The sequence below is a fragment of the Sceloporus occidentalis genome, unplaced genomic scaffold (genome assembly GCF_023333645.1).
Source record: "Sceloporus occidentalis isolate IW3139 unplaced genomic scaffold, rSceOcc1.0.p SCAF_15, whole genome shotgun sequence".
Taxonomy (NCBI): Eukaryota; Metazoa; Chordata; class Lepidosauria; order Squamata; family Phrynosomatidae; genus Sceloporus; species Sceloporus occidentalis.
Genome location: NW_028316995.1, coordinates 16,543,305 through 16,615,393, shown reverse-complemented (window position 1 = coordinate 16,615,393; position 72,089 = coordinate 16,543,305). Strand labels below are relative to the sequence as shown.

General features: G+C 38.9%; 3 protein-coding genes across 3 annotated transcripts in view; 2 read left to right on the top strand and 1 right to left on the bottom strand.

Annotated features, from left to right (window-relative positions):
* The first annotated feature begins 16,798 nt into the window (after positions 1 to 16,798).
* LOC149303329 (ras and Rab interactor 2-like) lies at positions 16,799 to 45,171 on the top strand. The gene is made up of 11 exons (XM_089481523.1): positions 16,799 to 16,972; positions 20,067 to 20,167; positions 26,670 to 26,865; positions 27,839 to 27,950; positions 29,105 to 29,177; positions 33,113 to 33,204; positions 34,857 to 35,951; positions 41,972 to 42,277; positions 42,786 to 42,917; positions 43,727 to 43,890; positions 44,848 to 45,171. Exons 1-11 carry the CDS (start codon positions 16,799 to 16,801, stop codon positions 45,169 to 45,171), a joined length of 2,769 nt encoding a protein of 922 aa, XP_089337649.1.
* Positions 45,172 to 53,155: 7,984 nt separating this feature from the next.
* Positions 53,156 to 61,940, top strand: LOC149303328 (N-alpha-acetyltransferase 20-like). Its single transcript, XM_089481576.1, has 6 exons — positions 53,156 to 53,208; positions 54,092 to 54,116; positions 54,466 to 54,556; positions 55,316 to 55,451; positions 60,222 to 60,367; positions 61,855 to 61,940. Exons 1-6 carry the CDS (start codon positions 53,156 to 53,158, stop codon positions 61,938 to 61,940), a joined length of 537 nt encoding a protein of 178 aa, XP_089337702.1.
* A 5,536-nt stretch (positions 61,941 to 67,476) lies between these two features.
* LOC149303327 (heme-binding protein 2-like) overlaps positions 67,477 to 72,089 on the bottom strand; it is a 4,913-nt gene continuing 300 nt past the window's right edge. Inside the window, exons 2-4 of the mRNA XM_089481522.1 lie at positions 70,058 to 70,187; positions 68,706 to 68,871; positions 67,477 to 67,651 (exon numbers count right to left, since the gene is read on the bottom strand). Of these exons, the coding sequence (XP_089337648.1) occupies positions 67,477 to 67,651; positions 68,706 to 68,871; positions 70,058 to 70,187 (471 nt within the window). The remainder of the gene's footprint in view (positions 67,652 to 68,705; positions 68,872 to 70,057; positions 70,188 to 72,089) is intronic.

Below are 72,089 nucleotides of genomic sequence, written 5' to 3'. Positions count from 1 at the left end.
AAAGAGCGTCACATTTGCATTAATGCACTCATACTAATGTAAATAGTTTTAGCTGTGCAGTTATCTAAAGCTTTACAAATCATTTGACTTGACTACAATTTAGTTTGTGAACCAAAGATACAATGCTTCATATGACTCCAAGTGAATGGTTTTTTTAATTACCCTACTTGTATCTCCAACACTCTATAGGATCTTATAGCCATGAAAAGAAATGTGTTGTCATACCCAGGGACCGACAAACCCCTGACGAAAGGTCGGATAAATTTCTCATATTCATCGCATTGCTAAATTGCGTTAATTGATGAAGTCTTACTTCAGTTTTACCTATTTACCTATGTTGTGTGCTGTCACCATTTTACTATTAACAACAATATTTTCACACATTGGTTGTGTAGACATCAGTCTGTATCTGTACTGCAACCATCATATTGGGACCAAACAAGTATATTGTTCTGATGCAACTCACACAAATAACTACAAGACTTTTATATATTTACTTATTTATTACTAATTGTAAGGCTGCTCCTCATACCCAGGAGTGATTCAGCTGTTTCAGTACAGATTTTGATAATAAGGGAAGCCTCTCAGATACTCAAGGACTGATAGCTGCAGCGGCGGCTGGTGGGTAATTCCAATGGGGGTTCACAATATATACATTTTGAAAATGAAATGTACATTTATGACATAATGTACAGGTTAAAATACATTTCCTTAAATTAACCTTAAAGACACCATCAACCATAACTGCCCCTAAGTTAACCCTAAACACCCCATCAACCATAACTGCCCCTAAATTAACCCTAAATACCCCATTAACCAAAACTGCCCCTGAATTAACCCTAAACACCCCATCAACCATAACTGCCCCTAAATTGACCCTAAACACCCCATTAACCATAACTGCCCCTAAATTAACCCTAAACATCCCATCAACCATAACTGCCACTAAATTAACACTAAAGACCCTATTAACCATAACTGCCCCTAAATTAACCCTAAAGACCCCATTAATCAGCTAACGGCTGGGAGATCCTCCCCCACTCGCACAGCCTTTACTGTGCGAACAGAGCTCAAATGGGCGGCTGAACTGGCGCTTTAGCAAGCGAGGCAGTAACTGTTAAATTATTAATAAATTACGTTTAAATAAATACCATTTACTGAACAGATATGGTGGTAATGCATAACCCCATCACTATATACTAAAGCAACTCACACAGAAGAAGATTATACATTTAACTATTTATTAATTACTAATTCTAAGTCATCTAAATATCCAATACAATCCACAAGAGATTGTTATTTCACTAGAATTGATGTTATTATTCCCTCTAGCCAGGGGAGCCAAGCTTTGGTTGCCGCAGTCCAGGTCTAGTAGTGGCCTTGGTTGTTGTTGGTGGGGTAACTGTTTTACATAAGATGTTATCACGGAGGCAGAGGATGGATCTCTGAAGTCCAGGTGGTGCGAGGTTATTATACAAATGGCAACGGCCTCCTTCTGATGGTGGTGGGGAGATATTTGGTTCCTGGAATGGCTCTGCTTCCTTTACTGCGCTCACAATATATTTCTCTGCATTTTTTACATCATTCCTGTTGACAGCCAGCTCTTTTTGGATAGTAATCAGAGTATTCCAGGTGGTATTCTGCTCTTCTCGTAGCTTTTCATATTCGATAACAGCGCTCTGAGCCCTTTCATTCGAGATGTTTAATTCTGATTTTAACTTTTCGATAATTTCCACAGAGGCCTTGTGATCCGCTTTCAAATCGTTGTAATCTTTGGTTATAGCTAGGCTGTACGAAGCTAGGTCTACAAATGCTTCCGGTCCTGTCCCCATTTGCGTCACCACCATCCGTACCTCCACTGTCTGCGATTCCAGCAGCGTCTCTATGTTCTTTCCAGATTTAATCTCCTTTCTATATCTCTCAAGCTCCTCCATGTTTGCTTTCAATTCTTTCTGTTGTTCTTCAATGCACCGCTGTTGTTCCTGCAGTTGGGAAGTCAGTTGGTCGACTTCCCTCTTTAAAGATTCTGGGTCAAGAGCAGGACCATCCTGCTCTCCCACATCAAAATATAACTTTTCCAGAAAACATTTGCTGCTTTTCAGCTCCTTTCTGCACCGTGGGCACGATACTTTGGGGCTAGTGCAAAACCACTGAAGGATGCACTTGTGATGGAAAGTGTGCCCGCAACAAATCGCTGCCACGTCACAACTATTATCCAAATAGTCCATGCAAATACTGCATGTTGCCCAAAGGGGCATGGCTGCAGCTTTCTGTAATCTCTCTACTCAAGTTATTCGCCTCTATTCACCTCTACACTGTGAAGAAAAATGTGCACACGGAACTCTTGGATCCCTGCTATGACTCTTCTCATGTTTCTGATGTCATAGAGTAGCCATGACTGAGAAAGTTTAACCTCTGAACTGCTAATCAGTGTTTATGTGATTGAGATGGCATTTAAGGATTCTGTTTAAAAACATAGTGCAATGATGGATATTATTTTGCATTAAAGTGTGTCTGTTGTTGCAAAAATGACAAAGTTGCATTGTTTTGTAGAGCATCAATTCCCGCTGACACATTGTGCTAGCCAATCAGTAAATTAAATATTTACATTAAATATTAAAAAATTTTAAAAACAGTGTTGGCACCTATTTATTCTCACAACAGAAAGGTTAAATTGTCTGCCTTAACCCCTTAAGGACCAGGACATTTTTTACAATAAGAACCAGAGCATTTTTCTGTGTCTTTTGCTAATTTCCCTCCTTTTTATGTAGTGTACACTCAGTAAATATATATAGCTATCAAATGTTCATGGAAAACAAGTACATTTCTACCTGTGCTAACAGGATTAGCTCCTGTACCATTGGAACACAGGAGTGATCAACAGCAACTAACAGATGTGGGAAAGGCTGAACTTTATGATGAGTGTCTTTTTTCAGCCTATGTAACTACATATGTGTAACAATGTAACTCTTGGGTTTTTTCATTTTTCCTTTTGAGTAATATTTCTCACTGTAGAATGAATATATAATGAATGAATAACCCTTTGCAGATGGATGGGCAGCAACAATTGCTTCTCTTAGATTATGTAAACTCATTGAGCAGGGCCCTCCTTGCCTGTTGTCTCTGTAAGACAAATTGTTATGTTACATACTACTTGTTGTGTCCTGCCCACCCATTGTACAGCGCTACGGAATTTGATGGCGTTATGTTAAACAATAAATAATAATAATAATCATTGCTGATGTCTTTCCTCCTTGGCATTGTGTTAACACCTGAATGCTCCAAACCAGCAAACTGCTAAAACTGCAGCTTTTATAGGGTTGGTCACAATTGTTATTATTATTATTATTATTATTATGTCCTCATATGTGAAAGCAAAAAATTCAAAGAGCTTGTACTTTCTTTTACACACAACTGTACATAATAAACCCGGTCATCATCTTCACTATATGGTGCCGGGATATCACACTGTATCCCAATGTTCCATGTCTTGAAGTCATGCAGCGCTTTTTAAGCGCAGTCTGGTTAAATGGGCTGCTTGGCACCTGGGGGGCTGATCACCTAAGTGAGAGATCTATATTGCAGTTGGACAGCAGAAGGACCCCCCTGCCGGTCCTGCCCCCCTTATCCTAGGTGATTGAGACCAGTATACAGCCCTACATAAAAAAATAAGACTATTGTGGATATTGAAATAGTTGAATCGATAAGGCAATGGTTGAGTGACAAGAAAAAAAGGTTGTAGTTAATGTGTATATGCAGCAGAAGCTTTTTAACATGTTTATCACCGATATTACAAAAGGTGTTATAGGAAAGTCATGGCTTTTTGCAGCTGATTTAAATCAAGAAGGAAAAAATGAACACGAAGACTGTACACGAATATTCCCCCGAACCGATTACAGGGATGGCGAATATTCGTGGAATATGGAGATTTTTTTTCCCCCCACAATGAACACGAAAACTAACATGAAGAGTCGGTCGGTGCCCGAGTGTAGTAAATAGTTTACAGGATAAAAATGATCAGAAGAAATGAAAGGATCTGAATATGTAAAGCTTGGAGGAAGGAAGAGAGAGGAGGGATGTGATAGAAACAAAACACTTAAAGGAGAGATGTTTATTTCAGAGGACAAGTAATAGAAAGTGGCCAAGTCTAAAAGTAGAGGTTAAGAGATTAAGATGTAAGAAAGTTTTTACTTTATCAATGGTAGATAAATGGTTTTTAGATCGGTTTAACTGTCATTTAGATTTTATATAGATATTGATTTAATTCACTTTGCATTTTGTTAACAAAGTAGGGTGACCATATTTCTTTCTTACGCAAATACACTGCATTTCTGTGGTCTAATAAATATAGATTTACCCTTTTCTATTTTAACCACTGTTAAGTGATTTTAGTTTTTATTATTTAGAAGAGATTACTGTGATCTTATCTTATCTTATCTTATTATTAAATTGGCAAAATCAAATTGGACTGAAATGGATATTAGGTATATTTCACAGAGCATTCAAGACAATATATATATTGTATATATAAATATAAAAGTAAGGAACCCCATGACCTTTACACCAACAGGGACTTTTGTGAAATTGCATTCTGAATACATCCTAAATACATGGAATTAATACATAGTTGGTTCCCCCCTTTGCAGCTATAATAACAGCTGCCACTCTTCTGGGAAGGCTTTCCTCAGGATTTTTTATTGTTTCTGTGGGAATTTTCCCCCATTCATCCAGTAGAGCGTTTGTGAACGCCAGGCACTGATGTTGGATGAGAAGACCTGACTCGCTATCACTGTTCCAGTTCATCCCAAAGATGTTCGATGGGGTTGAGGTCAGGGCTCTGTGCGGCCAGTCCGGTTCTTCCACACCAAACTCATCCAAACATGTCTTTATGGACCTTGCGTTGTGCTTTTAGATAATGCTACATTTCCAACTTTGTGGGAACAGTTTGGGGAAGGCCCTTTTCTATTCTAGCCTGACTGTGTCCCACTACACAAAACAAGGTCCCTCAAGTGAGGGCTTTTATATTAGACATATTATTCTCTACTCTGCCTATACGCTTTTTGGGAGCCTAGGCTCATAGTTACTGTATACTTTTACCATTGATGTGTTTTGAGAATCCCTTCCTTATCTATTTATTGTGTTATAAAATGGAAGGTAGATAGTTAAATGTATGTAAAACTATTAGGTAAATGGGTTCCCTCGGGAAATGATTTTGACTATGTATTATTAAAAATAACTTTTTATAGGCTCTAGAGGGGGTTTCCATTTTGGTATCAAATCTTTTACTTAAAAATACCATTTGTCATGTCATCTGTCTGGTCAGCCAAATAACAAAGACATCTGCCTTTTATTATAGTTAGCAAGAGCGACTAAATCTGCCCTAATAAAATGCATTCTATCAGATTCATATATTCATTAAACTGTTAAGTTTGAGGTTTACATACATGTGTATTTTGATTATTAAGTAAAGTGTCCATAGTACCTATTTTTAGTATCCATACGTGTGCATGGATTGGTTGCATTTGCACCCTTTGCCAGCTCTCCCCTGAATTCTACCCAGAGGAACAATGGGGATTATTCTGGCTTCTATGGTGAGCCTAACAATTTCACTACTACAGTTTCACTATAACTTCACACTAGAATATCTCTTTATTGTCGCCTTGCCTGTGGTTTTCAGCGATTGATTTGCAGGTGTCACAGGCACCCCCTGCAGCTCGTCCTCATTCTGTTAGTCTCAAAGCGAAGAAAATTGATATCTGATTTGAAAATGGTGGGTTTTTAGAAACAGAACTGTAGTATACTCTAAAAATGGTATTTATACAATGAAGGTGGTATCAAAAGTTCTCCAGCATCCAGATCCATAGATGTTGTTTGTATAATTGAGCCACAGACAACATGTAATACAATTAACAAACTCAGACTGCATGTAGTTTTGTACAGCCTTTTCTGGAATGTGCCATGATGCCCCCTCGCCTCTGGTGTCTTGGCATCAGGAACATTAATGTATTTGCCCTTCAGAGCCAACGATTATCTTATGACAGTGGTGCCCAATAATCAGGTTATTAAAAAGGTTTGATTCACAGCCCATTTTCTGCACCCAAAATACTTATGAATCCAGTCTCAAAGTATCTCAACTGATTCAACTATTTAGTGGTATGGAAAGGAGGTAATTATTAAAGAGCGTCACATTTGCATTAATGCACTCATACTAATGTAAATAGTTTTAGCTGTGCAGTTATCTAAAGCTTTACAAATCATTTGACTTGACTACAATTTAGTTTGTGAACCAAAGATACAATGCTTCATATGACTCCAAGTGAATGGTTTTTTTAATTACCCTACTTGTATCTCCAACACTCTATAGGATCTTATAGCCATGAAAAGAAATGTGTTGTCATACCCAGGGACCGACAAACCCCTGACGAAAGGTCGGATAAATTTCTCATATTCATCGCATTGCTAAATTGCGTTAATTGATGAAGTCTTACTTCAGTTTTACCTATTTACCTATGTTGTGTGCTGTCACCATTTTACTATTAACAACAATATTTTCACACATTGGTTGTGTAGACATCAGTCTGTATCTGTACTGCAACCATCATATTGGGACCAAACAAGTATATTGTTCTGATGCAACTCACACAAATAACTACAAGACTTTTATATATTTACTTATTTATTACTAATTGTAAGGCTGCTCCTCATACCCAGGAGTGATTCAGCTGTTTCAGTACAGATTTTGATAATAAGGGAAGCCTCTCAGATACTCAAGGACTGATAGCTGCAGCGGCGGCTGGTGGGTAATTCCAATGGGGGTTCACAATATATACATTTTGAAAATGAAATGTACATTTATGACATAATGTACAGGTTAAAATACATTTCCTTAAATTAACCTTAAAGACACCATCAACCATAACTGCCCCTAAGTTAACCCTAAACACCCCATCAACCATAACTGCCCCTAAATTAACCCTAAATACCCCATTAACCAAAACTGCCCCTGAATTAACCCTAAACACCCCATCAACCATAACTGCCCCTAAATTGACCCTAAACACCCCATTAACCATAACTGCCCCTAAATTAACCCTAAACATCCCATCAACCATAACTGCCACTAAATTAACACTAAAGACCCTATTAACCATAACTGCCCCTAAATTAACCCTAAAGACCCCATTAATCAGCTAACGGCTGGGAGATCCTCCCCCACTCGCACAGCCTTTACTGTGCGAACAGAGCTCAAATGGGCGGCTGAACTGGCGCTTTAGCAAGCGAGGCAGTAACTGTTAAATTATTAATAAATTACGTTTAAATAAATACCATTTACTGAACAGATATGGTGGTAATGCATAACCCCATCACTATATACTAAAGCAACTCACACAGAAGAAGATTATACATTTAACTATTTATTAATTACTAATTCTAAGTCATCTAAATATCCAATACAATCCACAAGAGATTGTTATTTCACTAGAATTGATGTTATTATTCCCTCTAGCCAGGGGAGCCAAGCTTTGGTTGCCGCAGTCCAGGTCTAGTAGTGGCCTTGGTTGTTGTTGGTGGGGTAACTGTTTTACATAAGATGTTATCACGGAGGCAGAGGATGGATCTCTGAAGTCCAGGTGGTGCGAGGTTATTATACAAATGGCAACGGCCTCCTTCTGATGGTGGTGGGGAGATATTTGGTTCCTGGAATGGCTCTGCTTCCTTTACTGCGCTCACAATATATTTCTCTGCATTTTTTACATCATTCCTGTTGACAGCCAGCTCTTTTTGGATAGTAATCAGAGTATTCCAGGTGGTATTCTGCTCTTCTCGTAGCTTTTCATATTCGATAACAGCGCTCTGAGCCCTTTCATTCGAGATGTTTAATTCTGATTTTAACTTTTCGATAATTTCCACAGAGGCCTTGTGATCCGCTTTCAAATCGTTGTAATCTTTGGTTATAGCTAGGCTGTACGAAGCTAGGTCTACAAATGCTTCCGGTCCTGTCCCCATTTGCGTCACCACCATCCGTACCTCCACTGTCTGCGATTCCAGCAGCGTCTCTATGTTCTTTCCAGATTTAATCTCCTTTCTATATCTCTCAAGCTCCTCCATGTTTGCTTTCAATTCTTTCTGTTGTTCTTCAATGCACCGCTGTTGTTCCTGCAGTTGGGAAGTCAGTTGGTCGACTTCCCTCTTTAAAGATTCTGGGTCAAGAGCAGGACCATCCTGCTCTCCCACATCAAAATATAACTTTTCCAGAAAACATTTGCTGCTTTTCAGCTCCTTTCTGCACCGTGGGCACGATACTTTGGGGCTAGTGCAAAACCACTGAAGGATGCACTTGTGATGGAAAGTGTGCCCGCAACAAATCGCTGCCACGTCACAACTATTATCCAAATAGTCCATGCAAATACTGCATGTTGCCCAAAGGGGCATGGCTGCAGCTTTCTGTAATCTCTCTACTCAAGTTATTCGCCTCTATTCACCTCTACACTGTGAAGAAAAATGTGCACACGGAACTCTTGGATCCCTGCTATGACTCTTCTCATGTTTCTGATGTCATAGAGTAGCCATGACTGAGAAAGTTTAACCTCTGAACTGCTAATCAGTGTTTATGTGATTGAGATGGCATTTAAGGATTCTGTTTAAAAACATAGTGCAATGATGGATATTATTTTGCATTAAAGTGTGTCTGTTGTTGCAAAAATGACAAAGTTGCATTGTTTTGTAGAGCATCAATTCCCGCTGACACATTGTGCTAGCCAATCAGTAAATTAAATATTTACATTAAATATTAAAAAATTTTAAAAACAGTGTTGGCACCTATTTATTCTCACAACAGAAAGGTTAAATTGTCTGCCTTAACCCCTTAAGGACCAGGACATTTTTTACAATAAGAACCAGAGCATTTTTCTGTGTCTTTTGCTAATTTCCCTCCTTTTTATGTAGTGTACACTCAGTAAATATATATAGCTATCAAATGTTCATGGAAAACAAGTACATTTCTACCTGTGCTAACAGGATTAGCTCCTGTACCATTGGAACACAGGAGTGATCAACAGCAACTAACAGATGTGGGAAAGGCTGAACTTTATGATGAGTGTCTTTTTTCAGCCTATGTAACTACATATGTGTAACAATGTAACTCTTGGGTTTTTTCATTTTTCCTTTTGAGTAATATTTCTCACTGTAGAATGAATATATAATGAATGAATAACCCTTTGCAGATGGATGGGCAGCAACAATTGCTTCTCTTAGATTATGTAAACTCATTGAGCAGGGCCCTCCTTGCCTGTTGTCTCTGTAAGACAAATTGTTATGTTACATACTACTTGTTGTGTCCTGCCCACCCATTGTACAGCGCTACGGAATTTGATGGCGTTATGTTAAACAATAAATAATAATAATAATCATTGCTGATGTCTTTCCTCCTTGGCATTGTGTTAACACCTGAATGCTCCAAACCAGCAAACTGCTAAAACTGCAGCTTTTATAGGGTTGGTCACAATTGTTATTATTATTATTATTATTATTATGTCCTCATATGTGAAAGCAAAAAATTCAAAGAGCTTGTACTTTCTTTTACACACAACTGTACATAATAAACCCGGTCATCATCTTCACTATATGGTGCCGGGATATCACACTGTATCCCAATGTTCCATGTCTTGAAGTCATGCAGCGCTTTTTAAGCGCAGTCTGGTTAAATGGGCTGCTTGGCACCTGGGGGGCTGATCACCTAAGTGAGAGATCTATATTGCAGTTGGACAGCAGAAGGACCCCCCTGCCGGTCCTGCCCCCCTTATCCTAGGTGATTGAGACCAGTATACAGCCCTACATAAAAAAATAAGACTATTGTGGATATTGAAATAGTTGAATCGATAAGGCAATGGTTGAGTGACAAGAAAAAAAGGTTGTAGTTAATGTGTATATGCAGCAGAAGCTTTTTAACATGTTTATCACCGATATTACAAAAGGTGTTATAGGAAAGTCATGGCTTTTTGCAGCTGATTTAAATCAAGAAGGAAAAAATGAACACGAAGACTGTACACGAATATTCCCCCGAACCGATTACAGGGATGGCGAATATTCGTGGAATATGGAGATTTTTTTTCCCCCCACAATGAACACGAAAACTAACATGAAGAGTCGGTCGGTGCCCGAGTGTAGTAAATAGTTTACAGGATAAAAATGATCAGAAGAAATGAAAGGATCTGAATATGTAAAGCTTGGAGGAAGGAAGAGAGAGGAGGGATGTGATAGAAACAAAACACTTAAAGGAGAGATGTTTATTTCAGAGGACAAGTAATAGAAAGTGGCCAAGTCTAAAAGTAGAGGTTAAGAGATTAAGATGTAAGAAAGTTTTTACTTTATCAATGGTAGATAAATGGTTTTTAGATCGGTTTAACTGTCATTTAGATTTTATATAGATATTGATTTAATTCACTTTGCATTTTGTTAACAAAGTAGGGTGACCATATTTCTTTCTTACGCAAATACACTGCATTTCTGTGGTCTAATAAATATAGATTTACCCTTTTCTATTTTAACCACTGTTAAGTGATTTTAGTTTTTATTATTTAGAAGAGATTACTGTGATCTTATCTTATCTTATCTTATTATTAAATTGGCAAAATCAAATTGGACTGAAATGGATATTAGGTATATTTCACAGAGCATTCAAGACAATATATATATTGTATATATAAATATAAAAGTAAGGAACCCCATGACCTTTACACCAACAGGGACTTTTGTGAAATTGCATTCTGAATACATCCTAAATACATGGAATTAATACATAGTTGGTTCCCCCCTTTGCAGCTATAATAACAGCTGCCACTCTTCTGGGAAGGCTTTCCTCAGGATTTTTTATTGTTTCTGTGGGAATTTTCCCCCATTCATCCAGTAGAGCGTTTGTGAACGCCAGGCACTGATGTTGGATGAGAAGACCTGACTCGCTATCACTGTTCCAGTTCATCCCAAAGATGTTCGATGGGGTTGAGGTCAGGGCTCTGTGCGGCCAGTCCGGTTCTTCCACACCAAACTCATCCAAACATGTCTTTATGGACCTTGCGTTGTGCTTTTAGATAATGCTACATTTCCAACTTTGTGGGAACAGTTTGGGGAAGGCCCTTTTCTATTCTAGCCTGACTGTGTCCCACTACACAAAACAAGGTCCCTCAAGTGAGGGCTTTTATATTAGACATATTATTCTCTACTCTGCCTATACGCTTTTTGGGAGCCTAGGCTCATAGTTACTGTATACTTTTACCATTGATGTGTTTTGAGAATCCCTTCCTTATCTATTTATTGTGTTATAAAATGGAAGGTAGATAGTTAAATGTATGTAAAACTATTAGGTAAATGGGTTCCCTCGGGAAATGATTTTGACTATGTATTATTAAAAATAACTTTTTATAGGCTCTAGAGGGGGTTTCCATTTTGGTATCAAATCTTTTACTTAAAAATACCATTTGTCATGTCATCTGTCTGGTCAGCCAAATAACAAAGACATCTGCCTTTTATTATAGTTAGCAAGAGCGACTAAATCTGCCCTAATAAAATGCATTCTATCAGATTCATATATTCATTAAACTGTTAAGTTTGAGGTTTACATACATGTGTATTTTGATTATTAAGTAAAGTGTCCATAGTACCTATTTTTAGTATCCATACGTGTGCATGGATTGGTTGCATTTGCACCCTTTGCCAGCTCTCCCCTGAATTCTACCCAGAGGAACAATGGGGATTATTCTGGCTTCTATGGTGAGCCTAACAATTTCACTACTACAGTTTCACTATAACTTCACACTAGAATATCTCTTTATTGTCGCCTTGCCTGTGGTTTTCAGCGATTGATTTGCAGGTGTCACAGGCACCCCCTGCAGCTCGTCCTCATTCTGTTAGTCTCAAAGCGAAGAAAATTGATATCTGATTTGAAAATGGTGGGTTTTTAGAAACAGAACTGTAGTATACTCTAAAAATGGTATTTATACAATGAAGGTGGTATCAAAAGTTCTCCAGCATCCAGATCCATAGATGTTGTTTGTATAATTGAGCCACAGACAACATGTAATACAATTAACAAACTCAGACTGCATGTAGTTTTGTACAGCCTTTTCTGGAATGTGCCATGATGCCCCCTCGCCTCTGGTGTCTTGGCATCAGGAACATTAATGTTGGTTTATTTGCCCTTCAGAGCCAACGATTATCTTATGACAGTGGTGCCCAATAATCAGGTTATTAAAAAGGTTTGATTCACAGCCCATTTTCTGCACCCAAAATACTTATGAATCCAGTCTCAAAGTATCTCAACTGATTCAACTATTTAGTGGTATGGAAAGGAGGTAATTATTAAAGAGCGTCACATTTGCATTAATGCACTCATACTAATGTAAATAGTTTTAGCTGTGCAGTTATCTAAAGCTTTACAAATCATTTGACTTGACTACAATTTAGTTTGTGAACCAAAGATACAATGCTTCATATGACTCCAAGTGAATGGTTTTTTTAATTACCCTACTTGTATCTCCAACACTCTATAGGATCTTATAGCCATGAAAAGAAATGTGTTGTCATACCCAGGGACCGACAAACCCCTGACGAAAGGTCGGATAAATTTCTCATATTCATCGCATTGCTAAATTGCGTTAATTGATGAAGTCTTACTTCAGTTTTACCTATTTACCTATGTTGTGTGCTGTCACCATTTTACTATTAACAACAATATTTTCACACATTGGTTGTGTAGACATCAGTCTGTATCTGTACTGCAACCATCATATTGGGACCAAACAAGTATATTGTTCTGATGCAACTCACACAAATAACTACAAGACTTTTATATATTTACTTATTTATTACTAATTGTAAGGCTGCTCCTCATACCCAGGAGTGATTCAGCTGTTTCAGTACAGATTTTGATAATAAGGGAAGCCTCTCAGATACTCAAGGACTGATAGCTGCAGCGGCGGCTGGTGGGTAATTCCAATGGGGGTTCACAATATATACATTTTGAAAATGAAATGTACATTTATGACGTAATGTACAGGTTAAAATACATTTCCTTAAATTAACCTTAAAGACACCATCAACCATAACTGCCCCTAAGTTAACCCTAAACACCCCATCAACCATAACTGCCCCTAAATTAACCCTAAAGACCCCATTAACCATAACTGCCCCTGAATTAACCCTAAACACCCCATCAACCATAACTTCCCCTAAATTGACCCTAAACACCCCATCAACCATAACTGCCCCTAAATTAACCCTAAACATCCCATCAACCATAGCTGCCACTAAATTAACACTAAAGACCCTATTAACCATAACTGCCCCTAAATTAACCCTAAAGACCCCATTAATCAGCTAACAACTGGGAGCTCCTCCTCCACTCGCACAGCCTTTACTGTGCGAACAGAGCTCAAATGGGCGGCTGAACTGGCGCTTTAGCAAGCGAGGCAGTAACTGTTAAATTATTAATAAATTACGTTTAAATAAATACCATTTACTGAACAGATATGGTGGTAATGCATAACCCCATCACTATATACTAAAGCAACTCACACAGAAGACGATTATACATTTAACTATTTATTAATTACTAATTCTAAGGCATCTAAATATCCAATACAATCCACAAGAGATTGTTATTTCACTAGAATTGATGTTATTATTCCCTCTAACCAGGGGAGCCAAGCTTTGGTTGCCGCAGTCCAGGTCTAGTAGTGGCCTTGGTTGTTGTTGGTGGGGTAACTGTTTTACATAAGATGTTATCAGCGAGGCAGAGGATGGATCTCTGAAGTCCAGGTGGTGCGAGGTTGTTATACAAACAGCAACGGCCTCCTTCTGATGGTGGTGGGGAGAAAAATTGTTCCTGCAATGGCTCTGCATCCTTTACTACGCTCACAATATCTTTCTCTGCATTTTTTACATCATTCCTGTTGACAGCCAGCTCTTTTTGGATAGTAATAAGAGTATTCCAGGTGGTATTCTGCTCTTCTCGTAACTTTTCATATTCGATTTCAGCGCTCTGAGCCCTTTCATTAGAGATGTTTAATTCTGATTTTAAATGTTCAATCATCTCCTCAGAGACCTTGTGTTCCTCCTTCAAATCGTTGTAATCTTTGGTTATAGCTAGGCTGTACGAAGCTAGGTCTACAAATGCTTCCGGTCCTGTCCCCATTTGCGTCACCACCATCTGTACCTCCTCTGTCTGCGATTCCAGCAGCGTCTCTATGTTCTTTCCAGATTTAATCTCCTTTCTATATCTCTCAAGCTCCTCCATGTTTGCTTTCAATTCTTTCTGTTGTTCTTCAATGCGCTGCTGTTGTTCCTGCAGTTGGGAAGTCAGTTGGTCGACTTCCCTCTTTAAAGATTCTGGGTCAAGAGCAGGACCATCCTGCTCTCCCACATCAAAATACAACTTTTCGAGAAAACATTTGCTGCTTTTCAGCTCCTTTCTGCACCGTGGGCACGATACTTTGGGGCTAGTGCAAAACCACTGAAGGATGCACTTGTGATGGAAAGTGTGCCCGCAACAAATCGCTGCCACGTCACAACTATTATCTAAATAGTCCATGCAAATACTGCATGTTGCCCAAAGGGGCATGGCTGCAGCTTTCTGTAATCTCTCTACTCAAGTTATTCGCCTCTATTCACCTCTGCACTGTGAAGAAAAATGTGGACACGGAACTCTTGGATCCCTGCTATGACTCTTCTCATGTTTCTGATGTCATAGAGCAGCCATGACTGAGAAAGTTTAACCTCTAAACTGCTAGTAAGTGTTGTTCATGTGATTGAGATGGCATTTAAGGATTCTGTTTAAAAACATCGTGCAATGATGGATATTATTTTGCATTAAAGTGTGTCTGTTGTTGCAAAAATGACAAAGTGACATTGTTTTGTAGGGCATCAATTCCCACTGACACATTGTGCTAGCCAATCAGAAAATTTTATATTTACATTAAATATTAAATATTTTTAAAAACAGTGTTGGCACCTATTTATTCTCACAATAGAAGGGTTAAATTGTCTGCCCATTTTTTACAAGAACTAGAGCATTTTTCTGTGTCTTTTGATCATTTCCCTCCTTTTTATGTAGTGTACACTTAGTATATATATATCTATCAAATGTTCATGGAAAACAAGTACATTTCTGCCTGTGCTAACAGGATTAGCTCCTGTACCATTGGAACACAGGAGTGATCAACAGCAATTAACAGATGTGGGAAAGGCTGAACTTTATGATGAGTGTCTTTTTTCAGCCTGTGTAACTACATATATGTAACAATGTAACTCTTGGGTTTTTTCATTTTCCCTTTTGAATAATATTTCTGTCTGTAGAATGAATATATAATGAATGTATAACCCTTTGCAGATTGATGGGCAGCAACAATTTCTTCTCTTAGATTATGTAAACTCGTTGAGCAGGGCCCTCCTCACCTGTTGTCTCTGTAAGTCAAATTGTTATGTTACAATTGTATAGTGCTATGGAATTTAATGGCACTACATAAAACAATAAATAATAATAATAATTGCTGATGTCTTTCCTCCTTGGCATTGTGTAAATGCACACCTGAATGCTCCAGACCAGCAAACTGCTAAAACTTCAGCTCTTGGGCAGCAACAATTGCTTCTCTTAGGTCATGTAAACCCGTTGAGCAGGGCCCTCCTTGTCAAATTGTTATGTTACATACTACTTGCATGGACTTGCATTCTGAATACATCCTAAATACATAGAATTAATATGTAGTTGGTCCCCCCCTTTGCAGCTATAATAACAGCTGCCACTCTTCTGGGAAGGCTTTCCACAAGTTTTTGGAGGGTTTCTGTGGGGATTTTTGCCCATTCATCCAGTAGAGCGTATGTGAGGTCAGTCACTGATGTTGGTAGAGAAGGCCTGACTAGCAATCACTGTTTAGATAATGCTACATTTCTAACTTTGTGGGAACAGTTTAAGGAAGGCCATTTTCTATTCTAGCCTGACTGTGCCCCACTGCACAAAACAAGGTCCATAAAGGTTCCTCAAGTGAGGGCTTTTATATTAGACATATTAATCTCTACTCTGCATATACGCTTTTTGGGAGTCTAGGCTCATAGTTACTGTATACTTTTACCATTGATGTGTTTTGAGAATCCCTTCCTTATCTATTTATTGTGTTATAAAATGGAAGGTAGATAGTTAAATGTATGTAAAACTATTAGGTAAATGGGTTCCCTCGGGAAATGATTTTGACTATGTATTATTAAAAATAACTTTTTATAGTCTCTAGAGGGGGTTTCCATTTTGGTATCAAATCTTTTTCTTAAAAATACCATTTGTCATGTCATCTGTCTGGTCAGTCAAATAATAAAGACATCTGCCTTTTATTATAGTTAGCAAGAACGACAAAATCTGCCCTAGGTATCAGTTTTAATAAAATGCATTCTATTAGATTCATATATTCATTAAACTGTTAAGTTTGAGGTTTGCATACATGTGTATTTTCATTATTAAAGTGCCCATAGTACTTATTTTTAGTATCCATACGTGTGCAGTGGTAGAATTAATGGTTTATAGCTTACCAGACCAATTTCTCTTTTAGTAGTCTCGTATCAAAGGGAACAGAAATTGTATTTTTAAAACAGATTTTTTTACAAAATACGTACAACTTTTTTTCAAACCCTCTAGGCTGTGACGTATATTGTCTTAGGGTGACAGGCTCAGGGCAGCAGGTCCAGGGGAGCAGCAGTCCTCCTGCTGCAAAGCCAGGGGATGAACTTGGATGATCAGGTCCCCTCAGACTGCTGATCAATGGGCCATTTACAGATCCTTGATCTCCTCAACCAGCAAATTTACACTATGGCACAGCCTCCACAGACTGCATTAAAAGGTGGCTTTAAGACACAGCCAAGACATCATGTGCTGGCACCCTGTAGTGAAGACAGTCACCGTGGAGGGGTGGCTGGGGGCACAGAGCTGGGTCAGGTCTAGGGCAGTGCCAAAGTTATATACACCGCTAAGTGTAGGTTAGCATTGACAAAATCTGGTTCCAATAAACTTCCCTTATCTCTGTACCTGAAGGCTGGCATTGTTAGTCATGTAATATTTTGGGTGTCTTTCCCTGCTCAAACACCACTCTGATCTAAGTGTTTATGCCAATGGAGTTTGTTGCTACTTTCATTAGTCAAGCTGGGTGATTAATTGTTTAGCATAAGTAGTCAGGGTGTTTGTCTATTAGATTGGAGCTGTATAAGAAACAAAAGTTCCTCTTTAAGTTCCCACTCTTTAATGTTTAGTGTTTTTGAAGCCACAGGACTTCAGGGCATGCAGTTGTAGATGTTTCTCTTCAGGATGTCAGAATGGCTGGAAGGGGAGCACATCTTCTATGGGTCAAACGGGTAGAGCAGCATATACAATGCTGTACTTTTCTGGTGGTTTTCTGATCCTTATATCCTGCCTAGTGTAGCTGTAAGAAATTGAAAAATCCATTCCTCATTTCTCCTCATTCATTCATCTACACAATCAGTTTATTAGAAACTATACATAGAAACACAGAACATGAAGAAAAGATTAGGACCATTTTGATCATCTAATCTGCCCGTTTTCTCATATAAACGTTGAGCTTTATTTGTCCTCTTATATTGCCTTCTATTCAAAGTAACCTTATGCTTATCCTATGCATGTTTCAATTTCCTCATTGTATTAACCTCTAATACCAAAATTAGAACTTGTTTTATGTGAAATGTACTGAAATCTGCATCCGATACAACCTGGCAAGTTAACACTTACATCCGTTCATTATTTTATGCAAAAGGCAGAGCTTATTCATCTAGGTTTTTTTTCTTGGCCAGTTTCCCAAGAAAACCATTTGTACAGTAGCAGGAAGGATGTGAGGTTCTCTGGTTCCCCCACTTAAATGTTTTTATCAGCAAATATTAGAGTATTATATTACTAAATTGCTACTTATTTTTTACTAAAATTGAATTTCAAGGAGTATTGCACCAAATATATATTTCAGCATGCAATTCTCTGTTCCATCTACCCCAATTTCAAATTGTTTGAACATGCTTTAATTGTTACATTGTACATGTCCTGTAAATTTGTGACTTTGGCCCTAAAAAGTATCAACTCCCACTAAGGATTCCATGTGCCTTTGGGCCAATATGGTTATATTCATGTTCCTTGTTCAAATACCTGTGTCCTGTAAAAAAAAATCTGTTGGTATTGTAGACCATGTACTATGTTTCACTTTTGGTTTTATTCTTTATAACCAATATGTATCAAAAAAATAAAAATGTATTTGAAAATAATGTAAAAACAACACAAATAGGTCTGTTGAAGCAAAGAACAAATTCTTTATTAATTGAACCTAAGTGTTCCTCCCTCTACTTACTTACATGAGTTACATTTTTATTACACTTAAATGACTTATCTTCTAGCATTAGATTTCATTCATTTAAAAATAGTCATGAAATATGAATCTAAAAAGCACCCATTTCCTTATACTGGACAGAAGGAAATACATTTGGATAGTAAATTGTGAAAACAATTGCCCATATGGCAGACAGGAAATTTATGTCTCTTAATAACAATCTTGAACTTATACAAATAAGGTTAAAGGAGCTTTTCCACCTACCCTGCTCAATGTAGCACCCAAATAGATGATTTTCTCGAAGATATGTCACAGTTGAGTCTAGATAGGCAAAGATTTTCAAATAGAAAATTTTTAGAACCGTTTGGTTGACACAGTTAGTAGCAGACTTTTAAAGGGATATTACGTTTGTGTCTGTATCTACCGTATATGTAAGGTCTACGTTCCTTGACATAACTTCAAGGTGAGGGACATGCTTGAGTTGCCTGGTAGTAGAATGGGGGCAAATGTGACTTCAGCACGGGGTGGGACCTCTGATCCTACCCAAGACACCAGGAGCTCTAGTTCATCTTAAAAAGCCATGCATTGCTGATTACTTATTTGTGAAATGGCTGAAAGAACTTAAGTGAATGCCTGGGGTCAAAATCTCAAGACTATTTGGCTTAATGACCATAACGCGCATCAGCTTTCACAGATAACGCAAACTTTTAATCTATTTTTTCAGGCATAATACATATATTAGACTAAATTCCATTCAAATATACCACTGCCAAAAGAACTGGACCATGTTATCAAAACTATTTCAAATAAAAATAATATACTGAGGGCTTTCGTGTTACATCATAATTTCAAGATAAAATGATATTGTGTTGCATATTGCATAATGTTTAGTTAACTCAAAATTCAAAGGAAATGTGTGACCAACAAGTTTTTTAGAAGCTCGTTTGTCTCTCCAGTGAAGTATTTTGTTTTATAATCTCTCATAAATCATAGGTTTATGGCCTACATTACACAGTAAACTTTAAAATGTGAGTTTTCTACATCGCTCATTCCTATATAAATAAATCTTTATGTAATGTCATTTTATTGTGATTGCAAAAATGTGGGTGATTATATGACAGATATAGAGATTAACTTATTGTGTTGATCTTTCTGAATATATACATATATACATCAAATAATATTTTTGACAATATTAACCTGAATAAGACACATGGTTGACCAAGGTCACAAGATACACTTGGTTTTCCCTAAACAATCCTCCGATAAATACTCCAGTTTTCCTTAAAAAAGGTTAAATAAAAATCTCTACAATTTAATTTAAGTGTAATTGTTTTAAGCCTATATCCCTCCTTAAGCCTAGATTGGGTCCAACCCATTGTTTTGGTGAATTAACAGATAATCAGATAAAACCACAGGGAATCCTGGCATACATATTGTTGGATTTAGATGTTTATAGTAATACTGGGCTTGTATCTGGGTTGGTTCCAACACAAGTTGAACAGTGAGAGATGTTTCCTCTGCATCCTGTAGCAAAGCTTTTCTCTGATTCACTTTTATCTCTGCCTCTGTTGGTCTGGGGAAGCCCGGTGAACGCAGATTATATATTAAAAGAAAAACACTCCTATAGTAGTGACTAAACCAGCTTGGAGTAAGCAACCACGCCCCTTCCACCAACTAACGTCACAATGTGTTCTCCTTCCTTAGCTCATTGACACGATTGCCTCTGAGATCGGTGAACTGAAACTGGAGATGGTGCAAACAGAATTCCGTGTCAGAGAAGATCTGGAGCCCACTGAGTGCCCGAGGTGATTAAAGCTTATCTGTATCACTTCTTTGTGTTACCTGTTTGAATTAACCAAATTTTTTAAGCGATGTCCTTTGGAACTTGGCTGCCACACCTGTGCACTTGTTAACAGTTTGGATTTCTTGTGTGGACTAACTTCAGCGGGGTTCTTTCTTTGGTAAGTGTAGAAATGTAGACTATATTTTAATTGCATTATTCGTTCACTCATTTTGTGCTACATTTATTACTTTTTGGGTGGAATAAGGAGGGTTTTAGCTAAAAAAGATCATCAGCTTCATCGGTATAACTCACGTAAAGTTCTGCGTTTCTGCTGGCTGAGATCCATCAATAATCAACTTAGGTAAATGTTAACACGGTCAGTTACCTGAATAGTAATGTTAATGTATATCTTCACAATAAGTAAAGGTTAGAGATCGTGACAATTTATCCAGCACTTCTCTTGAGATTTTTTGTTATTTCTTTGTGACTTGGACAACCAAGGGGGTCATACCTTAGATTTTGTCAAATATTATATAGAAATATTTGGATTTTTGTGCCATTAAACCAAAGTAAATGAACTGCCACCCTAAATAAAACATTTTCTATAACCTAATAAAGGCTGATAGTTGCATTTATACTAGCCATTATGTCCCAAGAGCTATAATAGGTATTGCATCTCTGTAACCTTGTAAGCACAATTATAGGCATTACGTCTGTGGTTTGTTTACGACACCTTTATATTTACATATAACCCCTGTTGTGTAGGTTTCTAATCATGATGCTTTGTTGCCGGTTGAATAATTAAATATCCACCTGTACTAAAATTGCATTTCAGTGTGGATCATTAATAACACATGAAATTATACGGTATGTTTATAAAGCAACTGAACAGGTTACTCCAGAAGGTGTGTTTTGAACAGAAACCTATGTTTGGCCAATGTCAATTGCACCATATAAAATTATATTTGCACTTGTTTACCGATGAAACTATTGGGACTTATTATATATGTTTTACTTAACCATACAAACTATACATTATATATATATATGTGTGTGTGTGTGTGTGTGTATAAATATATATATATATATTACATACTCTTTTATATATTCTATTTATTTGGAGCCTTCTAAGTTATGGTAAGCTATGCCAATATCTTACTTCTTCAACAAACGCTGTCTCGACAGTATGAGTTAGTTATTTGGCAATGAGGTTACCCAGCAACACTTTAAAATCCAGATCAAATATTTCTTCCTGGATATTAATTTGCTTTCCTTGTCAACAGTCAGTAACAAAACGCAAAACTGTGTTGGACAGCTCTACTAGGATAGCTAGAACTCTGCAGGCATGCTTGGCGCGAGAATACTTCCTCAAAGCCTGTGTCCATAAAATAAATACAGAATGGAGAAGTTTGACATCTTAGTGGACCTAAGTAGCTTAAAAAAATTGATGTTTACCTTTTCTAATTGTTTTCACCTTTACTGACCATGATTAGGCCCAAGGGGATATTGCCATGTAGATCCTTAGAAAGTGTTTCACATATCTGTTAGAGCTCATAAATATGAATATTCATGTCAAAAATTACTGTTATTTTTCATTTCTGATCTCTTAGTTATTCTTCCCTGTAGAAAGAGAGTTAGAAAACGTCAGGAGGTAAAATTAATTGGTATGTTAGCTTTGTCTGAACTTCAATGAGATAATGTTGCCCATTCCTTTTAAGTCAATTACAATTATACTGGTTGGAAATCAAAAAGTACACGCTAACGGTAATTCATTCCTACTAAAAATGTTCTAGTTGATGATTTCCCTTTCAATATTGATTTGGCTCAGATATATATTGAAAGTAAATCTTCCCGTTTTAATAGGTTTCGCAGATCTTTTCCTTTTTTTTTTCCCTCCAGTGGTTTAGTCGCCAAAGCAACATTTTTACAGTTGTCTGCAGTTATCAAAAGCCATACAGGATGTGCAGTTCTTGAATTCCAGGAAGCCTAATAAACACGCACACAATACAGAACTTTCGACATAAGATTGTTCATATGAAAACATAGCTGGACCTCTGTAGATCTTTTTGCTCAGTAATCTTGCCATTTACCATGTGCAAGATGGACAGTGATTCTGCCAGGCTGGAGCCCCGCTGACCTTCCTTGAGTTTTCACATATAATTGGGAGGAACTTTAATAGCAAACTTTTTAACAGTTTAACCCAGCACATGATAATTATTAATTACCACTATGCCAATATGCAGATTAGAAATCCTTGACCATTGGTATACTTTGAGGACTAGATTGGAAACTACTGGTCTAAGCACTGGCTGAGCTGCCAACTCATTCTGTAATGTTCACTTGTCAAGGGTAGGAAAGTTGAAGCCAAGTTCAGTTTAATAAATCAACATGTGCATAATTCCCAATGCAGGATTAGTCTTAAAATCTCGAGGTGTGATATCTCATGTGGTGGCTTTGTATCAGTATCTTAATCATTGGGAGTGGAAGAGTGGTGTTTATCCCAACCCAATTTCTGGGCAGATCCATCCATTTCCACCTGTCTCACAGCCTCAGCAATGCTTTTTTTCCTCTTTGAAACACAAGCGAAACATAAAGCCTTGAACAGTGTTCCCAAACTCAACAGATGACAAAGTCAACAGTGCAGTCAATACACACACTTTAAGCAGTGTAAACATTTTTCGACGCAGACTAGTGTTCTACTGGCACCAGTGGATTGGATCTGGGTTCAGTCTTAAACCGAAAGTTTGGCAGGAATGCTCCGGGTTATCATAAACAACTGCCCTCAAAGCCTATGCATGCATCACACGTACAGAAAGGAAAAGGGTGCTCCGGCTCATAAATGTGGCACCAACCACCAGTAATGAAGCCAAAGAAGTTTTCTAATTGAGTCAGGGACCGGAGAAGCTGACAATGTTTGCTTCTTTGAACCCTGCAAATATATTTGGGCATGGCTCTTTAAACACTGGAAACCCTCATATCACATTAATCACTTACCAGTCAACCTCACAATCAGCTCTTCATTTTTTCCTATGGATGTTTACTTCTTGTGATTTCCATATGTGTATCCTGCAGATTAGCAAACACCCCCACTGCCAAATTTAGGTAAGGAAGGACATTAAAAAGTGTATGAATGGAGTCAATGAAATGGTAGCACGATATTTGTCAGTCTATGTGTTTGTGTATTGTAATGTTGATATTGTATTACTAACACAAGGGATACTTGACCAATTTATAGAAATGCATGGAAAGTAAACATTTTTTCCTTTCATTTGTGTTAATAGGATGAAACAGCAATACTATATGAAACATAAAGCACAGTGCACACAATAAATAATATATAATATATAAATAATATATAAATGCAGACCGGGTAATTCAGTTGTCATACCTAATGTAGAACTTTAGAGGTCTACCACTACAACTGCCTTACCAATAACAAAAGCATATTAAAATATTTACTTTACTTTACTATGCATTCTTTACCTGTTCCACCTACTAACTGAATGAAGAGGCTACAGCTCCAGAGCAACTTTGTATTAACCCTCTCCTGTTTCTGAGATGCTAGAAACAACCAATCACTGGCAGGAAAGATCTCACTCTCAGCTCAGAGCACTCTCTTCACATGTGCACAGGGGGTTTCATTGGCCCATTTAGAAATCTCACACAAAACCTGCGTTGGAGCTGGCTGGTGGCGAGGATCCACACATGTGCACTGGTAAGCAAGAAATGCATTCAGCCATACCTTGCAAGCCAACAAGCTGTGGACGAGGAAACAAGGCAAATGTATAGATAGGGCGTATGATATGGTAACCAAAAGACTGTCCAGAGCACTGATTATGGTTTACATAAGTGTCTCTCAACTTTTAATCAACCAAGTACCACTTGTTCCCGATACTCAAATAGTATATCTAATTTTAATCTTCAGTCATTCATAATGACTAATTATATTCCATGCTGCATTACCTTACTTATTGTCTACTTATCCACCTGATCAGTCAACCTTTTTCATAAACATGTGTCTATTTATACAGAATGGGAGAGGCATTGATGTTTTTATATGTTATACATTTTATAGATAGAGAAAGACAATACCTTCGCCACATTATAAAAAACATTTGTTTTATGGATATCTACCAAACAATTGGAAATAATCGGATTTCTGGTCTGACAATTCTATTTTATTTACTAATGAAGTTTTAGTCTAAAGTTTTCCATTATCGCACTTTATTTATGGAAGAAAATTACTGTATCCCAGGAATTTGGGAGTTGTATATTTCTGGCACAGCTTAACGTTCTATTACCGGTAATTGGGTCATGGATATAGTTGTTATCTTTTCATGTCTGTGATGTGGAAAATGTTGTGGTGTGTTGTGCTAGCAGGAGCCCATCGTGCATACTTCCTCTATCAGTTTCAGTTTGATGATTAGAATTCTTTATGTTGGTCAGACCATCTAATTCATTTTAGGCCAGTTCTGATGACTGTTTGGATCACCTTTGCCATATCATATCTCTAAAGGGAGAGGAAGCATTCATTAAGGCATATTCTTAAATATTATTACATGCGCAGCTTTTCGTACAGCAGTTCGTTAACCAATGATGTTGGGAGGTAATATCCAAGAGGTGAGCAGCTGTTTGACCATCCATTGTCCCACTGATGTCATTAGAGCGACACTGCTTATCATAACCAAGTTCAACATATACCTCCAATTGGACATGATATGAGAGCAAGGTGCTGCCTGAGAAGTTGGAGATAATTTACAACTGGGAAAGAGGCTTTCCAGTTCTTAAATAATTCTATGAAGTTGTTCTAGGATGAAGAAATAACACAACTTCTGTACATAGGCTCAATGGATAAGAACAAGAGGCTAAGAGCAGTACGGGTCTAAAAAGTTCTGTAGTTTTAAAAACACATACGTATAGGAAGTTAAGCATTCCCTTTATAGCCTTGTATAAGACAGTAGAAAAACCACTGCCACCTCACTGGCCAAAAGACACTTTTTATGTTGATCTGGCAGCAACTGAGGTGGCAGATAAAATACAAACCATTCACTCAGATACAGGTTTATAGACAAGGTCTTCCTCTTCTGGGGTTAATACTTGTCATCAGATCTTCCAAATACATATATATATATAACTGATGTAGAATGTAACCAATGCTTTAATGACCATTATTAGGATAGGAGTTTGGGTTTTAACTCTTGTGTCACTTTTCATTATGAAGGCCAAAACTAGTGAGTTTCTTCGGCATGAATGGCCGAGCCAGTTGCTTATAATGCATAATTCAACATGTAAGCAGGCTTTAAAGAAATCTCATTGATTTAACAATACATTATGCAAGGCCGACTAGTCTCTTTCTATAACAAAAGCTCACTTTATAATGTAAAGTGAGGAAACCTCAATATCTGTGGCATATGTTTGATTGATATTAAAAGGAAAGGCATTATAAAACTGAGCACTACTGATAATATCCAGTAGAGGACTCTAAATGTTTGATTTTTGATTCAGTTATTGTACAGTGCCTTAGACTGGGAGAGAGCTGAACAAAGAATTACAAATTAGATTTAGTTTGTGGGCTGCAGGTTGTCTTTTGTGTTTTATTTACAGTCTGAGAGAGTTCGGAGGGTATAAACCTCAAGTTTATTAGATCTTAGTGTCCCTCTGTAAGAGAAACAGTGGCTTACTTACCTTAATGCAGCTATTTTCTAGGTCACAATGTTTGCTGAGTATAACTAATTTTAACAAAGCAATGTAGGGCAGCTGCACCTCTTCCCAAGAACTGACTAAGCAAGTCGGAGAAATTTTGTTGAAGGCTATACAAATGTACGCACTACTGACACATGTACACAGTGACCTACACACAGATACAATGCCTAAGTTATGCGAATGCAGCTTTCCAAGTGTGGCCTGTTTAGGAGACACAGTTCCTCTTTCAGGACCCAAATTCATCGATCCATCTTTGCTTCACAGATATCATTATATTATATAATCGGCAGAAGATATGATTATAAATGTAATTTATATGAGTAAAATACATTAGTTTTCTTCTAAACATCTTAGTTTCATAAATAGTGATCACTGGATCACAAAGCCACACCAAACGTCTCAGCAATGGACTACACACTAGCCATGGCTTTAACCACCCTCCGTAAAACAAAAGTGCCCCTCCTTGACCATTTAAAACACAAATGTTCAGTATATGTGTTATGTGTGGAAATATTGGGAGGTATACCATAACAATTTTGTATGATTAATGCAACATTAATTATATGGTACTAGTTTCTGATGAAAGATCCGGATGTTTGTCCTCCATAACAGTAAATCCAGTGATGTGAAATTTTTAATCCCTCCTTAATTTACAAACATAATGCCGTTTATTGATTAAACCTCATAGTTATGGGTATTATTCCAAAAAAAAGAGCACTCTGTACTGGTGATTGCATTCTATTCTGTTTTGTCAATGATAATAATTTAGAAAACAACTCTAAAAACTTTTAGACTTTTGCACTATTGTTTGTGTATTGCAGTATCAAAAAAGACATGGAAAACAATATTTTGTCAGAAAGAAGTGATAAGAAAGCTACCCTTCGGGATTCTGGATATGAGAGTGTCTCCTACAAACCTAGCATCCTTGATAAGCTTCTTCACACTCACCCCGTGTGGCTGCAGCTTTCACTAACTGATGATAAAGTACTGGACATCCTTCAAGATCAACCACTTGGGGTATGTACCATTGAAATCATACAAAAGTTCTTAAAACAACCCAAAATGTAAACTTGAGGTTAGGGTAGATATGTCATAAATTCTTCTAAAGTATTATAAAAGTAAATAGGGAAGCAGGGCTTAACCTGGAGACTCTGGGCCAAACATGGACGTCTGGTCACTTATAAACCTTATGTGTGCTCCTCAAGGACCACCACCAGCCTAGTGTTTCTCTGTGTCCCTGTTACAGTTGGACAGTTACCAAACCCAATGCGTTTAGTGTTCTTTGACAATCTAAGAAACCACAACTAACATTATGCATGGTCCCTGTCTATTTCTGTGTAGAGGAAACCAAAACTTCTCACTAACAAACATCATCCAGTTACATGTAACGTTCCGCCATTCCTGCCAAGGACTAACACGGGCTGTGTATTATGATAGTTGCAGTCCAATAACAGCTGAAAGGTGACAACTGTCCAACATCGCTGTATGTTATCTCTGAACAGTTGAAGTGAAAGCATATTTTGACTGCCAGTTGGCCTTTTCTATTTCTGTACATTGCAATTGTTCCTCGAAAGAGTCTTCTCAGTCAACTCAGTTTTGCAATCTTACATAGTTTTTGTAAACACAGATTGCCGTATCCATTCCCATAACCATTTTTACAGAGTTTTGTTGGAACTAAAAACATACTAAACTGTGGGAGTTAAAAATATGCTGATGTTTTGATGGTAAAGCTGAGCTTGGCTAGCTTACTTCTTGTAGGAGCCAGGGTTGGGTTGGAGAAACGCCATGTATTTTTAGTTTCTTCACCCTTCTTCGTGGACAGTCTTGCTACATTATGATGAACAAGTGGTGGCAGGTTGAAATAAAATATTAGAGACAGGATATATTGCCTTAGCTGGAAGTATAGTTTGTAATTTAATCAAATCAATATATGAAAAGCAATTAAGTCATTCTTTGTTTACATCATCTTCTTTTATATTTTGCTTCACAGACATTTCTGGTTAGAAAATCAACAAAGCTTCAAAAGAAAGTAATCTCGCTTCGAGTTCCAAATGAGTCTGAGTCCTGTTTGCAGGAATTTGTAATAAAAGAGAGTTCGTACAGTAAGTAAATTGCTTCTCCGTACACCGTCTGCTGGTTCGATTAGATATGTTATGAGCAGTTTAATAATTTTGGTAGTGCATTGCTGCGTTATGGGACAATGTATGACTCACGGGCTCCGTCCATTAAAGAGTCCGTCATGATATTCACATAAACCTGCTAAACAGGTTACGGTGTCTGAGAAAGGTACGAGGAAGAGCTTAGTGATATAGGAAAGGTGTAAGTTGTTTATACAAACGCATACCTCATAGTAAAGTGATATTTCCTGGTAAACTTTTGCCCCACTAACTTTATTTAATTCTGGGAGTTTTTCTTCTTTTTGAATAAACTCTCCTTCTGTATCTTGTTGATTCCCTTTATGTGTTTAAATGTTTCTATCGTATCCCCCCTGTCATGTCTTCCCAAGCATTACATGCTGAGATCCTTTAACCTTTCATTGTAAGTTATAGGTTGGGCAGTCCATATTTCCCTGACCTCCTTATTTTCTAGAAGGTCAGAATTTTTACTGGGCATTTGGTTATCACTCTGCATTTTTCACCTCCAGGCCCATCATTTATGACACCCCACTCAACGCCCTCCTCCCCTTCTCTAATACCGTCACTTGCTTTAAGTTAACAGAGCTAACATAAAATTGAATCTTTATAAACTCTAGAAGAAACCGCTATTTACACCAAAGCGTATTGTGTGTCTATATAGTAACTCGCAGAGTATTTTTTATAAATTACTAGACATGGACTTGAAACTTTACAAAAGAAAAATTAATAACATTTTGGCCATTGTCCTTTTTTCCACAAATATAGTAAAGATTAACCCCGGGGCCAGCAGTAGAGTGGGCTGCAAGTCATGTCAGAACTTTGTTTTGATACTTGTGCATTGCGCAATCCAGATCTGTTTTGACCCATTTGTTGTGGATGAGAGCATGGTCCTGGAATGAGGAAAACAGACATAACTTCCAGGCTCCGAAAATTTCGCAGAACTGCTTTCTTGGCGTAGAGAGTCCTACCCAGCACAGTTGTTTTCAATTAGAAGCACACTACTTTGTTTGATAGTTGCAAAACATTACTGCTTACTCGGTTCAGAAAAACACCAGAGTTGGAATTAACCGTATAATGCTCATTTTGTAATCTTGCGTCCTTTTTCTCTCTTTCCTCCTCAGCTTTTTCTTTGGAAGGCTCTGGAATCAGTTTTGCGGATGTATTTAGGCTTATTGCCTTTTATTGTATCAGCAGGTAAGAGATGAGTAGAACATGCACATTATTAGCCAACACAAACTACATATCTTCTAATATCAAGGAAAGGAAACAAAACACATAGGGTGAGCGCATTTAGAACGAGAAGTACAGACCCAGAACATGTGCGTACCTTTTGTGCACTTCTAACTAAGTAGGTGGCATAATAGCACCCCAAATTCTGTGGAGTGTGTGGTACATTTTTATTCTTTTCCCTGGAGATTGTATTTTACAGTGGGCCAACAGTGACTGTGGCTTTCTACACATGGTAAGCAATGAAGGGTATTTCTTTCCATGAGTACTTTTCTATATCATTTCGAATACTTCCCATTATCTGCTGTCCCAAATTGGAAAACCCAGAATTACAGCAATGGGTTTTAATAACATAGTAACATAGTTCATAAGGTTGAAAAAAGACCAAAGTCCATCAAGTTCAACCTATATACATATTGTGTCCCTACTGTGTTTGCTTACAGTTACAGTTTTACCAAATTATGGCAAGTAGGCTTATCGGTCAACTGTTCTTTAATCAGAGTTCCATAAATTATGAAATAATTGTATTGTTTCTTGAAGAGTGTGACAACTTTGAAATCACGAGAAACAAACACATGAAGTCAAATATGCGGCGCACTTGTCTTTTGTCTGCAGAACCCTAAAAACCCATAGCATTACTAAACCATTTAATATCAGGAACAGTATGTTGGAGGATCCAGTCTACAGGCCCATTGGGTTTAGTGCTATTTCTTTGGTATTGGGATGTAAAACTTCATGGAATAGTCTCCTGTGGAGTATGCAGCGTGATTCACTAGGTAGGAATCACCATACAGGGTAGTTGTGAATTACTTAAATACCAAGTATCATTTCAGATATTGTCAGCTGCTGCTCTCTAAAGCTGTTGCCTCCAGCAAAAACAAATGCCCAGAGCAATGAGCGGCGTGCGAGAAGGACCCATCTCTTTAGTCATCACACCTTGAGAAACTGTGTGTTTTGGAAAGACTAACATTGCACGCTAAGAGGAGGTTGGATATCCATATTTTGGCTGATGCCGCAGTAGATTACACATAGCTTTCTGACACAGTGATGTAACTTGAATGCTTTTGGTTGAATGCATACCCCTACCTCCGCTTAGCCTTCACAGTGGCAGCGGGCAATCATTTGTTTAATCTGACTCACAATTTAAGTAATAAGTTAGTAAAGAAGATAGTCTTGAAGCTAGAATACGGACCCCCTGGCATGGGTACAACTCACTTCTGGGCTGTATAGGGAGTATACCAGATACAAGCAAGAGGGCAAGTTGCCCATGATGTGGCAAAACTCCAAGGAGTAGGACAGAGGACCTCACTGCATCTTTATTATCATTGGGGGTTTTTTTTTGTTTTTTTTTAGCACCATCATATTCCGTAGCGCTGTACAATGGGTAGACAGGACATAACATGTAGTATAACATAACAATTTGACTTACAGAAACAAAAGGTAAGGTGGGCCCTGAACACACGAGCTTACAATCTATAATCAAATATATAGTGGGCACAGTTTAAAAATTAAGCCTAGGATGTAGAGCTCCCAGAGCACATTTAATAAAATACCATAACATGCATGGTATGTTTTTAGTATTTAAGGCGATGGATATACATTTTAGAATAATAACTCCCAGAAGCTATATTGTATATTCAAATATGTTATATCTACAGTGGAACCTTTTGTTGACGTTGATACCTTTTCTGGGGGCCGACATAGAAGATGATGGGTTCTAACTTTACATCCATTTCTATGTTGTCCCAATAAAAGGTATTAACTAAAGATTCCATTTTCCCTTGGGATAATACAGCTATATCCATTTTTAGGCAAACAAATGTTTGCTGGGTTATAGACCACCCTTCCAATGCATATCCCCCAGCTTCCCTATACATTTTACCAGCTTTCTAGTGTGTATTATCGCTTCTGCTTTATACAATTACTGTTACATCTCTGTAGTTATCAGTTCGATTGTAGTAAACACCCTTAGCTTATCATCTAAAAGATAAGTAGATTTTATGGAAAGCTTGTTTATGAATGACTACTTCCGAAATGAAGAATGGACAGCAGTCTTTGAGGATCGTGTATATCTGGGCCAGTGGCCAGGGACAAGTGAGATAATATGCATGTCTGTGTAAGGAGCCAAAGTGGGGGCATGTGAACCCAATGCCCCCGTACACTGACTGAATAGATCCGCCTAATGATGGGCTAGTGCCACCTTTCTGCACGGCTCGGTTGCCACCCCACAAGGGACTTTCCTTTGCCATAAAATTGCAGAAGCACATGCGCAAATTGAGCTATTTTAATGGAATGATGAATCACTGCAAGATAAACTCATTGCACGTTAGTTACTTAGTTCCTTTCCCTATTTTAGGAAGTTGTGGATGTGTAATAAATATATGTGTTGGAGATAAAAAAAACATGAATATCTCGAGTAGTTTTAACTAACATGCTAGGGGATCGTTAAACCTTTTATTTCTCTCTCTCTCCTCCCTCTGAAGACCCTGAACTCTTTACACAACAAAATAAGATAAAACCAGTGCCATCCTGGCTGGTCTATTATTTAAAAATCTGAGACATGACCTTGACGCATTTTCTCCTGTTTATATGGCGGGTGAGCTTTGGGTGTGCTCTAGGCAGAGCTGGTAATGCACGTTTTGTTTTGGTGCAAATTCCCAGAACTTGTGTTTGTAGCTTTTTAGTTGTTTTTAGGTATTCAGCCACCCTGGCCCCCAGCTCTTAAAACTTTCCCTTGCATAATAGGAAATGTGGTCTCCTCAAGAGATTTTCAGGGTAAAGCAATGTTAACGTTGGCCGCTCGCTTCATTGATTCATTTGTGCGGATTTTTTTTAAGGCTCCTGGATGCCTTCCAGCGCTGGTGTATACAATGGTTGTCCTGCTCTGTACTTTGCAGAAAACCTCAAATAAACTCCAGTAGATTAGTATTTCATGCTAAGGAGGAAACTTGTATTTGTTGTTCGCAGGCAACCTTAATGCAATTCACATCTAAAAACCCATAAGGGATTTTCAGGCGTGTTTAGGAGAATTTTTATATAAAGAACTCAAGCTGCCTTTACTCCATTCTTTAACAAATCAGCAACACTAAGCAGTCTTCGTTAAAACTCCTAGTGTACACTATAACCAAGGACGGCAACCGCTAGTGTGTCGGGTGCTGTGAACTACAACTCCTAGAATACTCAGCCTAAAGGCTAGCAAAGCATCATGGGATTTGTAAAAAAAAAACACAAACCTAAGGCACCTCTGCCGTTTGACATGGCTTTTTCATTTTCCACATACATTTGCATCATGCTCATTGCATTTAATGGTGCCCTAATAGCACAACGGGGAATACCAAACAAACACATGCATCCCAAGACACTTTATTGTTTAATGGAACTGGGATACATACATTAACCCCTTAATGACAAAGCCCGTACATGTAGGGGCTCAAAATACATTGTTTTCAATAGGTTTAGGGACCGCCCATTGTCCTTAAGGGGTTAAAAGTAGAATATAGCCTGCAGGGGGCAACAGCATTTTGTGTTACGCCACTATATGTGACCTGTTCCTCAAAAGGCATGAACAATAAAGGAGTAGATCGAGGATCTTGCCTCTTCTAGAATTATGTTTGCTGTTTAATGCAGAAATGATCATTATTATTATTAATAAAAATATTATATTTTATTTATGAAGCGCCAACAAATTACGCAGTGCTTTAGAAGTTAAAAGGGGCAGTTTACACACACATATACATTAATACATACAGACACAAACAGGATTTGAGAACCGTGCCCCTAAGCTTGTCATCTAGCATTATTCCAGTCAGGAATGGTGGGCTTTTGAGGGCCCTGCTAGTGACTTTACAATCTAAAGTGAATTCGTGCCCATGACAATGTTCTTTTTTATCCTTTGCTGACAGGGATGTGCTGCCTTTTACTTTGAAGTTGCCGCACGCTATTGCAAAGGCCAAGAGCGAAGCTGAACTCGAGGAGATCGCCCAACTCGGAGTCGGTTAGTAGAAATCACAAATCATTTGAAACGGTTGGGATTGAAGTCTACTTCCCACTGTCCAAGCCAAAAAATGGTTAAACTGTATGGAAAAAAAAAATTGCTGACCCATAAAATTCATAGAATATATATTTTTTTCAATACTGAATTCTACACTTTCCTTCCGGTATTATGTCAGCTTTGTGGTTGTATTAAAACAGGCAAATATTAGACATTCGACAGAAAATGCTGACACAGAAACCTTTAGTTTGGCCAAGCTCATAAACTACTCCCGGTCTTAAAGCAGATTTGTCAAAAACACAACCAGAAAAGACTTTTCATTTCCACTTCGCAGTGCATAGATTTTTTCCCCCCACTGGTAATAATAAATACTTTCTGTTGAATGTGTTAACTGTGGTTTTTTTTTTTCGTAGATGGTTTATATTAAATGTAGCTCCAGAAATCCACACCAAAAATATTTTCTATCGGCCTACTCGGCATCTTGTAGCGTTTATGTCCGCTCCTCTCTCGTGCGATCGTGTTCTTGAACCATAGACAAGTGGGACAGACATATGTTAGACTCCTCAGCGGTATTTCCTGTTACTCATGGTTTTAATCGTGAAAAGCACAGCACATGCCATTTTTTGTCCTTATTTTTTTTTTTTTTTTTTCTTTTTTTTTTAACCAATGAACATTTAAAAACTTCAGGTTTTGCAATCGCCACAGCTGTGTGTTTACTAGCTAAGGGAGAGTAAAAGAACAAAAAAAGCAGCTGATCTGCAGAAAAAAAGAGGATGTTTCAATGTCTTATGCTTTACTACGTTGCTTTTTTTTCCTGCAAAGATATCTGGGTGGCATCTTATCATTATTTTTAGAACAGTCTTGTAGGAGCAAATCTAATTTCTATTACTAAACCATAAAATTTTATTTTTTTTACGTTGGCAAATGCCATTTGTTTTGAAGATGATGAATACAATCTATAATATAGAGTAGCTTCATATGTAAAATGTCTAGAAATCTTGCATTTAAATCATTGGTCCCAGTTAAAGGGGTGTCTTCAAAATTCAGAAAGAACAATTTAAGTGATCGCTGACAGCATTACCGCCCCAGCAACCCGTTTAGGGCTGGTTTACAGGAATTACCAATTTTTCAAAAGGGTATTAAATAGAACAAAATATTATAAGAGTTCTAATAGGATTAAATATTTCTTATCCCCATCCATGCAATGTGCAAGTGGTTTCCATATTATTTATTTCTATTAATTATATATATATATATATATATATATATATATATATATATATATATATATATATGTATATCAGGTAAGCCGGACTGCCTTCTTAAAATAATTAAATATGGTTTTATGTAGAAACACACAAATATATATCACTATCCTTGCATAGTGTTGGTAAGCAACTGTTTTGCACAGCAACGCTGACCTCCTGTGGCTCTCGTGTGTGTGAAAGACACCGTGTGAGTTGGATTGCTGTTGTTTTTGACTTGTTGGAAACCACAAGGACCAAAAGTTTTGAAACGTTTGTTTGGAATGACTAGGATTGTTAATTGTTTTTAAAAGCCATATGCCTTTCCTCCAGCGTATTTTGTTCAAAAGCTCATTCGGCATATTTAAAATTCTGTATTTAAGCATCAATGTTTTTAATATTTTTTTTCAGGCTTTTGGAGGTCGTCTGTAAACAGCAGACCAAAATATTCTCCACCTTCCCCCAGGCCTCTCCCCCTTGAATACGTCAACAAGGAGTCATATCAACTACCTCTTATAAATGGAGTGAGTTCTCTCCGCACCAGAACGCCCTCAGAATTGGAATGCAGCCAGACCAACGGAGCTCTGTGTTTCATTAACCCACTATTCTTAAAAATACACAGCCAGGATTCAGGGGGAAGTTTGAAGAGGGAGAGCACAAGAACCCAAGGGACAAATGGCATAGAGAGTGCGAGATCACCACCTCCCAGACCCCCTCCCCCTTCCATTAATAGTCATCGTTCAAGTCTTCAGCTGTCTAGTGCTGTGAAGCAAGAGGCAAGCATGCCAGAAACAATCATCCAGACTAGGCACGGGAGCTTAGATTCTCCTGCTAAAAATGCCATTCCCATTCCTCCTCCCCGCCTAAAGAAGCAGGCCACCATTAACAGGTGGCAAAGTAACGACAAGAACTCCATCTTTAACGGATCTTCTTCTCCGGACTCTCAGTCTGAGGAATCACCACCACAAAATACAATGCAGAACATAAACCTAAGTGAGAATCGCGATATACCAGCCCGGGCCACCTTGCGCACTCAACGCCTGAGCGACATGAGCATCTCCACCTCTTCTTCGGACTCCTTCGAGTACGATCGAGCAGTGCCCGCCTTCTACGAGGGGGACAGCTTAGAGTACTGCGAAGAGGAAAGTGATCAAGAAAGTATGGCACCACCGTTAAAATCACGGACAAAAAGAAGTACATCCCTGGGCTTCTCCAGAATCATGAAGACTCACCTGCGTAAAGTGAGCGGCGTTTTCAACTCTCTCATGACACCTGAGAAGAAAATGGTGAAGAAGATAGCAGCCATGTCTAAGGACAAGCGTACTTATTTTGGTTGTCTTGTCCAGGACTACATCAGTTTTCTGCAGGAGAATAAAGAGTGCCACGTTTCCAGCACCGACATGCTCCACACCATCCGACAATTCATGACTCAAGTAAAAAATTACTTATCCCAAAGTTCTGAACTTGACCCTCCGATTGAATCGCTAATACCTGAAGACCAGATAGGTAAGAGCACATACTATTCGTTATAATAAAATGTAGCTACACTTCACATTGGAGATAATCCTATCTATTTTTCTGGAGTACATTTTAAAGACAGACAAGAAAATATTGCACAAAGGGGTTCAGGTGAGGTGATTTCGGTGCAGAATGCAAAATATGGAACTAATGGAAATTAACTCAATAACATAAAATGTAACATTTTCAGTTCAGATATAACGCAATCACTTAGCTCCAAAGTTACTTTAACTTTATTGTAGACCACATAAGTTATAAGAGCGAGTTTAAGAGATTAAAGTTGATTCTTATGCATTTTCCATAAGCTCAGACTTGGAAGTTATCTGATCCTTAGTGGACGCCAGCTGTTATATTGTTACAGATGAAAGGCATTGGCCGTGGTGGGGGGTGAAAGCATATGCAGTTTATTATTTTGCATCGTTAGCATCAATGAAAATGTATCATTGGGGTTACGTGGGTCTACAACAAAGACAGGCAGGCTGTTGTTCCTAAGATGTTAATGAACTACGTATCCCATGATTCTCCATCAGCCCCCAAGGCATACATTGTCCTTAGTTGGCTGTTGGGGGTTTGTGGATGTTGTAGTTTATAAACAGCCGCAGAGAGAAGGGTCGCCTTTCTCGTTCTAGATAATTCTAAAAGCAAATTTTCATCCTTTATATTTGTTAACGATTATATATTTTGTACTGCAATGTTCTTAAAAGAAGTGTTTTATGATAGTTGTTGTTCAACTATTGTGGCATTTAAAAAGTTAACAGGATCATATGCAAGCACTGCACAAACATGGCTTGGATGTAGGGAATGCAAGGTTAACCCCTCTTGAGGTGGTGTGTGTTCAGCCTGGAAAAAGTTAAGCCCTGCCTCAGTTTTCCATGCTAGGAATTTCCATTTTCCAGTTTCCACCTCTTTTTCCTTGGCTCCTAACAAAAAAAGGTATTTGGCAAACTTACCCAAAGCTCTGATCTTCAAATGAAAAAAATTCAATCTACTCCAAAAGCTCACCCCAGCTTGGCACAAGTAATGCTAATTAAAACAACTCTCCGTTCATCTTCTCTGGGGAGTGCACGGAACTATTTCCCCCTAGAACACAGTGTAACCAAGAAACCATTTTGTAACGAGTGCCAAAAGAAAAATGACCAGCATTTATAAACTTGGAGGGGTTAAAAAGGTAGGGGGCACAGCGATGTCTTTAGTGCCAAGGTAAAACGGTTTAAGGTTCGCTATTTCCGTCCACAGCTGGTGCAATCGGATCTTCTTTCATTTTTTGCGTGTGTGACTTGAAGTTAACCCTTTCAGTGTCTTGTAAGCGACTTAACTAGATCTCCCCGTCATAAACGCTTCTCTTCTAGCTTTCAGTAGGTCTTTAAAATGCCAGTGGGGTGATCAATGTATGACATTTGGCAAGCAATTCTGGAAGCGTGCTTTACCACTTTTTTCAGATTGCTCTGGAATATTTGTGTAACTTTTTTTTTTGTTTGTATTAAAATGGAGAAACGTTAACACCTACAAGGCTATATGGTTGCGACATATCGGGCACCCGTCTCATAAAGCGATTTGTTAAAAGTAAAAGGGAACACCTGTTAAGACGTGCCGAGGATCTTCATGCAGGCACCAAGCAGCTGTTTAATAATCCAGGCAGAAACTCATGACTAATACGTGAAACTGGCTGCGGTTTTACATCACAAGCAAGCAGACTTAAACATAAAGACCATTGATTTAGTAAAGTTTGCAGCGTAGGTGGACTGTGAATAAACAACCATGCACTGTAACAATGTTAAGTTTCTATTTAAAATGCTATTTTGGGAGCAGCAGCAATCGGGAAGAGCATTCTGTTCGTTGCTATGGCAATTGCACCACATTTTATCATTTTGCACCAGAACTACACTTTATACTGGCACCTAAAATCCATCTATGTTTCTAAGATGCTGCATTTGTAGATTGAGCTGAGACTCATGTAATGTCGGTTTTCCAGAATTGCACAGAATTTCATATAATTTTTATCGAATTCATCATTTTGACATACATTCAGATATGTAATTATAAGGGTCTAACATAAGAAGAAAGTACATTATTAAACTTCTTAATTGTATTTGGCCAAGGGTTCTGAACCAATACTTTTCAGTCGCTAGAAATTAAAGTACTGTTTGGCCTTGTTTCATTCAGGATATAGAAGTAACATCATGGTTTCTCTGTACGTGATGTGCCCTAGTTGGCTGTCCTCTTGTGGATTACTAAAAAGTGATATCATTAACATCTGGATTGTTGCACCCTATTTTGGGAAGACAAAGTTTGGCAAAGACGGTGATCTGGAACGCACTGAATCCTTTGCCTTAAGTATCATTATACTAGACAGCGCGGCTAAGCAGGATAAACCATCGTCAAGATGTCTGGGAATATCTAAATGCCACCATTGGTGTTTCTCAGCCTTTTTGACACCCGGGGAGTTAAACATTTCTGTTCTGTTTCACGTGTCATGTTATGTGTTTCTGCTGTAACCTTTTATTCCTAAGGGGAGTATAAACCACAGCTGGATTTTCAGTAAATTGTATATTCTGGATGTGTACAGTTCTCCAATGTACCAGATAAGGCGCAGTGGATGTCTTGACCATGTTTACATGGCATTTCAATGGCATTTTATGGTATTGTAGTAAACAAAGAAACTCTATGAACAAAGACATCATTGTGTTGCACAATCGTCTGCCGCTGACTGGGCCATGCTATGTACTGCGCGGTTTGTGGATTCCCGCTGACCAATACTGGTAGGACAGTCCTGTCTTTAATTATTCTCCATTACACAATTAGGGGGATCTGTCACCTAAACCATGTGTAACAGAATGTATGAAGGGTAAGCAGAATCTTTACCGGGCAGGCACCATTGCTAGTTAAGGTGCAGGGGAAACAGCAAATTGAGAGTTAATTTTCCCAAAGTACAACAAGTGATTTGTGTATTGGGCTGCATGACAAGAATGCGAATGGTGACTGGAGCCAAAAGACTACTTTGTGCACTACTAGCAGAGTGTTCTTTTAAAGTAGGTGAATGCATTTTTCTTGAGCTCTTTAAGCTCTACGTCTGTTTCATTTATCCCGGCAACAATATATAAAAAACATTTGGTAGACTAAAAAAAAAAACTAAGATGAATCTTGTGCTTTTTAAATAAGATAATTGCTTGAATATGTGGAGTGGCTGCTTTTTTTTATAGTCCTTGATATTTTAAATCCTCTAGAAGTTATGCTCTGGCAAGAGTGGATTTCAACATGCCTGATCAGAGCATGTCCTGAAATAACTTTGCAGATAGGGTAGGTCTATGAATAGCAGCTTGTATCGCTGTTCCGTACGGAAGACCCTTAGGTTAGTTACCAAGAGAAAAGTACGGTATCTTCAAGAATAACAAATCCTTATATATAAGTATATGCATTTGCTCAGGACCCACCAGCAATGTTTCTGGCGCTATTGGCCAGCAGCCTAAGGCACCATGTAGCAGGAGGTAGCACATCAAAATCTTTTCGTCTTCTCCAAAAACGTGCAGATGGTAACTTCTAAGTTCATGAAATGTTGCACAGACAGCTTTCACCAAGTACACTGGTCCATTAAATGGTATCACAATATGCCTTTGGCTATTTCCTAGGGGACTAATTGGCAATGTCCATTTTTACATCAAAACATAGAATTCTGGACACTCTCAGCTTAAAGTTGACCACCTTAGGTAATCAATCATTTAAGTCCCGTTTCACCTCATCCAACATCCCTTATTCTGACTCTTCCCTTTTAATTTTCTCTCTTGATCATACCATCCATTTATAAAGTTGCCATCTTTTTAAGTAAAATACCAAAAGTTTACATTCAGCATTTATTTGGGGTTTTATTTTATTGAGATTCTTCTAAATAAAATATACACAAAGGAATTATTTAAATATTTTTAGAGTTTAGCACAAAAAAGAATTAATACGGTAGTTTCCCAACTTACATAAAAATTGATTTGCTCTGTGCAATGGCAATTAAAGTCTATTCACCAGGGAATTGACTTCATGGAATAACACAAGGCAGCCTCTATCAAAGAAGTCCTCTGTATAAAAATGATTTTTTTTCTGAATAATGTCACTGTCTAAACTGTGTAATTTTACAAATAATTATAAAAACATACACTTTCTGTCCGTTAGTCCTGAAGAAGCTGCTGTTGAAATGCCCACAGTGCCTGCTGGATAAAGGGGCCTAGTCCTCATGAAAATTCAAATCATATTCACATATTATTTCAGTACAATTGCTGCAGTCTTGATTCTTGGGCAGATATTTAACTTGCAGATTGTATATTTTTCCAAGTGCATTAGAAGTGGCCAAAGAAGGGCACTTTTGTTTTAGGGGTTGAAAGAGTTATAACCAAGAAATGGGGTTTAAGCAAGATTTTGGATGAGACTTTTTAGTTTACGTATTGACAGTTTTTTGAAGAAGAATGTACTGCCTTTTAATTTAAAAGCATTTTTTCTGTTGTTTCCATACACATTATTGCGAGTTTTAGGGTTGTAGAACAGGGGTATCAGGGAGAAGAAAGAGGCACAGAGGGATGCATCAAATGACGACTGTGTCTCCTGTGTCAGGGACAATGGGGAGGAATACATTGCTATTGCTTGAGCACTCTATCTGTGTCAAGGTCATCGTGTACATGCGTCAGCACTGCATTCATTTTAATAGCCTCCAGCAAGGTATCTCTGGCACGTTTAGTAGGGGTAGAGGTGGGGGTCTCCCATTTTGTTCCAGTAAATGTAGGAGCTTTCTCTTTTACAGCGCTGTTAACTGAGCAATTGCCTCGTTGGGTATGATATATAATAGTGAGACACTTGATAATATTTAGAATGTAGTAGTACAAGTAGTATATTACATGTGTTAATCTCTAATTTTCTGTTAATCTCTACTGTATCGAGAACTTTCACCATGTTCCATGTTGTGTTGGATCCATGGCATTGATGATCTATATGTTTGGTTACAGTATATAAAAAATACTGCAGTACTATAAAAAAAAAAGCTTATTTTATGAAAATGCTATAACTCCAGATCATTTTCGATGTGCAAGCATTGCAAGAGCATATGTAATACAAATACTAGGTGTACATGGATTTACATCTCAGGGGTGGATACAGGTCTTTAAAATCTTTAAATTTAGCAATCCCCAATGCTTACAGCGTATATATATTTTTAAAATGTTTAACCGGGAAGACTACATTGCGATGTCTTTCATTTTCAAGTATGTTCTGGAGGTCATTGACATGTACAGTTACAAAAGACAAACAATATGTACAAAAGGTGTAAAACACAAATAACATTAATGGTGATCTGGCTACTGCACCTCTTACCCGAGTTTTGTCTAAAGGCTGTCCTGTACAGCAGGCAATTACTTTCAAGGGTTCCATGTGTAAAGTGGATATAGAGGCAAAAGGTGATTATTGTTGACCTTATTTGCATGCGCCTACCCAGAATCCTTTGTGGTTGTGGCAGCACCATGAGATTTCTGAGGGAAAAAACAAGCCTTCTGGCTTGTCTGGTGTCTGTAGATGTTTAATAATGCTTCTACATACCCCTAAATTTTAAGTGGAAGGGTTTTCCATCACCTTTACCCACCATAACTTTTGTTATTGCTTAATACAATGGCATTCTGATGCTAAATACAACCAGGCATCTAATGCCTCCAGACATGCCTCCGATTTTTATGAAGTAAAGCTCTGCGCATCCTGAATTGCCAGTTTCTGCTTTAAGAATACCCGTAACTTTATGCTTGTACTTATTAAAAAATATATTCAAGAACTGTGCAGTTGGATACCTGGGGTCAAATGCAGCACTTATTGGCCTTCTTTGATTTACCCAGTCCATAAAAACTGTAAGTTCCTCCTGAATTATCAATATTACTTAGACAAGGGCTATCCCTCCCCTATGAAACACACAAACAGCAGGTTTCTTGAATAAATGCATTTTTGGGTTACATGTGCTGAATAGTGACAGGTTTTCATTTCTGTTTCAGATGTTGTCCTGGAGAAGGCAATGCACAAATGTATCTTAAAGCCCCTGAAGAGCTACATTGAGTCAATGCTGAAGGAGTTCCGTACGTCAGATGGGTCATGGAGGCAACTGAAGGAGAATTTGCACTTAGTAAGACAAAGAACCCCTCAGGAGCTGGGTGTATTCACACCAACACCCGAACCAATGGATGTGGAGAAGATTCGGGTCAAGTTCTTGACCATGCAGAAAATGTACTCACCTGAGAAGAAAGTCATGCTACTTTTGAGGGTCTGCAAACTCATTTATACATGCATGGAAAATAATTCAGGTCTGTTGTATATATACTTTTGTATTGTTAATGTCTCTTTAGCATTGAAGGTAATCTTGCTGATTGAACGTTATCCGAAGATTCGGGGATTAGAATCAGTTACATATAAAACATGTTTGAAAGTGGATTTATCACCATAGTAGCCATTGGAATGGTCTAATCAGCAAAACAAATTCCAGTGGTTGCTAAGCCATAAACACTTTTTTGTAACTTTGCCTTTCAAAGGATTTACTGTGCAAAGGGATAGTAAAAGGTACTGCAACAATTGATGGATAAAGGAGTTAAACTACCCCCACCCCAGCTTTCCCGAGAATGACAAGTAGTTTTTCATGGTATAAACAATACATCACTGCATATTTACCCATTGACACTAAATGAAGTTCCATAGACAAACAATTATTTTGTAGGAAAGTGTGTTTGATCAGTAGAACATTGTGAACTATTTTGTTTTTTTTATACGTATGTATGTTCTCATGTGGTTTGTGACTCTTGTACATTTATCTTCTAGGGAGGATGTATGGAGCAGATGACTTTTTACCCGTGCTGACGTATGTCATTGCTCAATGTGACATGCTGGAGATAGACACAGAAATTGAATATATGATGGAGCTGCTGGACCCAGTTCTGCTACATGGAGAAGGTACCGTTTTTCTGAAATTCTCTTTACCTGATGAGGATCACCAAAAGCCACGTTACACTGATCAGTCAAGAACAAAAATAAGAATACTACAATCATTAATAAAGCAAGGTGTAGGAAAAAATAACACAATGAAACACAGAATTAACTTTATTTTTGATGAATATGATGCTGAATTGTTGCAATTCACGTCTATTCAAATATTTACATTTCTATGTGCCAGGGATACACGGCAAAATATTTCAGTAAGTGTTTCTGAGCCACCCGGAACATTTTATATGCGGTTCTATTGTGCGAAAGTCTTACAGCAGTTTTTTTCCATAGCTAAATTCCTGTGTTGTTATGGTCATGCTGAGCTAAATCCTTCCGTCCTGTTGAGTGAGTGGTATGTCTCAGATAACCGAGAGTCCCATCTCCACCCTTCCTGAACTTGTCTACATCAAGTCTACAAATAGAAATCTAACCGTGGCACAGTGTACCGGGATATTTCCAAGTCAAAATACTTCACAATCTAAAGCGAGATTAGTAGGTTTGTGCCTTGTAGAGGAAGTTACATTTAGTTTTACACACATTTACCCACACGCACGCAAGAAAAGTCAAAATATTTTAGGCTCTTGCGTTATCATTATTAAATTGACTTCCTTGGATTGTATCACAGCCGTGTGACATTGGCAACAGTCATATTGCTTGTGGAATGATTGAAGGGAACACAGAATGGCAAAGAACACTTTAGAATGTACATACTTGTACACCTTTTATATTTAATTTGTAAAAAATATATGTTAAAATATATCTGTTACTGTTTATCACAGGAGGTTATTACTTGACAAGTGTGTATGGAGCGCTTTCATTAATAAAGAATTTCCAGGAAGAACAAGCGGCACGTCTACTTAACTCAGAGACCAGGGATACCCTGAAACAGTGGCACAAGAGAAGGACAGCCAACAGGACCATCCCATCTATTGATGATTTCCAGGTATGATGGGTAAGCCTGGAGGACTGTAGAGTGTCTGACATGTCAAATTCTTCCACAGGCCAAAACCAAAGGCGTAAGTCTTTTCCTCACCAGGCCAAACATCATTTAAAATTGTAAATTACATCTCCAGCAGATACTGATCGGTCAACGATAGCACCTTTATGATTTATTTTTTTTAGGACTAAGTTAATCTAAAAAAGCTACAGTCAATGTGTGTTCCTCTGGATTCTAATTTATGAAATTAAAACAGCTTTAAAATTCCTTGTGTTAAAGTAACATTTTCTACGCCAACAACCTATGAGTATACTACTCTCTGTCTATCTGTCTATCTATCTATCATGAGAAACACTTAGGGGGTGGTCACCCTTTTCATTAAATAGCCAACAAACAACTAAATGTGTCTTCCAAAAATATAATGTTAAATAAGTTTTATTCTCACTTAAATATTCTCAGAATAATAATAATAATTCTAAAGTATACAGTATATACCAACCCAAAAAGAAAACGGCTATAATTGAGGAGCAGTTTGTTTAAACTGCGCTGAACCGTTAACCTAATCTGAGCATATTGCGATTAACAAAATCCCCTTTCCGATTCACTATACTGAACCACTGATATGACACACGGGAGCCACCAGAAACCAATTACTCACACTAACACCAAAATTCCCTAAACTAATTATATCTCAAAATCTGCTCAATTAAAGCAAGGGATCATTTTGAAAAACCAACCGTAGGCCCAACGCTTGGTTTCAATACACCAGTTTTGTCAGCAGCCCAAAAGTTTTTTGTGTCACACGACAATTATTGCCGGCAAAAAAAAAAGTAATTTTTTAAGTTATTATATATTGCATTGTTTGGTTTGAAATTTTTGCAAATATCAATTCAAATCGGCATGTGCAAAATTGTTAAGTGTTGCATCATGTTTTTGATATTTAATGTATTTTTTATCGAACAGAACTATCTGAGAGTGGCTCTGCAGGAAGTTGATACGGGATGCACGGGGAAGACGTTAATAGTGAAGCCTTACACAACCACAGAAGACGTTTGCCAGATGTGTGCAAAGAGGTTTAACGTGCAAGACCCCTCAAGTTACGGACTTTTTCTTTACATTGATGACACTTGTCAGCAACTTAGCGAAGACACGTACCCTCAGAAAATCAAAGCCGAGCTGCATAGCCGTCCACAGCTCCAAGTCTTCCACTTTGTGTACAAACGCATTAACAGTGACTTTCAGGGTGTTATCAGCTACGATAACGAAGATGAAGACGACAGACTTTAGGAATGGTATTCTCTCTGGTAGAGGTTCATTTGCACTTGAAATGGCTGCCAAGAGCTGAAGACTGGATAAGATGGAAGCCTTACTGTACTGGGCATTCTATATATGTTTAAACACCCACACCAGCCAGACGATGGTGGCAGAATGTGGTGAAAGTATAAGGGGTGATTAGTTTCAAGCTTTTGTTAAACTGTTTAGCAAACACATCACCAGTGTAAGCAGACTGTGTCTGAGAGGACATGTAGATTAGGCTGTCTGGTGGTAAAATACTTTACCAATGAGTTATATAGTGTTCATTTGTGTGGCACTAATTACTGTGGACAGCCATCTTGGATGGACAATGAAATGACTAGGGGGAAAAAATTAATTGTGCCTATGTGGGTTCTTTTTTTTTTACTCTAAACGGGTTCTTTATCAAGGAGGAAATACTATTGGCAACTGTGGCTAAATCTCCTTGTTTACGTCATTTTTGGCACTGAAATTTTCGAATATCTTTTAACACCAGTCACATCATGGAAGGATAAGTGTGTGGAGGTACAAAGAGTTATTTAACTGTTTCATTGTACTGTTGTATTTTCTTAATTTTCAGGAAATGGGGTCATCACACATTTTGTATTATGTATATATAATGCAGTTTTATATGGTATTATTAGTTTATATGTTTCGCTGTTGGAATTAGAACCATACAGTAAGCCTGATGCTCATTGGCTGTTTTTAAGCTACTCTAGATGAATGTGTGATGTCACGAGACAAAGCCAGCTGTGCTGATGCAAATTTCAAAATGCCTTCAAGGCTTATTAACACTTCGAGTACACCCACTTTATTCTCAAAGCTTTAAATATATTAGCAACGTCTTGCTTTTTTATATTGTACAGATTTTTTTTTATTACAGAGAGCAAATTATGATGAATAAACCTATAGGCTACTTCATATATGCCATTAAGAGGACAACTGGGGCCATATTTATCAACACAAAATTGGTAGCATGTCTGCTTATTGCTTTAAATCTAGGCCACAGAATTGGTCTAGGTTTTGATAAAAATGACAATTTGTATCATTATTTTATTATTTACAACCCAAATGAAAAAAGGCATATATATAACCTCAATTTACAAAGGTGGTTTTTTTTCCTGGGGATCTTCTTTTGCCAAAATGTTAAAAAAGCACAATTGATTAAGTGTAATTCATGCCTTGGATGCAGTGTACCAGCCAAGCTACGAGTATGCCTTTCCAACCTAACCACCAGGAATACATTTGATATTTATATATTGATTCTCATGCACAGGCCACAAATAATGACTTTACTTCATTAATAAAAAATAAATAAAAAACGAATACAACAAAGATATTGGTCTCAGCAACTGGAGTTACCCCTGAGAGTGCATACTCCACTATATGATACGTGATCCCTCTTGAGTTTAGAAGTTGAATTTGCATTATCTACAGGAAAGCTAAACTCCAGTCTCCTATGGGATTCTGTGGTGCCCCCTTATCATACTGTCTCCTCACGCAAAAGCATGGATTCATAGATTAGTTTAGGAAGTGTAGGGCTATATCGCTTACAATGCATATTTCTCTACTTAAGTAACATATCAGAATCTTAAAAGAATGTTGTCTTACTTTGAGAAGTATCTTTTTTTTGAAAATTATGCCAATACTGCACAGCAGGCCTCGTGGTGTCAACAAGGGGAGGAAGATTACCAAATGATGACATAATATAACTCACGTTGTTAAAAATGGTCTTGTTATTCCATGGAGCCTGTTCATTTTCTTGATGACAGTGCTTTATAGAATAATAATATAATATAGGCGCTTTTTTTTACCAATATACAGCTCCTTCAGCTTGCCTTTTTTTGCCTTGTGCTTGCTGTAGGTCAACTAGTAGCCATACTGTGGCTATAACTCAATCTGTATTTTACTCCCACTTAACTGCATTTACACAGGCATCGCTATGGCCTTTTTACTCCAGGCAGCTCAAATGAGATATTTCAGCTGTGCTTGATCTTTAAAATTTCAATGACCCTCTTAACCAGCCTAGTGCTAGAGGAGAATCAAAGGAGATGGAGTTCAAATGTTGGAGGTCCTAATATTGGAAAAGCAATGGGGTCTATTCACTAAAAGCAGAGTTGGCTGGGGAATTTGCAGGAGTTGAGTTGCGGTTTCAACTCACTCACATTCCCTATTCATTATGAAGGGCCAACACTTTTCAAGCATGAAGGCCGATCTGGCAATGCATTATGTATCCTTCAAAGGGTGAGGGGATTTTGTAGAAATGTTGCCGATTTAACCATTCATTATTAAGGACCAGCCAAGCTTTTCCAGCAGCAGAAGCTTTCTCGGGCTGGGCCTCCGTAATTTATAGTAAAGTCAACGAGTTTAAAGACGCCTTTCCCTTTAGTAAATAGACTGTAATGACATTTACATATATACGGTATATTGTATATGTTTATTGCTATGTAATCTGATGAAGCTCTAGAAACAAAACATAATGTAATTAATATGGCAACGGGAGAGGTTGTATAGTGGTTAAGCAAGAAGCTATGGTTTCCCTAAAATATACAGAGAAACTGCTGGAATTGCCTCAAATATTACTTTTTTGACAACACTGTTTGATGCAGTGCATCACTGTAACAGCTTCATAAACATGAAAATGTTATTTAAAATTTGTGTGTAGTCTGTAATGGAAAAAAAGTAAAAACAACAAAAAACATTTTTATATCTATTTCATAGAGATTTCTATGGCAGTTTCGGGTAAACTGTATTTTCCTTCTTTTTTTAAGGTGTTATTTTTGTGCATGTGACTTAACGTTTAATATATAGTGAACATGTATATCTCTTGCTGGCTGTAGAGAATTTCACCTATATATATATGTTAGTGTTTTGGGTTTTTTTGTCGCACAGATTGTCAGGATTTTGGAAAGCAGATTCTTGGTTTTTCCGTAAATACATGGGATTTTTGTGTATGTTTAAAGCTTTGCCTGCCGTAAGGGTCTGTTATATATAATGCAGTTCCTTACAGCAAATGTGCAAAAGTAAGAGTTTTAAGTAAGTGAAATAACTGGATGCCAAGCTAACATGGCCTGACCAAGTCAAGATGCTGATCATCGGTAACTGTGATCTATTACATTGCCCCCTTGCCATCTGCGGGTTGTTAAAGTATTCTGATAAGGCTGTACCGATATGGATAGGTCCTCAGAACAAAACCATACATGTTCTATGATCTATCAACTGAATGTCTACAGATTGCTTCTTACCAATTAGAAACTAAACTACCGTTAAGTGTGGTTGCTCAAACCTTACGTTGCTTTCGCTCTGCAGGTACAGAAGCTGTGACGTTGGTCAGGCCATGGGAAATTAAGATGTAAGTGCATGTGGCTGTTGAAATGTCAAATTCAGGAAGGTAATGAAAGATCCAGTAAATTCAGTACAGAATAGAATTTAGTAATAAAAAAGAAGAAAACATGTATTGTTGCAGGTAAATAATTGATCGTTACACAGTAACTGCCTAAGAGAGGATCCCTCATTCCTGTCCCGTAATAGAGACGTGTTAGAAGTTGTAAAAGAACTTTGAGGAGCTCATTGAGAAAACATTCCCTGATTATTTGTTATTCTGCGGGGCACAGCTCTATATATATATAACAACAAGTAGAGGTGTTTAAAGAAGAGTTTCTTCACCTTTTCCCTAACACGTAAAACAGACTATTTCAAGCAAATGCTTGCATTTTGTCTGTAATAGTTAGTAATTCTGTTTAAACAGCCACCAATGTACCCTCTGGATCCATCAAAAGAATGTATGGAACCATGTTTTGCTAGTAATAATTATGGCTACTGTTAAGTTGTGGGATAGTCCCTGTCCCAAAAATACAGTTCTAGCATAATACCTATATTTGAAATCTGAAGTACAGGAACATTAATACTACCTTTTTAAATTTTGGTCCATCTGATTGTGGTTATATCCGAGGTAATGGTTAAAGTGAGACAGATTTAGTAAGACACTTGTGAGACACGGGGAAAGTAATGCTGTCTGACATAGGATTTGAAACAGTACTGTAATGGTCTGCTGGTTCAGACACTAGAGATGCAGGTAAACAAGGAGTTCTTGGTTGGAAATGTTTGTTTTAACCAACCCGAATGTGCTGGCACATGCTTTTACTATTATCTTAGGTGGTACACATTTATATGTATTAAGAGAATTAAAAAAACACTAATTATTTAAAGCAATTTTGTGTTATAAAGGTTGGTATTAGAAGAAAAATGGATTAAAACAAGAATTTGTTTCGATAAGAATAAAACTGGGTAGTTTTAATAACGGTTGCATTTGTACAATGAAATGTGGGCATGTTTGTATAGAAATTGTATTCTTATAGATAAATGGGGATTTGTAACAATCACATTTTTAAATAGATAAGACTCCTCTGCATATGCCTGTGTTTTATCATATGTGTTTTGCACATAATAAATGGCAAAATTGTTTGATAACTTTGTTGATTTTGTTTTTTATTTCTTTTATTTGGGGTTTTAATTGAACGTATATACAGTACTGTACATACCATAGAGCAGTGGTGGCTTGGCTGAGGATCCTAGCATTTATAGTTCAGCTGCAGCAAAGCAGGCATGGTTGGCCCCTGTTTTTAATGCAATCAATCATGTCACTTGGGCTTACCTGGAAAACAATAGAAAGGACCACAATAGTGTAAAACCTGTTATAGCTCATTTAAAAAGAAAACCAATGGCTCAAGTGGCAAATGTAATGAAGTAGTGTGCAGTGGTGTGCTGGATATGCTCTACCACAGGCTATACTTCTCCACCTAGGCTGGTGTTAAAGTGTTGCATATGGGCAAGTATCCATTTTATGTCTCAAAAAGTGGGTTCTCAACTTAATTCTGAGTGTCCAGTGCATTATTTGGTCATGAATGACATAATGACGCTGCAGTGTAATACGGGTGAAGACTTGGATGACCAGATGTAACTGTTTTCCCATGTTGGTTGACACTCCTGTGGCTGGTCCCCTTCTTGTGCCCAAAAATAAAGAACGGGTGCAGGGAGCAGATTTCCCTGCACTAGAAGGACGCTTAGTCGGGTTATATAATATGCTTTAAAAAGTAAATATTTAGTTGGCACATCATTTTAATAGTGTGCATATACATTAGTACATATTGGAATGGTATGAAACCTTTACACTGAGGAATCCATTTTTGTCTCTGTTACAGTCTCTCCTTTGGTAAGTCCTATGTGTTCTCTTTTTTGTTCTCTGTACAAGTCAAACTCTGGGTGACGACATTCAACTGAATAAACACAGGCTCAGCTGTAGAACTGGCAGTCCCGTAAACCAGATGGTTAGTAACATGCCTCAACTATTGTTTCCACTTCTGGCGACTCCATCTTTAGAGGGATATTGACGTATTAGAGAGTGTTCAGAGCAGGGCCACAAAAATTGTGAATATTTTGCAGGATAAAAATTACCATTAAAATACATTTAAATACTTAAAGGGATTTAATAAAGTACAGAATGGAAGTTTATCTCAAAGGAGTAGAAATGTTAGAACAAGAGGCCATAGACTAAGTCATGACATGTTGTCACGACCACCCGCACAATGGCTCTCACCGCAGGAGTTATTCTGCCCAGTCCTCTGTTACCAAGAGAGGGGCCCTTAGTAGCAGACAACCAGGACTTAGAGGATCCCAACAGCATGGAGGCCAAGTGCGGGCAGGTAGATATAGGTACGAGTAAATAAGGTGAAGGAATCTCCAGACGAACCCCCACAGGTAGAACAGAGCTGAAGGGTTAAACACGGATGGGATATTTGAACAGGAAAGCCGAGTCGGTACACGGATCAGGTAGTCGCACAAGCTAGAGGGATATCCGGGCAGAGGTAAAGAGTCAAAATCCAAAGAGTAGTCAGGCAGGCAAAGGGTCAATGGCAACGAAGATCAGGAACACAGCAGCAATACAGAGTATAGGACCACAACAGGGTGCTGGAGAAATGGATTTCCGGCCTTTTAAAACCGGCGCCAGTCTAAAACCCCGCCCCCACGATGACATCAGAGCCGAGCCTCCAGCCGTCCATCACCGCCCCGATACCAGCCACACAGCTTAGCCGCACCCCCAGAGTTCCTGCAGGCGATGCCGGGAGGAGAGGTAAGTCCTCTGTCAGGGGAATCTCCAGACTTAACCCCTCGAGTCCTGCACCGGCGGCAGTGTCCTTGCCTGCCGGCTACTGAGCTCCGGGACAGTGTCTTGGATTTCCGGCGTCCGTGGACCGCAGTCTGCTCACTGGTAGCGGGAGATCGGAAACCCGGCGTCCGCGAGCGGCAATCCGCCCGCCGGTGCTGGGAACCAAGACATCGGATGCCAATCTCCCGTTCCACCACATCCCAAAGGTGCTCTATTGGATTGAGATCTGGTGACTGGGGAGGCCATTGGAGTGCAGCAAACTCATTGTCATGTTCAAGAAACCAGTTTGAGATTATGATGTTTGTGACATGGTGCATTATTCTGCTGGAAGTAGCCATCAGAAGATGGGTACGCTGTGGTCATAAAGGGATGGACATGGTCAGCAACAATACTCAGGTAGGCTGTCGTGTATAAACAATGCTCAATTGGTACTAAGGGGCCCAAAGTGTGCCATGAAAATATCCCCCACACCATTACACCACCAGCAGCCTGAACGGTTGATACAAGGCAGGATGGATCCATGCTTTCATGTTGTTTATGCCAACATCTGACCCTGCCATCTGAATGTCGCAGCTGGAATAGAGACTCATCAGACCGGGCAATGTTCTTCCAGTCTTCCTTTGCCCAATTTGGTGAGCCTGTGAGAATTGTAGCCTCAGTTTCCTGTTCTTAGCTGACAGGAGTGGCACCCGGTGTGGTCTTCTGCCGTTGTAGCTCATCTGCTTCAAGGTTTAACATGTTGCGCGTTCAGAGATGGTATTCTGCATACTTTGGTTGTAACGAGTGTTTATTTGAGTTACTGTTGCCTTTTCTGTCATCTTGAACCAGTCTGCCCCTTCTAATCTGACATCAACAAGGCATTTTCATGGGAGGTAGAGCATCACTGCCAGCCCTGTGCATATGTACAAGTTCTGAACATGCGCAATATGCGTTCTACTAGTTCTAGGAACCTGAGCATATGCACATTGAACTTATTGCACCCTCCACTTCCCTCCTGTATGTTTATTGTGGCCTTCGGTTCCGTCAAAGAGCGGCAATCCTATCGAGTCCCGTGACATACAGCAATCATTCAACCGTCACTGGCACTGCGCAACGAGAACTGATGCCATTTTCAGGAGTGCATGTCACTGGACTCAAAGAGTTGGAACTTTGTATGGTCTGCGGATTATTTTTATCTTAAACAACCATTTTCCTCTAACTGTAGATTTCTTTTTTCACTCAACACTCCACTGCTGCTCCCCACTGCTTGGCTACACTACTTGACCATCTGAAATAATGCCATATTGTGTTCACTAAGCATAAGCATGGTTTTGTGTTAGATTTGTGCCGATAATACTTCTCGCCACCCAACACACAGCAGCTGACTTTTTATTCTTCTGGATTTGAAATGCTATTTTAACCCATTTAACTCCAAGGCAATCTTGGAACCACAAAGCCTTAATCATCTACCATGTCACCATTTCTGGCCATACAATCACAAAAAAAAACCTTAGTGGCATCACCATAGCAACCCATGGACGCTTCCTGTTGAACGGGCCATTCCATTGGTTGCTACGTCCACATGACCTCTTCAGTCTTTTTAATCTGATCGCACTTTATACACACCCTGCATTATGTTTATAGTTCAGGAAACGACGAATAGCAACTATTAGTCAGACCAAGACCGCGAGTGTATCGCAATAGGAACAAATTTCCATGACTTGGCATGGCGCTTCTGAAGTCTGCCAATAAATCGCGTCACTTCCGCGTACCAGGGCCTCAGCTTCCCCGCTTCCGGTGGTGTTTTGCCGATGTTCCCTGTTGTATGAGGCGATGACTTCGCTGAGAGCCTTCACGTGCGACGATCTCTTTCGGTTCAATAACGTGTGAGCACTGACGAGAATAGCGTGTTCCGTAATGGCTGGGTTTATAAAGCAATTGGGATCCCGTTTACCCGGAGATTAAGTCATTCATAAAACGAGTTTGCTTAGGCCGGGTAGTGGAGGCACAGATGGGTACCTGATGCACATCGACTTACTATGTTTTTTTAACCATTTACACGGAAATGTTCTTGTCGTGATCTCCATTAGTATTTGCAGTGTTATGTAACGTTGTGTAATTTATATACGTCTGCAGAGTGCTGCACGTGCTTTGCTTTCAGTGTTTTTTTTTGACCTTTTCAGTGACAGGTGTGGGACAGTAAGAGGCATATGCCCCCTGCCTCTGCAAGCTATGGCGGGGTGCCATAGCCAGACACTTGGTGTTTGTATAATGCTATTAGGTGCCTGTGAGGTTACGTCAATAACACCTTCCCTTTGCCACTTCGCTATATCATGGAATCGCCCCTTTATATTTTCGGTATTTCCTTTTTAATGTTTCTCTTCCTTTTGCGTCATAAAATCTCTTCCTTTTACGTGCGACAGGAGTTTATAGTCTGCAGGAGAGTTATGGTTTTTACTCTTCGCTATTCATGATGGAGGGCCAACATTGGCTCGTTTCTCCACCGTGAAGGGCTGAGCTGGCCCTGTATAATGTGTAACTTACTCATATTGAATATTTCACTGATTTAACTATAGGGTCAGTCAAGCTCTTCCTGCAAAATCTTGCTGAGGTTGGAGATTTATAACGTGTAGTGATGTCAAATGAGCTGAAACAAGTCTCTAGTGAATAGACCTCCATGTTCTCTTAATCAAATTTTTGCTTTAATCAAATCTTTGTATCTTTGTATATTATGTGCAATGATTTAATGTTTTTTTTTTCCCCCCACAGAAATTTGGACCCCCTCACAGAGACTGTATCCTAATGAAATGTTTCTAAAACCATGTTCCTGCAGTACATTGGATTAGAATAGTGATACAGATGTCGCCCTGTTCCTTATCATTAAGCAACATCCGCTCGTGTAACGTTGGGATGAGTTCTAAAAGTTGTGTTCTTCTCATCGCGGGTGCTATACAGAATTCTGGGGCCAGGTTTTTGTTGCATGCATTAGCGCTATATATTCATTTAACATTGAAATGAGTTATGGTGTGTAACAATCAAGCCTGGAATTCTCTAAGTGTAAATGGTTCTCAGTAGGAACTGTTCACGTCATGATATTTTTTTATTATTTTTCTTGTGTTGCGCACCTTGACTAAACCTCTCAGTATGGAATACCCTTTTACCTGCAGTATTTGGCACACTGGCCTGAATATTTTATTGTTGCAGAAGCTCCTGGAGGAGAGATTATGGGTTATAGTAAGTATTCTTGGTACTGGAGGCCACCTACATGGTAAACTGATATACCCTCGAATAACACTAGCATTATTTACTAATATCTACGAAGCAATGTGAAATGATTTATTTAAAAAAAATCTTTGACGTTGGTGAGGGAGCGTTACATGTATAACATTCATGGCCTATCTATGCAATATTATACCTTATCTGTGTGTTCAGCAGCCACTTATGGATGTGCTCTATGGAGGCTGAATGCATATATTCTTTTTTTACTGGGCAGTTTAAACGGTGTTTGTACAGGTTGGGTCAGAGTGTAAAAAGGAGAAATTAAAGAATTGAGACTGAAAGAAAATGGGGAAAAAAAGCTTTAAGATAAGGCTGGGCATCAGTGTGAATATGTGATCTAGTTACTTTTGAGGCATCCTGGAACCCTCCAATAAAAATATTCACATTTTATTAGTCATTTATATAAAGAAAATGTAGATTTTGGTACAAAGCAGGTTCTGTTTAAACTTTTATTTATTATCAATAATTTCAAGATAATGTGTCAGTTACTCTCTTTAATCACTGGCTATTACAAGGCGTTCGTATGTGGAAATGCAGAGGGAAACATACAACATGTGCTTCAGCCCTTTCTGATTTGGCGTCTTCGCTGCTGTTTATAGTCAGCAGGTTGACGCATGCGAGGGGTAACATTTAAACTACCGTAACTTGTCTTTGCTTTCGGATCACCATTATTTGCTTGCCTCACATTTAACTTGCCTGTGTCTGCCTTTGCAGTAATGGGGAAAGCAGAGGGCTCCGTAGCGCGGGAGGAATGGCACGGCCACGTCACGGCTCTCTCGGTTGCACCTGAATTCAGACGCCTTGGTTTAGCAGCAAAATTGATGGACTTGCTAGAAGAGATTTCAGAAAGGTAAAAATAACATGTCTTATATGGCAAATGGTTATATATTGTGCTAGTGTCTACTAATAAGGGTTGTGTAATAAATACAAAAGCAAATGCTCTGAAAAACACCCCTTGTCTTATAATCGGGGTCATCAAATAGGTCTGACTATGAGACTGAGATCCTGATTCCCCGCAGTGCTGCAGGGGACCTGGATCCTCCTGTCTTATGCCCCCCCCCCCCCAACTTACCGGTGCTTCTGAGTCCCTGGTGTGTAGCCGGGGCAGCGTGCCTACACGATTTGCGTAGGCAACTTCCGCTGCAGCCGGAAGGAGATGCGGTTAGCAGCGGGGGTTGTCTGCGACCCCCCCCCCCCTGCTGGCATATCATGGGGCACAGTGGCATCTAGAGGGTTAAAAGGCATATCATGGGGCACAGTGGCATATAGGGGGTATAAGGCATTTCTGGGGCAGATGTGTATAACTGGGGGGCAGGTTGGAAAATAAAAGGAAATAAAAACAAAATATTTTTCTCAATCATAGCTTATTTAAAAAAAAATTGTTTACATGAATTAACATTTACTGGTAAAACTTTTTTCCTATAGGCTCGTCTTTTATATTCAGGCTTTTTCTTTTTTTTCCTAAATTAATATTCAGATTTTGGGGATTGTCTTATAATCAAGCAAATACGGTACTGCAGTTCAATAACTGCTTGTCCAGAGAGTCTACAGACACCTGTTATTATTATTATTATTATTATCCTTTATTTATATAGCGCCAACAGTTTACGCAGCGCTTAATACAATACATAAAGGGATATGACAAGACAAGAATTGACAGACTAAGACAAACCGATACATTTGGTGGAGAGAGCCCTGCTCGCAAGCTTACAATCTAGAGGGAAATGGGGTGACAAACATAAGGCATAGAGAAAGGGTGAGAGGTATTGTGGGGGTTGTATCGATGACAAGGAAGTTCTAGCAGCTAAGATGGTGCGGCTTCTCTGAAGAAGTGGGTTTTTAGATGTTTCTTGAAAGTTGGGAGGGAGGGAGAATGCTGAAGGTTCCTTGGGAGTAGATTCCAGAGATATAGGGCAGCTCGAGTGAAATCTTGTAGACGGGAAAAGGAAGAGGTGATGAGTGAGGAGGAGAGCCCTAGCCCATGGGAGGAACGTAGGGATCGAGTAGGAGAGTATTTGCTAATGAGGTCAGAAATGTACGGAGGAGCAGTATTATGGATGGCCTTATATGTCAGTACCAGGATCTTAAATTTAATTCTAAAGGTAATTGGGAGCCAGTGGAGGGTTTCACAGAGGGGGGAAGCAGAAGAGGAGCGACGTGCAAGGAAGATGAGCCTAGCAGCGGCATTTAGGATAGACTGTAAAGGAGAGAGTCGAGACAGTGGAGTGCCAACCAGAAGAGTGTTGCAGTAGTCAAGACGGGAAATGATAAGGGAATGAACGAGTGTTTTTGTGGATTCTTGGGTGAGGAACGGGCGGATACGAGAGATGTTTTTTAGGTGCAAGCGGCAGGATTTGGCGAGGGACTGAATGTGAGGGATGAAGGAGAGGTTTGAGTCAAGGATGACCCCAAGGCATTGGGCCTGGTTAGTAGGAGAGATAGTCGTGTTGTTAATGGTGATAGAGAATTCAGGTAGTGGAGTGGAGATGGAGGGAGGGAAGATAATGAGTTCAGTTTTAGAAAGATTAAGTTTCAGGTAGTGTTGTGACATCCATGAAGAAATAGCAGACAAGCAATTGGTAATACGGGACAGGAGAGATGGAGAGAGATCAGGAGAAGACAGGTAGGTTTGGGTATCATCTGCATATAGGTGATACTGGAGGCCAAATGAGTTGATTAGTGTGCCAAGAGAGGAAGTATAAAGAGAGAACAGCAGAGGGCCAAGGACTGAACCTTGGGGACACCAACCGAAAGTGGAAGGGGTGATGATGTCTTGCCAGAGAAGTTGACAGAGAAGGAACGGTTAGACAGATATGAGGAGATCCAGGAGAGAGCTGTATCTCGAATGCCTATAGAAGCAAGTGAGTGTAGAAGAAGGTGGTGATCAACAGTATCGAAAGCAGCAGAGAGATCCAGTTGAATTAGAATAGAGAAGTGGCCTTTTGCTTTGGCAGAGAGCAAGTCATTGGAGACTTTTGTTAGAGCTGTTTCAGTAGAGTGAAGGGGTTTGAAACCAGACTGTAGAGGGTCAAGGAGGGAATTAGAGGAGAGGAAGTTAATGAGGCGGTTGTACACAATCCGTTCTAGCAGCTTAGAGATAAAAGGAAGCAGAGAGATAGGGCGGTAGTTAGTCAAACAGACGGGATCTGAGGAAGGATTCTTTAGAATTGGTGTGATTAGCGCATGCTTGAAGGCAGATGGTACAGTTCCAGATGATAGAGAAAGATTAAATAGGTGGGTAAGTGATGTACCAAGGGATGGATATAGAGACTTTGTGAGGTGTGAAGGGATGGGGTCGAGGGGACAGGTTGTTGGGTGAGAGGAAGAAAGAAGAGTGGCTATCTCTTCTTCGGTTGTAGGGGAAAAGGCAGTTAGTATAGTAGGAGTGGAGAGAGTGGTGTTGAGTGGTGTAGGAGGGAGTTGTAAGGAAGAGAGGTCTTTTCTAATAGTCTCGATCTTCTCTTTGAAGTGGGTAGCAAGATCTTGGGCAGTGAGAGAGGTTTGTGGTGTGGGTGTGGAGGGACAGAGAAGGGAGTTGAAAGTAGAAAAAAGGCGTCGTGGGTTGGAAGAAAGAGAGGATATGAGAGTGGAGAAGTAGAGCTGTTTGGTGAGAGAGAGGGCAGAGTTGTAGGTGTGGAGCATGAATTTATAGTGATTAAAGTCTTCGCTGGATTTGGATTTTCTGAAGTAACGCTCAGCCGTGCGGCAGCACTTCTGAAGAAACCGTGTGGTTTTGGTATGCCATGGTTGGCGTTTAACTTGTCGGGGGTAACTTGTAGTAATTGGAGCTATGGTGTCGAGGGATGAAGCAAGTGTGTTGTTATAAAAAGAGGCTGCTGTGTCTGGGCAGGAAAGGGTTAACATGGAAGGTAAGAGAGGTTCAAGTGAGGCTGACAGTTGGGTAATGGTATTGTCTGGTAATGGCCTACAAGTATGAGCTGAGCGCTGTAAGTATGTCTTGTTAGGGGTTAGCACTGGAGAAAAGGATAGAAGGTGGTGGTCAGACAGAGGGAACGGGTAGATGGAGAAGTCTGAAAGGGAGCATGATCTGGAGAAAACCAGGTCAAGTGAGTGTCCCTCGGTGTGCGTAGGGGAATTAGTCCATTGAGAGAGACCAGAGGAGGATGTTAGGGAGAGGAGTTTGGAGCTAGCAGAGTTCTTAGATATATCTAAAGGAATGTTAAAGTCACCCAGAATAAGACAGGGGATATTAGGAGAGAGGAAGAAAGGGAGCCAGGCAGAAAGGTGGTCAAAGAACTGCGAGGTAGGACCTGGAGGGCGATATATGACAGCAATTTGAAGAGAGAGTGGAGAGAAAAGACGGATTGTGTGAGCTTCAAAGGAACAGAATGAGAGGGAGGGAGGGCTTGGTATATTCTGGAAGGTGCAGTGAGGTGAGAGAAGGATGCCTACACCACCACCCTTTCTGCCATCAGGCCTAGGAGTGTGGCTGAAGTGTAGTCCTCCGAAGGAGAGTGCAGCAGAAGCAGTAGTGTCATGGGAGGGGATCCAGGTTTCAGTAAGAGCTAGGAGGTTAAAAGCATGGGATAGAAAAAGGTCATGTATACAAGCAAGTTTGTTGCATACCGAGCGGGCATTCCATAGGGCACAGTTAAAGACGGGAGGTAGCTTAAGGTTGGAGATGATAGGAATAAGATTGGTTAGGTTGCGCATGTTGATTGAGTTTGCTGGTTAAGAGTGATGGGAATAGGGAAGACTATGTGGGGGACAGGAGTAGTAGAACAGGTATAGGTAGGTTTCACATAAAAAGGTTTAGTGTAGAGGTACTGGGATAGCTTTGACGGCAGAGAGATGGGGAGGGATAGGATCTGGAATGCTTTAATGGGGAGTAGTGGGTAGTAAAGGGATCTACAGTTTGGTGCCCTCTACTGGCGTGTTCCAATAGAGCTGGTACTTAACTGTCTATATATTAGAAAACCACTAGGGCGGGTGGGAGAGGGGCAGGGAGGGCGGGCGCTTGGGCTTCAGTTGATTGTGGGGAACATGAAGGTGGGTATTGCAGGTTGTGAGGGCTGTAATAGAGAGTGTTAAATAGTGTTAAAGTGGACGGGGGCAGTAAGAGGGCAGATATAGGAGATAAGGGGTTAGTGGAGCAGAAAGATAGAAAGTAAAATATAACACACTGTTCAAAACAAAATAATCTTATTTGGCCAAATTAGCCTTTATGCGGTTTCATTTAAAGAGCGATCCCTCTTATTTTTTTCTTTTCTCCATATAAAAAGTATCCTCTTATACTTCAGTAATTTTTTTTTTTTTCTCTCTCTACCAAATCTCAGTAATTCCCACTAAATCCACACGAACACTTGCAGTTGCTCAGGCCCTGTCCGTTTACACCCTCACAGAGGCATAGTGATCAACTGGCATCGCAATACTAATACATGTGTCGTTCTCAGTACTTGCAAGGACAGCTCTGTATTCTAAATCACTGCTTACTAAAATGTACTTTAAATTTGTCCCACATGCCTCGCAGAGAAGTATGGGATAAAGAATAAGGAAGAGGATCTAAATTAAATGCTGTTAAGGAAAAAATGGGCAATCTACAAAAATAAGAATAAACGCTTTGCAGCAAATTTTATTGTTCTTCTTTTTCTCCTCTCAGAAAAGGCGGATTCTTTGTGGATCTGTTTGTGAGAGTTTCCAACCAAGTAGCGGTAAACATGTATAAACAGCTCGGTTACAGCGTATACAGGACTGTGATAGAGTATTACTCGGCCAGCAACGGAGAGCCGGATGAGGACGCCTATGGTATGAATAACGTTTTAGAACCTTATTTCTATTGTAGGTTTTTTGTAAGCACGTTCCCCTTTGGTATGTTAATCCTGAATTTTCACAAAATCCTTCATGATCCTTAAATTGCACAGATCCATTTGCCTTCTTAATTTTAACCTCCAATATCTGTCTTCTAAGCCATGGTATCTCCAATATTCCCACAATCCCCTCATAATATGCTACTTATGCTGATATTGCAAATTTCTGCTTACACACCAGCAGACCCAGGTAAAGACTGGTCTATAATAAAGAAAACGTGGGATCAGTGCTAACATAATATTGCATAATAATGACCAATCAAAAAGCTGTGTAGTGAAACACTAAATCACAAAATAAATGATGTCCAATAAAGCACAATATAACATGATATGGTATTCCCATAAAACAAATGTCGGTTGTTATTGCATGATAAACACTTCTACCACAGTCAGTCATGGCCAGTGTGAGGAAAAAGGGATTGCTCCGATTCGAGTGAAAGAGACTACTTGGATATACATCTTAAAAATCTATAGTTCAAATATAATTAACATTATAAAAATAATAGTAAAATATTGATGCAATGTATTACTCACAGCAATAAAACAATACTCACAACCAACATGAGTAATACATTGTGTCCATAATACTTTTGTGAAGTCTAAACAGCTGAGAACGCAGGTGGAGTCTCCTTTCCTTAGATGCCGACGGCACGCCTACGCTGTTCTGTATCTCCGGGGCATATACGGAGCCCTGCTTGTGATCTATTTGATCTCAAGCATTTTGAATGTCGCAACATATCTCCTTAATATTGTATCCTTGTGTATTATTATTATATGTAGCACAGATGAAATAAAGATTTATGAGAGGTATATCTAAGTAATCTTTCGCTCGTATTGGAGCAATCCCTCTTTCTGCCTGCCACTGATTATGGAAGAAGTGTTTATCGTGCAAGCATAATTGACGTTTTTTATGTGAATACCCTTTCATATATTTTTCTTTTTATTGTGCTTTATTGCACAGCATTGATTTTGTTTTGTCTTGTGATATATCTTGTTACTACACAACTTTTTTGCTCTAACTGGTCATTGTACCTTTATGTAATTTTGCACTTTTGGTATTGTTGGGTTAGGTGACACCAGCAAGTGGTTTCAAGCTGCTTACTTTGCCTTTTGGCTTTATAGCTCAATTACAACTGTTTTCCTTGTAGGTTGTTTTACATCTCCACGCACAAACATATGTTGCCACCTATGGCTTATCTTTCATTAAAATATTTCTGTATTCCGATATCTCTAAAGCAGTTGCAAAATAAAAAGCATACGCTATAATATTGAATAAATTAATTTAGTCACGTTAAAAGCTGAGACATTGATAGCTCTGAAATATAGTATATGTCTCAAATTGTATTCAAAGTATAGTCTCAATCTAATGAAACTATACCTATGTTGCCTAAAATCATATTTGTGTTTTTATTTTTTATTTTACAGACATGAGGAAAGCATTGTCACGAGACACTGAGAAAAAATCCATCATCCCCTTACAGCACCCTGTCAGACCAGAAGATATCGAATAACCTTTGCTGTGGTTCTTGGGCAAAATTGCAAGCAAACTGCGGTGCTTTTATATATTCTTTATAATCCCATGGCAAAAATCAAGATTAAATTGGTTAAGAACACACACAGCAGGCATATTATCTAGTATAATCTTTACATCATTATTTTCTTAGTTGCCATTCATATACATACATACATACATACATACATACATACATACATACATATATATATATATAATATATATTTAGTCAGTTTTTACTATTAGTTTCGGCATATTCAAATTTAAACTTTAGAATTTAGGAACAATAGATATAGACAAATGTATAAGTTAAATTATATTCAGAGTTTAAGACTTATTGATGAATGATTAGTACATTGTGGGTAGCTAAATAAATTGTGAGCTTGTATATATGACAATTTAAAGTGAGCATCCGTAATACATATACAGGAAAAAGTAATTGCGTGCATCAAATCTTTCTTTGGAATCTATTTTTGAAAGAACAAAACCAGAAAGTATGCATTTTATATTTGGGGAGGGGTTATACAGTTGAACTATATTTTCTCTAACACACTGGAGGTTTGTACAGTTACTACAGACATACGTAATCTAGTTTATAGACATACATTTGTACCCTTTGCCCAAGAACCTGGAACCATGTATAAATAAACCTCTAATCTAGGGGGATTCAGTATACTTTTAGCACAAGGAGTCAATGAAGCTTTAAGAGGCTGATGTGAAGAATTTGTGCATTGGTTAAATAAATATTGCTGCTATTCTAAACTTGAATTTTAATTCTTTACTTTTTTTTTTTTCTTTTGCAGCATTTTGCTAGTTAAAACACAGTAGCATTTTGGTGGGTTTTTCATGTACATATGCATGATATTTGCATTGGTAATTATATAAATTTGTATTATTGCAGTGAATTTTATTTATGTAAGACTACCGTTCTGCTATTATTAAACCAGGATGAGAGATATATCATTATTATTGGCAGTAGTAGTAGACCATTAATGGCTGCGTGTGTTAAATAAGACTGGGAAATTGGAACCAGTTAACATCTCTGTTCAATAGACCAGCGTATGCAAAACATTGAACAGGCATGGAGTCCGTGACAGGACGCTATGGAGGAAGAGTATCCAAAAAATCATTGCTACCTGTTGCAAAAGAGCACACTGACACTACTGAAATTTTTTTTGTGGATTGATTAAACCGGAGCATTATGAGTTGGGGCTGCTTTGGTGTCTCAGGGTTTGGACAGCTTGCCAACACACAATAGGTTCTAGACTTTGTTTGTAACCTAAACTGAATTGTTTTGCACATTCCTACGAAAACGAATTGCAAAAGTGCTGAAACTATCATGATTCATCTGTTCCTCACCACTTGTAGCCGCAACTATTAATCGGTTTTGACGCTCGTTGATGAGGTAAGGAGGGAGGGACTGTGTATAGGAGGATACATATCAATGACTGATAGAAGTAGCCCCAAAAAGCATGGATGGTCTCATTAACGCTATTGGCTGTGGTTGATGAGTCCAACAACCTGTGGGAGTTTTCCCCCTTACTTTTCCTAATTCTAGCCAATCAGCATTTACAAGGGGAAGGGACAGGGGAGTAACTAGAAACCACAGGGCCCTGATGTGAAAATTACCCCAGGGACCCCAACTTCAACAGCTGGTCTGTGCCACCATTGCCCCAAAACAACTTGTCTGTACCTTCCTTGCCCCCTCTTCCAACATAGACTCTGGAACACATATGTAACCACACTTACAAATTACACTTACTCAACACGCGTACACATTCATTCTAATACACACTCCATCTTACCCATCCATGCTCACATACATACATATATACAAACACATATACATACATTCCACCTCCCCCCACCCCCACTTAGCGCTCCCCTCATCTGTTCGGCTTCTCTTACACCGTTTGCCCAGCTCTGGTTTCACCGCGGGTTTGTGTGACGTAACATAACACCGATACGTTCCTGTCTCACAGTGCTGGTTCCGAATAGTTTTGAAAGGGCCCTTCCGACTGCACCAAGGGCCCTTTCTAAACAATTTTGACCCGGTACGAGGAGACAGGAATGTATTGGGGTTATGTTACCACAATGAGTAATTTTTTCTACTCACTGAGTTAGCTAAATTGCATTCATACATGAAGTTTTACCTTTTTGCCTCTATTGTATGCTGTCACCATGTTAACAGGATTTTTACACAGTGGTTTTACATCAGCCTGTATCTGTAATGGCAACCATCATATTGGGACCAAACAAGTTTATTGTCCTAATGCAACTTAGACATTTCTATACTTACTAATTTTTGCATTACTAATTGTATGTTTCTGATTATCTAAAACTTAGAAGTGGTTCAAGTAGAGATTAGGTTATTGTCGCCTGTAAACATGGGAGCGAAGCTTGGTCCGCTGGACTCCAAAGCAGGGAAGCCTCTCATCTACTCCAGGACTGGTAGCTGGTGTCACCAGGGAGGCGAGGGTTGGGTCGCTGGAGCCCAAGAGGTGCAGGGCTATTACAGAGCAGTAGACTAATGGATTTGTAGGCTGCTGACAGGAGTGCTAAAGGTTTTCTGCGGTTGCTCCACTTTATTCTTTAGGCTCTTAAGAATTTCTTCTGCATGCTGCACCTTCTTCCTACTGACAGAGAACTCATTTTGTATGGCAATGAGAGCACTCTGGGTGGCATTCAGCTCGTTAAACTTCTGTTACAGCTTTCTGAGCCCTTTTCATTTGAAATATGTAATTCTCTTTTTACATTTTTGATCAGCTCCACAGGTTTTTTCTCTGCCTCTTTCAAATTGTTGTATTCCAGACTATGTGAAACTCATTCCAACAATAAATCTGGTCCTTACCCCATTTCTCTTGTCACTAGCTGCACCTCTTGTGCCTGAGATTTCGGCAGCATCGCCATGTCCTCCGTATTTTTCCCGTCTCTTCTTTATTTGCTCAAGCCCAGCAGCAGCTTCTCTCAGCCAGTCAGGTGATTGGGGCACCCATGCTGCACATGGAAGTCCCAGTTAAGTCAGATTTCATTTTTATTGGCTGGAATTAAGCAATTATGATTGACCTTGACCTGTGAGCACTTTGTACCTACCAAGCAATGCTATCCTTTCAAACATAACTCGCTTGTGATTTCAGCATACTGGTATGTTTAACCCCTTGATGACAATTGCCGGTCCGGGCATGTCACGGAAAAACATGTCGTTAACGACAAATGACGTGCCAGGACCGTCATTTGTTAAAACGGGTAAAAAAAAAAAAATCCGTGATCGATTTTTTTTTTTTTTTTTTTTTTTTTAACCCAAAACGGCGTTGCTGTAATGCCTCGACCTTGAGGCATTCAGCAACGCCATGATCGGAATCAGGGGCCATGTCTGGCCCCTCCCCGGGGCGTCAACATCCGCCATACAATGTATGGCGGCGGACGCCCGTTTTAAAAGCGTTTAGGAGGCGATCAACGATCACCTCCTAAACTTAAATGGTGTCGCTGGAATGCCTCGATCAGGAGGCATCCAGCGACACCAAACACTTACCTCTTGATGGACTGTGACCGCTCTGGAGAGCGGTCACAGCCGCAGCTGCCGGTGATCTTCGCCGTCAGCAAGATGGCGGCGACCCGGGAAAAAAAATAATAAAGACGAAAAAGTTCGCTAGGCGGTCTCCTGACCTTCTAGAGAACCCTGGCTCCACTTGCAGGTTGAATATAGGTACTGCATTCAACCATGCAAGTCAATGGAGCTCAGCTTTCTAATCAGTGTGATTAGAAAAAAATAAATTAAAAATAAAATTAATTAGAAAAAAAATAGTAAAAAAAAAACAGTAAAATGTAAAAATAATTTCCCTCTGATGTCACTATCGGGGAACCTTCAAGTTGAAAAAAAAAATCTTAATGTTTTAAAAAAGGCAAAAAAAAATTAAAATGTATATATAAAAAATATTTTTGTGAGCAAGTCCTAAAATTAGCACAATAGCTTAAAACAAGTCTCGCATGGAAAGAGTTAAAATACTGGCATATTAAATGCCCATGGGGTGTCTACTTTCAAAAAAATGTATGATTTGATGGGGTAAATTGAATTGGCCAGGTTCAACAATGTCCCAAATAACACGGGGGGGGGGGGGGGGGGGGAATGGCCACACATCTAATTTCCAATTAGAAAAATGCACACGTACCAAATGTGGCCTTTTAGTTCCCCCCCAAAAATGACAAACCCATGATTGTGGGGTATCACTGTACTCAGGAGATGTTGCTGAACACATATTGGGGTGTCTTGTGACAGCGGCATATACCAGGAGCTGTAAATTCATACATAAAGTAGGTGTGTGGGAAAAACACACACAAAAATACTACTGCAAACTTTGAAAAAATGCTGGTGGTAAAGTGTGTGCATGCAAAGAGTTAAAATGCCAGCATTTAAAATACCCTGGGGTGTCTAGTTTTCAAAAATATATGGCTTTATTGGGCACACTGAAATGGCCCGGCTCAAAGATGTACCAAATAGGGCATGGGCAGTGGATCCCCAAATGCCAAAGTTCCACATTGAAAAATGTGCATGCTCCAAATGTGGCCCTTTTGCCCCCAAACAGCGAGGCAAAATCATTCATGTGGGGTATCACTGCGCTCAGGAGATGTTGCTGAACACATATTGGGGTGTTTTGTGATAGTGAAATATACGAGAACTTTTTAATTCATACCTGAAGTAAAATGTGTGTGACAAAACAAATGCAAAAAAAATGACTACCATAAAGTTTGACAAAGGCTGATGGTAGAATTGGTGCTTGGAAAGGGTTAAAATACTAGCACTTTGAATACCCTGGGCTGTCTAGTTTGCAAAAATATATGACTTGATGGGGTAAATTGCATTGGCCGGCTTCAAAGATACCCGAAATGGCACATGGGGGGGGGAAGAATTACCAGATTTGGAAAAAATGGCTTTGAAATAGCAAAACGCTACCTGTACTTTTTGCCCCATAATGTGTAGAAAAAAATAAAAAAATTGGGTATTTCTAAACTCAGGACAAATAGTAGAATCTATTTAGCAGGTTTTTTCATTACCTTTTATAGATGAGTAAAAGATTTTTCAACTAAAAGTTAGAAAAAATTTTCACCACATTTTATACTTTTTTTAATAGTAAATAATATGATACAATCAAAACAATGTCATCTAAAGAAAGCCCTTGTCCTGAAAAAAACAATATCTAATGTGTGTGGGTTCTAAACACGAGCAGCGCAGAAATGTTAAAACGGCCATTGTCACGAAGGGTACAAAAAGTAAAATCAGCCTGTCACGAAGGGGTTAAGTTAGTCGGTTGTCCCGAATTGTTTGGTTTAAAATAAACACATTCTAGAGTGAATGATGAACTTGCAGTGTTATTACATGGATGTTTATTGAAAATATAAAAACAAACGTTAATCAATATAGTTCACACATTCATATATATTTTAAAGATGCTTGAATAAAACAAGGCACTGAGGCTGATATCTTCTAACCCTAGAAATCACATGTTGTAATACACAACAGAGCTACCCATGTTTATTTACTTGGCAGTGTACCAAACCTCGTTGTGCCTATTAAACAGTGTAAAGGGGTCATTGTAGCCAGCACGTACATAGAATGAGTTATCAAACGGGATGCCCAGGGAAGTCAGCTCTTCTGCCAGCTTCTTAGATTGGCGTGCATATTCATAGTCAAATGCATAGCCACCAAAAGACCTGCAGAAACAAAAATGTGATATATATATATATATATATATATAAATAAAAAATAAAAAATTTACTATTGCAATTTCAGCTCTCCTACATCCATGATGTGTTAGGAAGGGCCAACCTCTTCAAAACTTCTCACGCAGAGAAGGTGAGCTGTCCCTCTTTCAAGTAATGCCACAGATTTAATTACATGCGGCCAAACAAGCCTTTGCGGCTTGTACTCCAGATCAGAGTAAAGTATAACTTACATTACCACTAAGCCCCTGACCCTCTTATTTTAAGACTATGACCACTTGTTCTAACATTGCTCCTCCTTTCATAAAAGCTTCCCTCATGTATTTTGTTAAATCTGTTTAAGTATTTAAAATGTTTCTATTCCATCTCCCATCCTTCTCCTTTCCTCCAAGCTATCACATACATCTATTAGTCTTTCTTGAAAATCTTTATGCTGCAAACCGCTTAACCATTTTCGTAGCTCATCTGAATTCTACAATGTGTCGATATCCATTCCTTCTGGAGACCGGGTCTCCAGAACTGCACAGTCTAGATAAGGCCTATATCCAATTACCTTTCCTTTAGTGGTTTTTCCGATTTGAATCCTAATAACTAGTTTTACATTCAATCATATTAAGATTTAGAGGGGGTTACCAATTCAGGCTTTTGCTAACCTCAGTGGGACAGTTATTTAGTTGCAGGAGAGGTAGGCAAGTTCACAATTCTTGAGTGATTGAGGACATTCTAGAATGTGGACCTAGGCGGGATATCACTCATGGAACTGCTCTTACCCTTTCTGACATCAGGACACCAAGGAAGATTTCCCCCAACTCAGAACTAGTAGACATCCTTAGCAGAGCGTTGTTAACCCCTTAAGGACAATGGGCAGTCCCTAAACCCATTGAAAACTATGCATTTTGAGCCCGTACATGTACGGGCTTTGTCATTAAGGGGTTAATAAACCACACACCTGGTCTACGGACTTACCAACGATCATCTTTCATCTGAGGTCCCCAATTGTACTATGTCGCCTTTGCCAAACCTGCTATAGGATTCAGTCACTTACTTGACGTATACAGATTTGGCAGGTAAACTTTCCAAGTAAACCTCTGGATCCAAGGGACGGGGAGGACTCAGCTCCGGAGACACAAAGAAAGACATAGTTGCATTTGCAGAAGGTACGTTTAATGGAACATAGATCGCTACGGGGACAGTCATGTTAATCTTCTGACCTAAAACAGGGGAGCCACATATCAGCATTTGAAGATATGATGTGTAGTTATTGAATCATTTGATTAAGTGCAAGATAGAAGAGATGGTATGTCACAATATTCAAGTAATGTACAGTTTGTTAAACAGTCTATGATCAAGTTAAAAGTGTGGTGATGGTGTAGTGAAAGTCACTCAATATCACATGACTCACAACAGCAGCCTCTAAGTCTGCAGATAAAGCAAGTTTATTGGAACAAAATGAGACGATTTTTACTTCCCTGAGTGACAGGAGTTTGACATTTTTACCAATTTATCAATTCCCATTTTCTATATTTAGTGTACCCATATAAATGTATATATTAGTACGAATTAAAAGGAAACTTTTTTATTGCAATTGGATCCCACTGAAACAAAAACCCTGATTTAAGTTCAACATCACACGATTAGAATATCCCATACAGATAAGGTTTTTATTTTGTAGGGGGGGGGTGAGAAGTGTTCCCTTAGAAACTACACTTTTTTTATTATTATTATTTTGGATTGAGGGCAAGAAGTACCTGTGATGAGTCTGCAGGGGGAGCTCGGATGTTTCAGGCCCTGGAAAAGCCCTCTGGAAAACTTTTTTACATTTAAATATTGTTTCCAGTGGTGTCTGTTCAGGCAGTCTCAGTTATTCCAGTGTAACCAGCGCTCGCAATGAGCACCGTTACACTGGATCAGTCAGCAGGACGCTGGCTCCTATTGATTGGGGGTAGACCTTTGTTGTCTAATGACAGCCTGATCTCCCGTGTACCAGGAGATCCCCGGGCAAAAAAAAAGACGTATGATTTAGTGCATGTTTTAGAGGTTGCAATAGTACGTCCTGTGCTACTAAAGAGTTCATCTTTGTTTTTTTTAAAGTGCTAAACTACTTAAATATATACAAAACTAAATGTTGTGCTCAAGAAGAGTATTTTACCATGGGACTTCTCCTTTGAAGACTATGTACTGTATACCCAGTTTTTTTTGTGTTTTTTGTTTTCTGTTTTTTTTATGTTGATGGCCTCATAATAAATAAAAAAAACTAACTGTACCAAATGTGTTTAACAGAGATATAATACAGCGAGTAGCAATAATGTATCTATCCAGGAGCAGAACTGGACCTGGAAGCTAATCAATGTATTCCAAAGCAAAACAAAACCCCAAAACAGACAACTTTCTACTCACTCTCAATATTGCCGCCAGAGATATACTTAAAAAGACGTCTGAAACTTTTAACCATTCCGAAGCCAAGCAGATCTATTTTCATCGTTGTTGATACCCACTGGGTTGGTTCATAAGCACGTAGCTCAAAATCCTGGATCAAAAGCCCAAAAAAATAAAAATTAATGAAACTAATCGTAAACATTTTAACATGCTTTACACTGCCTTTTAAATGTGTGGCGTCTCCCTTGCAAGGGGATTCTGCATTTACTTCTTTGTCTGCCCAATAGACGCATTATGACCTATATGAGATTTGGGCATCCCATTCCAAAACCATGGACGTATGGAGTTTGCAGCTGTAACAGCCTTCACACTTCTGGGAAGATTTTGACGAGTCTGGGAATTTGTGCCCATTCAGCCAGAAGAGCATCTGTGAGGTCAGGCACCGATGTTTGACAAGAAGATCTTGTTGGCAATCTGCATTCAAATTCATCCCAAAGGTTTAAAATAGAGATAAGGCCAATGCTCTGTGCAGGCCACTGGAGCGCCTCCACCCAAAACCGATTCATCCATCAGACTTCTAGATAGTGAAACATAATTCCACAGAACACGTTTCCACTGCTCCATGGTCAATTGGCAACTCCAGTTGACACCTGGCATTGCAAATGGCAATCTTCAGCTTGCGTGCCAATGCTTGGCCATGGAAGCGTGCTTTATTAACCTCCCAATGCACAGGACTTGTGCCGAAGTTGCTTCCTGTGGCAATTTGGAACCCTGTAGAGAGTGATTCTACAGAGGACAAGTTTTTTAAAAGTTTCCTCACTTTGTGGCCCCCTCTGCGAGTAGCTCTATTGCTTTGTGCGAGTGGTTACTCCTAGGCGCTTCCACTTCACAATAACAGCACTTACAGCAGGCCTGGGCAGATCCAGTAGGACAGAAACTTCATGAACCGACAAGGGTGGCATGCGATGACAGCTTAAAATGACTAAGCGCCTAAATACAACACAACTCCTGACAATGTTTGTCTACGGAGACTGCTGCCTATGCTTGATTTTATATGCGTGTTAGCAATGGATGAGGCTAAAACCACGCAATCATTATACTTTACATTGATCATACACTGCATATGCTATTTCACTTGACACTTCTTGCATCCTGTAGATGCAATTCAAAGCCGGATGCAAGGCTTAGGGGGTAACATTATTTGGAGTTTAAGAGTTTTTACAGCACATTATATTCTGAAAAATACAGTATATGCTTTAGTCAATGGCATTGTAAAAATCCCCACCAGCCACTTTACCTTACCGACTATGACGCTTAAAGACATAAGCTATACGAATTCATTTTGCTTAAAATGATTTATAGTTACAGTTTGGGCAAAACAGGTTTATGTTACAGTAAACTTATTTTGTTATGAAAACATCCGGTTTTTCATTCCAAGTAGAATGTAAACGTTCAGCCCCTTTGGTTAAAACGTATTGCAATCAGATAAACAAAAGCATCTTGGTTGCCTTGGATGTCAGGCAGAGACAAATTGGTGAACTCAAGGCAGCCCTGGCACTTAAAGTGCAGTGGCTGCCTGATTACATGAGGGGTGTGGGCACCAATGGCCAGTAGCCCACCAGGTGTTTGCCCAGCGTGCCATATGGCTGGTCTTACCTGATGTAATGATAAGCTAGGGGTCCTGTGTAGCTTAGCGAAACATTGGTTTTCGTCATATACAACAGTGTATTAGTCATATGTGGAATTTCAGGGAATCCAGAGATCAGTAAAGTGGGGATCTTAAAGAACTCAGACAATTAAAAAAGAAAACCTTCAATAACATTTTCAGGTGGCAAGTCCAGCATGACTTTCGGCTATCTCAACTGCAAGCATCCCAGGAACAGAAATAAATGAGCGCTATTACGGCTGAGAATCCTGGAAGGCGTAGCAGTAAACCGATCTCCTATCCCACATTTACCTATACATGATTAGTAAGGATTCCAAGAGTCGCACACTCCCATTAGTGCTTACTGAATTAACCCTTTAAGGGATTATGCACCATAAGATCAATGCC

Excerpts from the sequence above, each read along its gene's own strand:
- LOC149303329 (XM_089481523.1), top strand. The coding sequence starts at position 16,799 with ATGGGCCATTTACAGATCCTTGATCTCCTCAACCAGCAAATTTACACT. Across the intron at positions 20,168-26,669 it reads GAGCCCACTGAGTGCCCGAG|TATCAAAAAAGACATGGAAA; the intron begins GTGATTAAAGCT and ends TGTGTATTGCAG. Across the intron at positions 35,952-41,971 it reads AATACCTGAAGACCAGATAG|ATGTTGTCCTGGAGAAGGCA; the intron begins GTAAGAGCACAT and ends TTTCTGTTTCAG.
- LOC149303328 (XM_089481576.1), top strand. The coding sequence starts at position 53,156 with ATGACTTCGCTGAGAGCCTTCACGTGCGACGATCTCTTTCGGTTCAAT. Across the intron at positions 54,117-54,465 it reads TGGACCCCCTCACAGAGACT|TATGGAATACCCTTTTACCT; the intron begins GTATCCTAATGA and ends TAAACCTCTCAG. Across the intron at positions 54,557-55,315 it reads AGGAGAGATTATGGGTTATA|TAATGGGGAAAGCAGAGGGC; the intron begins GTAAGTATTCTT and ends CTGCCTTTGCAG.